This window comes from Amblyomma mixtum, chromosome 9 (assembly GCF_055824585.1).
Source record: "Amblyomma mixtum isolate Tamu chromosome 9, ASM5582458v1, whole genome shotgun sequence".
Classification (NCBI taxonomy): domain Eukaryota; kingdom Metazoa; phylum Arthropoda; class Arachnida; order Ixodida; family Ixodidae; genus Amblyomma; species Amblyomma mixtum.
The window spans coordinates 69,133,185-69,205,273 of NC_143020.1; the positions used below are offsets into that span (position 1 = coordinate 69,133,185).

General features: G+C 47.7%; 2 protein-coding genes across 2 annotated transcripts; one reads left to right on the top strand and one right to left on the bottom strand.

Annotated features, from left to right (window-relative positions):
• Positions 1-21,589: 21,589 nt before the first annotated feature.
• LOC149329566 (uncharacterized) lies at positions 21,590-28,847 on the bottom strand. The gene is made up of 2 exons (XM_089562297.1): positions 28,536-28,847; positions 21,590-22,784 (listed from the first exon to the last, which is right to left on the bottom strand). Exons 1-2 carry the CDS (start codon positions 28,821-28,823, stop codon positions 21,720-21,722), a joined length of 1,353 nt encoding a protein of 450 aa, XP_089418423.1. The 5' UTR covers positions 28,824-28,847; the 3' UTR covers positions 21,590-21,719.
• A 24,874-nt stretch (positions 28,848-53,721) lies between these two features.
• LOC149329567 (uncharacterized) lies at positions 53,722-55,381 on the top strand. Its single transcript, XM_089559270.1, has one exon. It carries the CDS (start codon positions 53,722-53,724, stop codon positions 54,838-54,840), a length of 1,119 nt encoding a protein of 372 aa, XP_089415396.1. The 3' UTR covers positions 54,841-55,381.
• The last annotated feature ends 16,708 nt before the right edge of the window (positions 55,382-72,089 follow it).

Consider the following 72,089-nt stretch of genomic DNA (forward strand, 5'->3'; position numbering starts at 1 on the left):
ACAAATCCGAAGGTTGTCCTCGAATATGAAGCCGTATTTCCGTAGAGTGCTAATATTAAACGACGGAGAAGAGAAATTCATTCCAGCGTTACTGGATTTTCTAGGTTTTTTGTATGGCGTCCCAATGACGGCTTGGCTTCACTTCAACGACACTCTGCATCTTTTCTTGTGGGTATATTATGCCCACCCGTATCTTGAGCGGGAATGGCCACACAACAACGTCGTCGTTGTGACCCTTCCTAATCGAGAGCGCCACCGTCATGTGCACACAAGCGCCATTCTTAGCGAACTTTAGCCCAGGTGACATGCAGTAGCCACACAGGTATACCTTTTCGCTCCAGTAGACCGAAGAGGCGCATTCAAGCGCATCTGTTTCGAGCGATTTGATTCCTTTGATATCGAAAACTGTATGCTCTGCTCGTAGTTCTTCGCATCGAAGCGATGTCTTAATACGGTCCAGCGTCTTCTCGTTACTCGCAAGCGTTTCAACTTTCATTTCATGAATTGATTCCTGAATCCGTAAACAATTCTCGGAGCTCTGTCTCTTTGCGGCCGCTAACTCATCTTTAAGCACTTTTTCCAGTGTGTTTAGCCTGGTCGAAAAACAATCGCTCCCCGTTGTCGTGTGCTTTTTTAACTGCTCGTTACCACTGACTATTTCGCGCGCAGCTCTTGTCACGCTGTCCTAAATTTGTCTCGTCGCTTGGGTCAATTCATCTCTGAGCGCTTCTATAAAAGATTTCATGCCTTGGGACATTTCGTTCAATCTATCACCATGGCCTTGAACATCAGTAACCAGCTGCCCTAGATGCTCTCTCATTTGAACCACCTTTTTATTGTTGTTGTCTTTTTTGTTTTTGTTTTTTTCTCTATGTTAGCATGAGTGTTTAGACAAGTAATGTATGCATATGAACGTATTTCTCCACCTGCTGCCTGATCAGCCAACAAGCAAAATGTGCTTAGGCAGATCAGAATTTACGAATGTGTACGCATACAGACGAATAATATTTTGATTTGATTTGATTTGATTTGACCTGCTCCTCAGTGATTCGTTAGAAAGACGTTGAAAATGTCGCATTTTCCGTGTTGCTGGGCTGATAGCCAGATTCGCGTATAAGAGGGATTGATGGCGTCGCACACTCCGATCTCAGGTGTGAGCAAACATCGCTGCAAGGAACCGAGGCCGACCACTTGGGGAACCGTGCTGCGTGGTGTCGACATCCACGCTGGAAATGCTGAGGGAGCAAGGAAGCAGCCACCACGGTCTCACAGCCGTGTTCTTTATTCCAGCATTTAACCTGCAATGAATAAAGCAATAATGTTCAGAAAGGTGGTGGGGTTGTAAAAACCTTCGGTGGCAGTTTCCGGTCTGATATTTCTAAAGGTTGTTCGCTGTTGACAGTCCTTTTGGTTTCATTCATGGAACCGCCTGGAGAAAGTTACCTAGTATTCTAGTTTTGTGGCGTGCGTAAAATTGGTGATAAAGCAACAGGTGTTTTTTGCAGGCATTCCGAGAGCCTTATTGTCAACTCTCCCATATTCCACTTGCAATGAGATTCTGCTGAACTGTTCCAGTTTAGGAGTGAGCTTTCTGCGAGGATCCACGGAAGATTAGCTTAAATGGCGCATTGCAGGCGACATCACATATATATGTACTTTATTTTCAGAATAGCAGAGTTCCTTGCTCTTTCTGAAATTCCTTTACTTGGTTCAGTCGTGAGCCATTTCCTTATATCCGCCCTAGTTCTAGGGGGCGGTAGGCTGCAATAATACCGACGGTAAAGTGTTCCTATACCCCTAGCCTGCTCTTGAGTTCTTGTGGCATTGTTCATGGCCCAAAGGTGGATGCAGCCATGCAAGAGGATGAGGAGGAGAGTAAAAAAAAGGGGGTGATTAAGGGGCTCACACTGCGAACGAGCGTGCACATGCCTTCTTACGTCATTCCAACGTTACACTGTTAAACAGAACGGGCGAGCGAGCTTTCATAGACCCATGTGCTGGCGCTTTTGTAGGCTGCTTGAACCTAGTCTTACATAATAACACCGCACTCAGATGATGGAACTAATAAAGGGAGTTCTTCGAGGCATCTTAGACAGGAAGAGGAGCGGCGCGCTTGCTCTGTGGGTAAGAAACTTTCGGCAATTAGGATAATTTGCCCAACGAATGGTTAAACATTGCGTATTTTTTTTCGGTGCTTCCCAGAAGGACATCAGAGTTAAATGTGAATTGGCGTAAACAAATTGTTGGCGGTTAGTTAGGAAGCATTAAATCAACTCCAAAGTTTCAGCATTAGGCGCTTACGGGGGACCTTATCAAATGCTTTTTTCAGAGTCCAAAAAGAGGGTGTCAACCGAAATGTTCTGGACACTGAAAGAATGCAAGTCATGAAGGAAAAGTGTGAGCTGAGTATCACATAAATGCATGTCCTTTGCGAAAACAATGTTGGTTAAGATGAAAGAAATTAACAGGTGTTAAAATTTAAAAAAAAACTCCAGTAGATATTCTGCTCGATGACTTTGGAGCACATGCAAGTAATGGAAATTTGTCGATAATTATTTGGAGGAGATCTGTTACTTTTACTAACACAGGAATCATTCTGCCAATAGGCCAGTCTGCTGGAACATAACTCGTAGTTAGTGTCTGCTGAAATGTTAGTGATAGGAATAAACTGCATAGTTGCTCAGTGTTCTTTAAATCTTTTGTATTAATACCTTCGACTCCTACTGATGATACATTTTAATGAGGCTATTGATTAAACGATACTGCTGGGATTCCAGATTGTTTGCCATCAGAGGATGATTGTAAGAAGATGCATTGTGAAGATTCTGAAGGGGCTCATAGGTGAAAATAGAACACAATGGAATGTTTAACACATTAGCGACTCCTAAATCAGGCACAGGCGAGCCATCAGAACCACAAATAGGTATAGTGTTAGATTCATTGGGACGAATACCTTTCCAAAACGCTTTCGTGTTGTTAAGCGACATCTAAGGCAGTAGAGTAAAATATTCGCTTTTCTTTTAATATTAGGGCATCGTAGTGGCTAGCAGCAGAGTAGTAGTTGTCCCAAGCGAGTTGAGAGTTATGTTTAGCACATCGAAAGAGGTACTTTTTCTTATCATTTAGCCGTTTTAAGTTCTCATTAAACCACGATGATTTCACGCGCTCGCTTATTGTTAGAGTTGGAATGAGAAGTAATTAACCAATGCATCTCGGCTTTAAAAAAAACCAGTTCGATTCGATTTACCGACACCGATAACTTAATGCGGAACTCTCATAGAATGTTGATAATTCATTAGTTATGCTCGAGTAATCACCCCGATCATCAAGCTAAAACTTAACTTTATTACTTTTGATCAAATCGCAACAATTACGTCGGCTGAGGAAATTTGAATACGCCTGTATATTCGGGAATTAAACAGTATCTTGAAGATACAGCTTAAAACAATCAAAAACCCCAAAATTTTACATTTCTTCTTATTTTATCATGGCATGCAATGCACAAGTAAATACACATTTGAAATTTGGTAAACTCTATTGTTGTGCATAGAAATAGGCCTTCTGGAATTGTCGGCGTGTCTTATAGACGATGGCACGTTCGGAAGAACTAATTTAGTGCCACCAAAAATTATATTTCCCTGGTAATGTTAAAAGCAAAGAACCCAAAAAATTAGACCCAATGACACAAAAATGTTAGCGAAAAGTAACATTCTGTCATACAAATGACCCAATTACGACATTTTTGCAGTACACTTCCTTTAGCGGGCCGCCGCGGTGACTCAGTGGCTATGGTGCTCGGCTGCTGTCCCGAAAGACGCGGGTTCGGTCTCGGCCGCGGCGGTTGAATTTCTTTGGAGGAGAAATTCGAGGCCCGTGTACTGTGCGATGTCAGTGCACGTTAAAGAACCCCAGGTGGTCGAAATTTCCGGAGCCCTTCACTACGGCGTCCCTCATAGCCTTAGTCGCTTTGGGACGTTAAACCCCATAAACCAAACCAACTTCCTTTAGCACCCCTTCTCAATACTCGTATCGCCGAGAATAAAACTGCCACACGCAATCCAACCTGCGTTTAAGCCTGTAAACGAAGCGTACACGTATCGCTTTACGGGGCATGATGTATGAATGGCTTGCTTACGATCGTGCCTTCCGACTTCCCCAGAAGGCTACCGGGACTGGAACTGTTGCCACGTGCTCTCCACTTAAACCAGTCCTCTTTATTTGAGATCAGCACTGGCTGTTCAAATGTGCCACTAAAACTTTTCGGAACTATTTCCAAAAGATGTAAGTGGTCATCGAAACTCTCGTATAACCTTGACACCAGAGCATAACCACGGGTCTGCCGACGGTAATCAAAAGGTATCATGTATGAATTTTGTCAGGGACGTATAGAAAGCACTAGCGGCTTTTGCTACATTTATTAGTTTTTTTCCTACGAGTGTCTTCCATTTAAAAAAATTAAAGGGGGGGGGGGGTGCACTTTGTTGACCTAAAGAGCGGTGAGGCGAAAGCCTTTAGCGCGGTGTTGCTGCTAGTGTCACTGATGTGTGGTTAAGATCTTAATTAAATACACAATTGTTTGTGCATCTTAAATGCTGGAGACACTGAAGGGCGTTTGGGGAGGCATCAGTCTGATTCGATACCCGTCTGATTCGACACTCTCCACCGTACTAGACATGGAGAACTAGATATGCGTTGCCAGAAAGTAGCGTAGGTCGAGTCTACGAGCCACGCTACTTCCTGGCAACGCATATGTAGTTCTCCTTGTCTAGTACGGTGGACCCCCTATGATATGATTGTTCTGATTGGACTTCATAGCCTTTGGAAAACGCGCATGCAAGACCGCAACGTTGAACCTGTTGTTTCGCCCAGAATCCACTTTAGCCAAATGTTGCTGCTGGTAACGGACATTTAAAAAGAATTGGACTTTGTACCGGATTAGTTTCCTGTCCTGATGCGCTGTATATTCTTACCGGCCTTTTGGTTATAATATGTTGCTATTATGTTTCTGCCACGTAGCGCCTACCTAGGTGCTCTGTAAATAGTTGTTTGTGTGTGTGTGTGTGCGCGTGCGTGCGTGCGTGTGTGCGTGTGTGCGTGTGTGCGTGTGCGTGTGTGCGTGTGCGTGTGCGCGTGCGCGTGTGCGTGTGCGTGCGCGTGCGTGTGTGTGTGTGTGTGTGTGTGTGTGTGTGTGTGTGTGTGTGTGTGTGTGTGTGTGTGTGTGTGTGTGTACATACATATGTATATATATGCTTTCAATTCAAGACCATGCAAATAATTACCATGAAAGAAAAAAAAGGAAGTAGCGTGGCCATTAGCACGCTCTGGTGAGGAGCAAAAAGATATTGGTTCGAATCCCATGGTGCACAAGGTTTTTTTTTCTGGTCTGACTAGAAAAAGCGTAACACCTAGTTCTGCTGACAACCTTCTGTCGACAACGATGAGGCATTAAAGGATTTCGCCTAAAGATGTTACAACGCTTTATAACACATATTTAGACAAGTTTGTACGCGGTTCAGTATATACCTAAACGAGAACTACCACTCTTAAAGTGAAACACGGTAAACATGTATTTGTCATGCTTTTGGTAGCAGAAAGATGAATAAGAGAAACTAATAACTGATGGAGTGCTAAAAGGCTTCCGCTGCTACTAACTTCTTGAAAAGGTGTCCGAATGGCAGCAGAGTACAAAATTGAGGGGGACACTTTGTTGACCTAAAATGCGGTGAGGCGAAAGATTTTAGCCCAGTGTTGCTGCTAGTGTCACTGATGTGTCATTAAGATGTTAATTTAGTGCACAATTGTTTGTCAATCTTAAATGCTGTAGACACTGGAAGGCATTTCGTAGGCATCCGTCTGATTCGACGCCTCTCTGCAAACACTCTCCAGCGTCCTAGACAAGGAGAACTACATATGCGTTGGCAGGAAGTAGCGTAAATGCCCGTTACCTGCCATGTACCCTACTTCCTGCCAACAATTATGTAGTTCTCCTTGTCTAGGACGCTGGAGAGTGTTTACAGAAAGGCGCCGAATCAGACGGATGCCTCCCAAACGCCTTCCAGTGTCTACAGCATTTAAGGACATTTACAAAGAATTGGATTTTGTACCGGCTTGGTTTCCTCTCCTGATGCGCTGTATATCCTTACCGACCTTTTAGTTATAATATGTTACTATTAACTTTCTTCAACGTAGCGCCTACCTAGGTGCTCTGTAAATAGTTGTTTTTGCGTGTGTGTATACTCACACACACATATGTATATATATGCTTTCTGTACAAACCCATGTAAATAAATACCATAAAAGGAAAAACAGAGCAGGAAGTAGCGTTGCCATTAGCAGGCTCGGCTGAGGAACAGAAGACGGTGGTTCGAATCCCATCGGGCACAGAGATTTTTTTTCTGGTCGGACTAGAAAAAGCGCGACACCTCTGCTGACAACCTTCTGTCGATAACGATGAGGCATTAAAGGCTTTTGCCTTAATACTTTGACATTCGTTGCGTTTCCTGTAATGTGGGTTTAACGTCCCAAAGGCACTCGAGCTATATGAGGGACGCCGTAGTGAAGGACTCATTAACATTTAAGCAGCAGTAGTGATGTGCATTATAGTATATGAAGTGGGGTTGTAAGAAAGGTTTTTTATTCTCGATGGCCCCCATTTTCTACCTTTCAAGAGACCAACGAGAGGCATCAAAAACGCGTATTACTCGACATCAACCCATCCAATTTTTATATGCACGCTCTTATTCATGGCCACATAATTCACACTACAAAAAGGTGACACACACACACACAAACACACACGCACGTACGCACGCACGCGCACGCACACATGTTCACGCACGCGCACACGGTGGCCAGAATGAAAGGTGTCCTGTTTTATTCAAATATCACTGTTTCCAGTTTTGCCTGTCGTTCAGAGTTGATATATCTGTGCAAACACAACTACGAAGAAACAATCTCGGAGGCAGGTTCAGAAGAGTAAATGCCGACAGGCCTTCAACATATCTCCAGATAAAACATATATGAATGAATCAAGAAGTAATGCTTCTATGCGAGCTGAAATGCGGTGAACTCTCCAGGCCTCTGCTGTCCTTCAGACTCCTACTCAGAGTAGGACCTGAAACATCACTCTGAACTGGTCGTCTTGCACGTAGCCATTTCTGATTAGGTGATCAAGACTGAGTGAGGCGTTACTACCAAATGACTCTTCGTTCCTTGACGCCTTCAGCCTTGCACAAGAACCAAGAGATGTACGTGTCCTTTCTTTGAGCTCGCGTACTAAAAATTCATTTGGATGAAGAACTTTCAGTTTGATCGTTTGGCTGAATGGCCACTGAACAACATCGTCCATCTCTCCTTTGTGCAGAAGAAAATATGCATGTAACATAACTCTTCCAGGTTCCTTTTTGAGGTAGACTCCAGGGGACATGCAATATCCGCGTAGACATGCTCTGTCACCTTCGTACACAGTCCAGCCAGACTGAAGAGCTTTCTCTCCCTGTAAGCTCACATCAGTCACAAGAAACTCGCACATCGATACAGGCTGTCCTGTCTGCCTTAGTATTTTTTTTTTCATGTAGTCAACTGTCTTTTTACCTTCGTTCATTTCTTCCTTAGGCTCTTCGATGCTACGTGCAATCTAGGCAACCTTCTCAAAGTTCGCTCTCATTGCCTTCACCACCTCATCTTCCTTTTTTTTGTAGTCTATCCATGGGGCCTAAAGTCCGTGGCATAACATCCCCAATTGCAATCAAACGCTCTTTCGTTTCCTCCTTGAATGCAGCTAATTCATGCAAGCACCTTCTCTGCCAGTCACGATGTTCTCACATTTGGTTGCCTGCCTCTTGGATCACTGTTTTCTATACGTTTGGTTTGGTTTGGTTTATGGGGTTTAACGTCCCAAAGCGACTAAGGCTATGAGAGACGCCGTAGTGGAGGGCTCCGGTAATTTCGACCACCTGGGGTTCTTTAACGTGCACTGACTTGGCACAGTACACGGGCCTCTAGAATTTCTCCTCCAAAGAAATTCAACCGCCGCGGCCGGGATCGAACCCGCGTCTTTCGGGTCAGCAGGCGAGCACCATAACCACTGAGCCACCGCGGCGGCTTCTTTTCTGTACGTTGTCAGTGCCTTGCCTCAGTTCTTCTCTCAGTGCTTGTTGGCAGTTGTTTACCCCGTGAACAATTTCGCTGAGTCGATCACTATTCGCGCCACTTGCACTTGGTAGATGCTCCAAGAAGGCTTTTCTTTCATAGGCCTGTCGTTCTAGGGATTTTCTAAAGGACGATGTAAGCGCCGCTTGCCCCCTGCAGCTGCCCTCCTGACCTTCGGATGCAGCAAGCGTCACAGTAGATCAGCACGCTGATCTTAAGTGCCCACAGATGTCGCGGCAAAGCACGGTGGCCGAACACTTCTTGCAAAAAATCCAATGGTATCCGCATTCATGGTGGAAGTGTTGGACCATTTGTAGTGCTGGCAGCACTGCCTCGCAGTTTTTGTCTTCATTCCAGCACTTGACCTGGAAAGGAAAAACACGAAGCTTTTACAAAACCGCCTTTATAACTACTCGAGAAAACGCGAAAGCTGCGCTGTTAATTTTGTGAATAGACATGTCTGGAGCGGGAGACGTTCAGAAAAACACCGGTTTAAGTGTCATATAAATGAGCAAAACATAAATCTGCAGTGAAGCTCGACCGACATTCTTACCCACCACACACACTTCTTCCTGCAAGAAAAAAAAATTATTTATTTGGAACACTGCCAACCCCGAGGGGGTCATTACAGGAGCGGATTGAAAGATGAAGAAAATAACAGAAAACAAGTGTACATGAGGAAACAGGGTGAATAATGCGTATAACAAAGCACTGCCTTTTTCAGAGTGCACAAGCATTTGTCTCTATATTCGCTGCGCCGTAATACATGGTTGCAAAGCTTTCCATTCGCGTACGGACTGCAGGAAATAAGAATACCAGAGTTCCGGAATATAAGAATATCTATTTTGTTTTGTAGCTGGTCTTCAGGGCCACTATAACACCAGCAACCGCTGCCTCTTGTGGAACGTATCGCCCGCTGCGCCCGTTTGGCTTTCATAATCTCACGAGCTGCATTCGCAACCTGTTCTATGCGTAGCTGTATGTCAGGTGGCCTTCTTTTCGAAGCGATCAAGCGAATAATAAATTTCCGTTCACCGCCTAATGGTCGAAATAACAATTTCTCAATACATTACAAAATAATGAACTAGGTGTGATTCGCTGCAGCCGCCGAGTGACTATGGCGTTTTTAACGCTGAATAGTAACGTTGCAAGGTAAAAACTTTGCCGCCGAGGGGCGCGGGTTCGAGATTCGCGGTTTGCATCCCGTCCGTGCCGGTGTTTCGATGCCAGTGAAAGGCAAACTTCCCGTGCAGAACTGCCCCAATATATGTTGAAATACCACTGGTATGATCGGATTGCTACAGTGCTCTCCACCAAGGCATGACTCAAAAACCTACGGTCTTGGCTTAGAACATTAGACCAATAAATCCTCCTGGCATTCCCCTGGTATATCAAAAAAAAATGAAAGGTTGCACGCAGCCAGTCTTTACCGGGTGAAATTGATGTCAAAATCAAATTTGTCCGGGGCAAGCTGCGATACAGTGTTATCAGTGTGGAGAGCTAAATATTTCAGGTGAGAAATTTGTGTATTTTGTCACTGACACGTTATAATTTCTTGGGATCCCTCCGCGGTGGCTCATTGGTTACGGCTCTCGGCTGCTGGCCCGAAAGACGCGGGTTCGATCCCGGCCGCCGCGGCTGAATTTCGACGGAGGAGAAATTCTAGAGGCCCGTGTACTGTGCGATGTCAGTGCACGTTAAAGAACCCCAGGTGGTAGAAATTTCCTGAGCCCTTCACTACGGCGTCCCTCGTAGCCTGAGTCGCTTTGGGACGTTAAACCCCAATAAGTCAAATCAAATTAATTTCTTGGGCACGTGCAAACTGTTCAAATGACCTTCCTCAGCTTTCACACACCTCGCACTGCAATGATCTATTTGGTGTTTCGCTTACTTAAATGATGACGATGAGGAGGATTTTTTGGCGCAAGAGCATCTGCGACCAATGGGCACCATTACACAAGGTGCCTTCGTCTACACATGGTGGGGTCAAGGCGCCATCTCCTGAGCATTTCACCAAGAATGAGTCGGGCACCCCTCCAGGGAAGACAGCCAGCATCTTTATTGGTGCCTTTTGATTACGCGGCTGGTTTAACCAGGTCAGGGAAACAAGGGCCAGTCGAAAGCCAGGGCAAAGCTTCTGCCCTTGTTTCACCCGTGGGTCCATAAGGGCGCTTCCGCCTAATTTGGCAAATTGTTGCTCGAAATTGTACAGCATAGCCATACTTTTCTAATGAGGTTGTCGGCAATTATTATCTCTAACCTTCGCAAAATTTTTAAAGATAGAGAGAGAGGTTAAGGGCTTCGGAAAGCATCTCATCATTTTCTTTATTTTTCATAGCACGACTGAATGTGTGCTGACGCCACCTGCGACTTAATAGCTACGGCTGTAAAATCAATCATAATGACCTTGTAAAAACTACCGAGGCAAGGAAGAGCTCGACTAATTAGCTGAACCAAGAGAAAAACCATTTCGCAAGCCGAAACTGCCGTTCACAGCTAGCTGTCGATTTTCTAGAGGAGCTGCACTCCGCTCAAGGAGACCTTAACTCGAAGTGAAGTTGTCTTGTATGGATAAATTACCGTTTTGTAATAATATCAAGGTGACGTGCACTAAAGAGGGAGCTTTTTTTATCTTAAATGGTCCTAATGAATGTACATACATTGTAGCCGCTTGCCGTTTTCGCAAGGAAACAGCAGGGATGTGGAGCCAGTTTTTGTCACCCGATTCCGTGAGCCTAAGCTCCAAAAATCGCCGCTTCCAAACGGTATTCACTGGGTCCTTTTCAAAAAGCCTTTACGGCACAAACCTAATCGTATGGCGGGAAAATTTTAGTCCATATATGGAACCAGTTATCCAAAGCAAAAAAAAATGAGTCTTTTCCCACCGACAGTCATCAGCATCTTCAGAAAGAGCAATACATATACCCAGCAATTCTGGACAAAACATTTTCGGGAGGGAAATCATTTATGGAGTCAAGTTTATCAAATAATCTAAGTTTTCACTCTAACAATCAGTATATCCGCACATCTCCGACGCCACTCTTGAATTTTTTTTCTATTAACGCTTTTGCTATCGTCAAAAGCGTTCCCCATTTTTTTTTCTAACTGTTCGATGCGATCGATGGTAACACTATAAAAGAAATATTTTGCTACATATGAAAAGAATGTACCATTACCTGCACTATTTCCGTAGCACTATCTCCCAATTTCCCAATTTTCAAAACTTTTGTCCGAGAAAATTGGACATGATCGATTTTCACAAAAACAAGCATTTTACGCAAGTCGTCCACGTCTTCACCTTAACCCTCCAATCTACGGTTTGCTCTAATTGCCCAATTCAACGCAATTCAACGGAAATAAAAGCAGAGTCAGAATGAAATACATAGTGTGCGAAAAAGCATTAGCAAGTAGGAACAGAATTTCATAACAGAGCTACTTTGGAAGTCGCTGCAATAAGATTACAAGAACGAAACTGCTTTGATGCAACAATTTACTACATATTGATAACACAAAAAGAGGTAGATGTAGAACTGAAAGTAAGGACGGCCCATACAGGAGCTACAAGGCGAAGTTATAGCGCTTGTTACTACTAGCTCGTACTTCCGGTCGTTTGTGTGTCTCGTTCTGTATTGTTTATAAGTACATGACCGGTCTCTTTCTAATGCAAAGATCTTTTGCTCTCGAAAAGAAAGTTTTACTCAATGTGAATCGCTGGCTTCACTGACATTTTGTTTAGTAACACGCGATAACTTTTGACCCCAAGAGTTAAGTCGTACTCAATGTGCATCCTTCAGATTTTCCTTACAGGCTGTCTACCGTTCACCGCCCTCAGACTAAAGTGGCTCCCCCCCCCCCCCCCCGTCGGCGGACGCCACAGAAACTAGACACAAGAAGCGAGTGTCTATGGAACCGCCACTCGACAGGAAGACCAGCGTCAGCAAACATTCAGTCGTGCTATGAAAAATAAAGAAAATGATGAAATGATTTCCGAAGCCATTAGCCTGTCTCACCCGATACGCGCGTCTCTTACGCACGGTTCCCGCAGGCGCTGAAGCAGAAGTTATCGCTGTTTTGTTTTTTGTGCCACTCAAAAGATCCTCGCTGTGTAGTGGACGCTATACCAGCAAAAACTCAACGCATTTAGTCATCCATGTTGTGCCCCCGAGCACGTAAGAACAGGACTCTAGTGCAAGCCGTCACGTTGCGTTCGTAGCTGTGACTCTCAACAGGGAGTTCGGGTGGTTCTGACTCTGCACTAAAGCACCTCAGATTTCTGTTAAATATATCGCGATCTATCGCGGCAATAGGATAAATTTTCCTGTTTTCGAAGACAACAATATTTTCTCGCCGTAACTGCCGTAATAAGCAAAGGAAAGTGCAAGAAATTAATTTATGGAAATCTATTGTTTTACGCATTTGACTTATGATATTCCAACTAACTGAACATTTCTCCTCCCAAAGATCACAAGCTTGCACCAAATCCGTGCATTTAGATATGAATAAAAAATTCTTCAAAAAGTGGAACTTCTCAAGGATTGACTTTTTCAAGATATATATTTTTTCTTACTGTAGTAGCTACATCTACTTGCCCAAGCTATCAGAACGTCAAAAAAGTGATGAAATGCTTAGGACCAACAAGAAGAGAAATTACGAGAAAAAGTGAAATCTAAGCTACTCTAAATACCCTTCCAGCCGTATACTTAGCCGGAAACGGCATACTTTGGTGATCCTAGTAAAGATATAAAATACAGCGAATTCAAGCAGGCAAATAGATAAACTTGAGCGCTTTTTGTTTTAGTCGAAAAGTAATGTTGAAGTTTAATCCACCTCTGCTCCGTGCTCGGTCTTCACTGCAACGCACGCCTGAGGCAAGGGGCAGCGAAACATGCAGCCTACTCTACGGTGTTACAAGTGCATGCTTCTAACGTTCTAGACTTCGAAGTACTTACACCTCTGAATTTTTGTTCGGCACAAAAGTTCAGTACATACAATGAACCTGTTGAAGGCTGTTTTGTTTTTGTTTAACTTTCTCTTGGCACTCAAAGGCTTCGTATTTCTCTCCGCTTGTGTAAATAAAAAAGGCAAGTATGAGTCCTATTTCACCTTAGTGTGGCCTCTGAATAAAATTGCTTGATTGCGATCGTTTCACACTTTCAACGGCGTCATTCAATTCACTTGAAGTGAACTATAAAATATAATTCCCATTAAAAAACTGAAAACATTTTATGTCACGAGCACATCACGTATCTTAATTATGCTTATATTTCTGATAAATATAACTGGAAACTTTGCAGATTCAGCTAATTCCTGGTAGGTCATTTCTGAACTTCACTACGTCTTTACCCGCTGAGGTGAAGACCGGTTAATTAACAACACTTATGGTTGCCCGCTACTAAGCCGGATGACCCGGGTTCGAACCTGGCCGCGGCAGCCGCGTTTCGATGGAGGCCGCGTGCTGAGCGATATCAGTGCACCTTAATGGACCCCAAGTGATCGAAATTATTCCCGACACCTCCGCTACCGCATCTCTTTCTTTCTTCTTTCACTCCCACCTTCCTCCCTGGCCTTACGGCGTAGTTCGGGTGTCCACCCAGGTATGTGAGACAGTTACTGCGTCATTTCCTTTCCTCCTAAAAAAGCAACCAAAAGTAACCCGGAGCCCCTCACTGCGGCCTCCCTCATAGCCACTGTGTTCCTTGGGGACGTTAAATCCTCACAATCCACATTTCGCAAAGTACTTTCTGAATTCACAACGACACAAGATGAGTATTAAACAGTGGAAAATGGAAACTAATGACTTCACTGAAATGTGCGCAATATTCCTTGGCGGAATAAAATATATCAGCACTGGTTGCAACGTCCCTTCCGTATTATGCAAGCCGTTTGATTGCATTGTCCTCGGCACTGAACTCTAAAACTGTAACACTCCGCATGGGTTTAAAGGGCGATGGCACCCAACAAAGAATTTCAATAAGGAAATGTGTCAGGCAGGGAGACAAGATCTCTCCAATGCTATTCATCGCCTGTTTACAGCAGTTATTGAGGGGCCTGAAGTGGGAACAGTTGGGGACAAGAGTTAATGGAGGATACCTAAGTAATCTGCGACTCGCTGATGACATTACCTTGCTAAGTCACTCGGCACATGAACTGCAAAGCATTATAAATGAGTTAGACAGGCTGAGCAGAACAGTAGGGCTAAAAGTAACAAGCAGAAAACCAAAGTATTATTCAACAGTCTAGCAAGAGAACAGCAGTTCGCAATTGGTGGCGAGGTACTGGAAGTAGTAATATAATATGTCTCTTTAGGGCACGTACTGACAGCTGATCTGGATCATGAGGGGGGAAATAACTAGAAGAATAAGAATTTGGTGGCGCGTTTATCGCAGGTTCTCTCATATCATGAATGGCAGTTTACCAATAGGACTCAATAGAAAAGTACACAGCAGCTGTAACATAGCGTTACTCACCCACGGGGAGAAACATCGAGGCTATTAAAAATGATAGGTTTGACGATGGTGACTGGTATATGTATCAGTGGTGTTACTGGTATATGTATCAAAATTAATAAACAATGCAAGGTAGCAGACATAAGGAAGTTTAATATGAAGAAAATCGAGCATGCTATGGAGAACGGAGGTAGCGTAAAAGCAGTGAAGAGTAAACTAGACATAGGTCAAAACCAGATGTATGTGCAAAGAGACAAAGAGGGCAATGTCATTGGAAATATGGATAAGATAGCTAAAGTAAAGCAGCCGAAGTGTTCCACAAAAATCTATTCAGTATCCAATGTGACAGAACGTCCGTGAGACAGGCATTAGTGCACAGTAATGGGACACCCCCAATAACAAAAGAGTAAGTAAAGAAAGGCTTAGAAGAAATATAAAGAGGGAAAGTAGGCGGTCAGGATCAGCAGCAGCAGATCTCTAGAAGGAACCAGCGGAGATTGTGTTTGAAAAGCTAGCCACCCTATACACTACAATGCATTACCACCTCGAGCACCAGAAGCTAGGAAGAACGCAAACATTATCATAATTCATAAGAAACGAGACGTCAAGGACTCGAAAATTAGACATATCAGCTTACTGTCCGTTGCCTACAAGGTACTTCCTATGGTAACCGCAAAAAGAATCCAGACAACCTTGGACTTAATTAAATAAACCAAATTGTCAGGCAGGCTTGCGTAAAGCGTACTCGATAATAGGCCATGTTTACACTATTAATCAGACGATAGAGAAATGCTCAAAATTAACCAACCCCTTTATATAGCCTTCGGTGATTACGAGAAAGCATTTTACTCAGCGGAAGGCACAGCAATCACGCAGGCATTGCGCAATCAGGGTGTTTAAGACTCTTGTGTCAAAATACTGAAAGATATCTATAACAACTGCAGAGTTACAAGAGTCCTTATAAAGTCCGCAATTAAATTTGATTAAGGAAGTGTGTCAGGCAGGGAAACCCAATCTCGCCAATACTATTCACCGCTTGTTTTCAGGAGGTGTCCCGATTCCTGCATTAAGGATAACGGTTAATCGAGAATATCCTAAGTAAATGGCTATTCGCTGATGACATTCCTTTCCGAACTTAGGAGGTGAGCTGCTAAGCATGATCAATCAGTTAAACAGGCACAGCAGAATGGTAGGCCTTAAAATTAAAATGCAGAAAACTAAAGTGATGATAAACAGTCTCGCAAGGGAATACCAGTTTACAATTGGTTAACGAATGACAAAGGAATATGTCTACTTAGGTCAGGTAGTGGCCGCTAATCCGGATCATGAGAGAGAAATAGCTAGAAGAAGTGGGTAGAGCGCACATGGCACGCTCTCAGACCACGAATGGCAGTCTATCAATATCCCTCAAGAGAAAAGTACACAACTGCTGTATCTGGCCGGTACTCCCCTGTGGGGCAGAAACGTGGAGGCTAACGAAAAGGGTTGGGCTTAAGTTCAGGACAACGCAGCCAGCTGTGGAAAGAAAAGTGATAGGATGTAACGTTAAGAGACCGAAGGAAGGCAAATTGGATGAGGGAACAAGCGTGAGTTAATGGCATCCAAGTCGAAATCGACCGGAAGAAATGGGCTTGGGCAGAGGATGTAATGCGAACCAGGCGAGCGCAGCTCGGGGCGGCAGAAAGTTAGCTCGGTGTATGAGATTATGAAATCTGCAAGGATACAGCGTACGCAGCTGAAAAAGACAGGGTTAATTGGTTAATTGCAGAGACATGGAAGAGGCTTTTGCCCTGCAGTGGGCGTTGTCAGGCTGATTTTAATGATGCTGATGGTAATATTAAAGCTCGCCTTCTTTGCGTGGATGCCTCTGCCGCATTCATAGACGCGTCCGCACCTCTGAGCATGGGACACAGGATCAACATTTCATTCTCACATTGACCGCCGCCAGTGGCTCAGTGGTTATAGCTCTCGGCTGCTGACCCGAAAGAGACGGGTTCGATCCCGGCCACGGCGGTTGAATTTCGATGCAGGCGAAATTCTAGAGGCCCGTGTACTGTGCCATGTCAGTGCACGTTAAAGAACCCCGGGTGGTCGTAATTTCCGGAGCCCTCCACTACGGCGTCTCTCATAGCCTTAGTCGCTTTGGGACGTTAAACCCCATAAACCAAACCAAACCAAGCATGTCTCATTGCGTCTTCGCCGGGATCCGTTTTTGTCACTCGCCGTTGGCAATGAATCACTGTGTCACCATCATTGCGCGTTTCTTTCGGCTGCTGCGATGGTGTAAAGTGCTCCCATCGCTCGAGCGAGCATAAGCAGGACTGGCTGCGAACGTCACACAGCGCCTCAGCGGCCCCCTTGTGTCAGATAAGCGCGTCACGGGGAAGCAAGCGTCAAGGCATGCTTGATAGCGAAAAAAAGAACAGGCATGCACAAAGCGTGCTTCAGACGCAATTTCTGCAAGCCTCGACAACATGCTTGGAGGCAGCAGATGGCGCTGTAATGCACTTTTGCGCCGCTCCGCCACGCGCTGGAGATTCCGCAAACTTTTGCTGCTGACAGTACATAGGCGGAGCAATGGAAGCTCTCGGCCGCGATCATGCGAAAAGCTGCGACATTGCAGTGATAAGCACAACACCGGGACAGCGCACACCGCCCGACACAAAGAAGTTCCATTTTGATGAACGTGTGTGAGGAGACAGCCGAAGACAATACCTGCGTTTCACTGATGAGGTTTGCCAGAAAACATCAAACATCTGCAACGTCACACCGGTCGAATAGTTTCCGAAGTAATTTCCAGACAATGTTCAGAAAACTCGACGTGATTTCAAAGGAGAGGGCGCTACACCAGCTTTCCCAGTATACCTGACGCATTTTTATTGGGTATGAAACTCGCCTTGTGGCAATGCAAATTTTTACACGCCTCCTGTCCCATGGTTAAGACAGGCTAAATGGTACTAAAGAACGGTCACTTAGTGAAAGAAGCCTCGTTATCTATGGAAATTCACTAATAACTCTAGGATTGCACCGTGGAGGTCTGCACTCATCTTCCTAAGGCATTTGCTCACAATTTGACCACGGCTCCTTTGCAAAAGGTGATTTGGTTTATCGGGGTTTATCGCCCCAAAGTGACTCAGGCCAGGAGGGACGCCGTAGTTCCCTGAAAGACGGGGAAAATTTGGCCCACCTGGGATTCTTTAACGGCCGCCGCGGTGGCTCAGCGTTTGTGGTGCTCGACTGCTGTCCTGAAAGACGCGGGTTCGATCCCGGCCGCGGCGGCTAGAATTTCTTTGGAGGGGAAATTCTAGAGGCCCGTGTGCTGTGCAATGTCAGTGCACATTAAAGAACCCCAGGTGGTCGAAATTTCCGGAGCCCTCCACTACCGCGTCTCTCATAGCCTTAGTCGCTTTGGGACGTTAAACCCCATAAACCAAACCAAACCATTCTTTAACGAACACTGAGATCCCATAGTACATGGACGTCTAGAATTTCATCTCCGCCACCGCGGTGGCTCAGTGGCTATGGTGCTCGGCTGTTGACCCGAAAGACGCGGGTTCGATCCCGGCCGCGGCGGTTGAATTTCTTTGGAGGAGAAATTCTAGAGGCCCGTGTACTGTGCGATGTCAGTGCACGTTAAAGAACCCCAGGTGGTCGAAATTTCCGGAGCCCTCCACTACGGCGTCTCTCATAGCCTTAGTTGCTTTGGGACATTAAACCCCATAAACCAACCAACCAACCAATATCATCTCCATCCAAATTCAACCGCTGCGGCCGGGATCAAATCCGCGTCTTTCGGGTCAGCTGCAGAGTGCTATAGCCACTGAGCCACCACGGCGGCTCTACAGAAGCAGCGGCACGCAAAACCTTACGCATACACGGCTCATTTCAACCACCGTCTATTGCGTTAAAGCTAAGTGGCGGCCATAACTTAGGACTTATTAAGGGAATGCTGTTGGCGAAGTTTCCTTTCCGCCTTATCCGCTTTTGTAACCGGACTGGGGCCTTGCCCTCACTTGATGAGAGTATTGGCTGTCCGCAGGTCTAAAGCACACTTGATAAAATGATTTGATTTGGCCTATACGAGAGTAGACATGGCACAAGGATAGTTTTCCCTTCAGTTAACACATTTTACTTCACTTCACTTTATTACCTTATAAAGACCCTCGTTAGAGGGTATTACATAAGGGGTGGGGCACCAGAAATGAAAAAGAGAATAAGTAACAGATAAATTGTGAGTTATATAAATTTAAGATTTTCACTCAGCAAGTGCACGCGTGATTTTTTCCAGGAACAAAGATTGGCATGTGATAGCAGCAAGTTCTTGGCGAAGGCCGTTCCAGCCGTTCGCAGTCCGGGGGAAGAATGATGAAGAAAATGTAGTGGTGCGGGCGCGAGGTCGTGACACTAGCTGCTGATGGCCGGAACGGAGGGAGATGCGTGGTGGTGGTGCGCAGATGTAGGATTCCTGTCGTAGCTCAGAGTAAAAAACTTCTGAAACAAACATAAACCAGCAATGTAGCGGCGATGAGCAAGGGTACGAAGGCTGCACTGTGATTTGAGGGATGATATGCTGATATCAAAGGAATACGATGAATGAATGAATCTAGTTGATCGGTTTTGAACTGCTTCAATTGAATTACAGAAATATGCTTGCCTTGGAGACCAGATGGGAGATGCGTATTCTAATTTTGATCGGACTAATGATTTGTATGCGAGGAGCTTGACATGCTGAGGTGCAGAGCATAGGTGACGCTTTAAGAATCCTAGTGTTCTGTTAGCGGATGATACGATGTTTGAAATATGCGTATTCCATGTAAGATCCCAACAAAGATGAACATCAAGGTATTTATATGATTGGACAAGATCGAGAGGAACGTTAGATATGCTGTATTGAAACAGAAGAGGGTAACGGCGACGATGAAACGACATATATTTCAATTTACGTATGTTAAGTGTCATTAGCCATTCACTGCACCAGTCTTCCACGTGAGTTAAATTATTTTGAAGAGATTGTTGGCCGAAGGTGTTAGTTACTGTTCTGTAAATAACACAATCGTTAGCAAACATCCGAATATGGCAATCTAATTTCTCAGGTAGGTCGTTAGTATAAATTAGAAACAAGAGTCGCCCAAGGACGGATCCTTGGCGCACGCCTGTGGAGACTGGTAGGAGGTTATACATTTGGTTATTGACAATGACTGATTGGAAGCGGTGAGTTAAGAATTCTTTTATCCATGCTAGTATGTCGGGATGCAAGTTTAGGCGAGAGAGTTTCAGAAATAAGCGGTTATGAGGTACCTTGTCAAATGCCTTAGCGAAGCCGAGTAAAATTGCGCAAGTTTGGAGGTTAGCATCAAGGTTGGCATGCAAGTCATGAACAAAAAGTTCTAGCTGACTTTCACAAGAGTATCCTTTGCGAAATCCATGCTGCGATGAGTGAAAAAAATTATTTAAATCCAGAAAATGCATCGTTAAAGAGTAAATGACGTGTTCCATTAGTTTACATGGTATGCTGGTGAGTGATATGGGTCAGTAATTAAGTGCTGAATCTTTGTTACCCGACATGTGGACCGGAACGACCTTCCAGTCATGGGGTATGACACCTGTAGAAAGAGACTGTGAGAACAGCAGACATAAAAATTTGGCAGACGTGTGGTTAACGTTTTTTAGTACCTTGGTGTTGATTTCGTCAAAGCCGGCAGATCATGACAGTTGTAGTTTATCTAAGACATTATATGCCAGCTTCAGAGAAAGTAACGGCTTGCATTAAACATCTTCGGTCATTTGCTGTCATGAGGGGGGGGGGGGGGAGGGTTCCTGTTCATGACTGAATACAGATGCGAAAGCAGAATTAGATATGCTAGCACACTCGACATCGGAAACAGCACGCCCGGAATCATCACTGAAGGTAATAGTGCGTATAGATGGCGGGTTTAAAAGCTGCCAGAATTTAGTCGGATTACCCTTAAGTATGTTGGGTAGGTCAGTATGATAAAATTAGCGTTTAGCATTTTTTACTGCGACCAGGTATGTCTTTTCGGCAGTGTAATATTTTTCCCATGCGCAGCCGTTTCCAGCCTGTTTGGCACTGCGGAACAAACGTTTCTTTTTGTTTTTCAATCTTCCTAGAGCCTTGGTAAACTATGGTTTCTGTTTGGTTGCACGAACGCTGCATTTGGGAATATATTTGTTAGTAAGTTCGTTCATTTTATGAATAAACATCGACCACTTTTCGCGGATGGTTTGTTCCTGGAAAGAGCGCTGAAAAGTTAGGAAGTAAGCTTCCAACGCCCTGTTTAGAGCCTCATAGTTACCTTTGTTATAAAGGGTGATTGTTTTCCTGGAAGATTCTTTTATTGTTGGAGTGAAGGTAAAAGATGCGTGGATGACTTTGAGATCACTAATTTCCCGGAGATAAGTAATAGAGTTGAGGCATTCAGGGTGGCTCTATAGTATTAGGTTAAGAATGTTAGCGGTATCTCCGGCGATGCGTGTAGGCTGGGTTACTAATTGAGTAAGATTAAAATTTAAGCACACGTCCACAAACTCCTGTCATTCATGCTGTCTAAAAATAGGCTGATAAGGGTTGTTCCAATCTATGTCATGATAGCTAAAATCTCCAAAAAGGAGCACGTGTGCATTAGGGTGTTTTGTTGTAAGCTCGTCCAGAATGTTGTGCAGCTTTTGAGGGAATTCTGGGTTATTGTGGGGCTGGGGGGGGGGGCGGGGTACTCTGACATGAGCGTCGCAGTATTCTTTTGGAAAACATTATGAACACGGAGGCTTTTTTATACCCGGAAATATGGCATATGCAGCTATCGATGTGAAGCTGGGTATGAGCAGATGTGAATGCTTTCATTTCCAAACCAAATTTGCGAGTGGCAACGGAGATTATAAGATCTTAAAAGTAGTGTTAGGTAGGGAAAAACAGCAATGCCGTCAAATCCAAACCTTAATAAATTGCAGTTAAACTGCGTATTTATTTTCAACAAAAAGGTTAAACATTCCATTGCCCATGAGGCTTTCTTCGAATTTCAATTCTCAAGAAATTCTCACGAAGAAAAATTATTACTACCATGCACACGCGCCACTTCCTTGTCCCTGTGCCTTTAGAAGAGAAACTCAAGGCAGGAGCTCCCACTTGACTCGAAGCTTGTCGTCCTCAACAAAGCCGTCATTCAGGAGATCCGCAAAGACGAACGACGTCTTCAGGAGACAAACACCAAGGTTGCTTGAAGTCTCCGGCTTTTTGTAACACGTCAGAGAACGTGTTGTTTTATCCTCGACCTCCCGTTCGACGCCTTCCTTCGGGTGCACGACGCTCAGCTTGATTCTTTGCTCGAATGGCCACAGAACATCGTCGTCCAGGTCGCCTTTGTGCAGCGTTAAGCAAGCATGCACAGTAACGGAGTCGCCTGTTTTCCTGAAATCTAGGCCTGGTGATATGCAATAACCACGCAGGTACACCCTCTCGTTGTAATAGCAACTGGTGCCGTCCTTCAGCGCTTTCTCTTTGAGGGATTTCACACCTTTTACAAAAAACTCGCACCGCATTGCTTGCAGCTGAGCCAGTGTATGCACTTTTGTGAAGCACTCCAACGTCTTCTGACCACTCTCCCTCCCTTCTGTTCTGGCTTGCTCCAAGGTAGCTGTGATTTGGGAAATGCTTCCTGCAGTTGCCGTTGCCATATTACCCAACTGATCTGTCAGTGCTGTTTCTAATCGGTTTACCCCTGCAGAAAGATTGTTTACGGCGTCGCTGCGTGTGGTCAAATATTCTTTAATTTCCGCGTTCGACGCTAGGATTTGTTGTCTCAAGGCTTCTTTCAATGCGTTGATATCATGAGAAATTTCATTCAACCTGTCACCGTGCTTGCTATTATCAGCAGTTATTCTTTCGAGATGGCCCTTCATTTCATCCGCCTTCTTATCGAATGCTTGGCTGAAAGTAGCAAAAGACGCATTTCCATCCTTGGGGTCGCAGTTGCTTTGGGATTCCAAAGAGGCGTCAGTTAACGAGCCGCAAGTTCCCGATCTGAGGTGCGCGCACACTTCGCTGCAGAGGACGCTGTTCGAACACTTCGGGCAGCGAGTAGAATGGTGCACACATTCCCGGTGGATATGGTGGGCGATCATGGAAGCAGTTGTCACATGCTGGCAACCTTGTTCTGCATTCCAGCACTTGACCTGCAAGGCGAACAAGAGTATTTTCACTGAAATCCCTATTACCTCTCCAACGATGATTTTTTTTTCAATTTTTTGTTTTTTAAGTTAATTCCTGCGGTGAATTCACGTCACCACTTGGTTGAGCATAGGGACAGTAGGATGCTATACAGGTTTGTTCTTCAAAATCTACAACTTTATACCTGAACACATGAAGTGCAAAGACACTGTTCTATTTTCACTTCTGCACTAACCTCACTCTGACTCAAAGTAGTGTAATACGTGAACTAAATTAGTGTTATATCTATACCTTCGTGTACCCGCTGTCACGAATTTAGTTCTCCCCATGCGCCCTCATTTTGGACCGTCTGCCTACGGATAGACGTACATTGCAGTAAGCAGCAGCACAGAACGACACTAAACAGCACCTATGTTTATTTGTGCGCATGCCGCATTATGGCCGCGTTCATACAAGGTAGGATCATAGGATATCGTGCTCTCCAGTTAATCTGGGTAACAAATGTTGGATTGGTGGTAGACGGAGACGACAACATAGTAACGCAGCTGCACCTCTTGAAACTGCAGTCAGAGAAACGCAACGTCGAAATTCCTAACGCGTGAAGGCATGACTGATTGTAGTTAATTCTATATAAACCTGCCACCATACTGGATCACCAGACGTCAGTTCATGATGAAGAGTAAACCATGAAAAACAAGGGTTTGTACGCTAGTGTTCCGAAAAATAAACTTTGACATTCACTACGCATGCTAAATGCACTACATGCTGGTCACAGAATACGACACATGAAAAAGGAAAAGAAGTGATTTTCATCCTTTGAAGCAATAAAGAATGTTAACTATTTGAGCAACCCGGCGTTCGATTAGAGTTCTAAATCTTATGCAAAAATATCGCGGCTAGTTGTGTTCAGCTCATCTACCTTCGCTTAGGACCAAAACAAATACCACTATTGGGAAATTGTTCAGCTGCAATGGCAGTTGCTATTCAAATGACCAAAACCGTGCTTGCGACAGCAGCGGCGACATGCTTAGGCAGTCGCTTTCATTTCTTACCAAAAAGGACACACTCTGCTGCACACAGTACCGTATTGCAGTGGACCACGACTGCAAAAAGATGAAAAAAACTGAAGCCTCTCATCTTCGCGAAAAAGCAGAAATAGAGGTCTTTCCTTTGAGTCATGAGCGCACCAGACTGACAGAGCTTGTTGCCCACGGTCTATTTTGCCTCATCTAGCATTAAAATTGTTCAGATTAGCGAGCTGTGGCTGTCAATTAAGGTCCAGCTCGGCACACTACATCCAAGCAGCATAATCAATCGGTCCAATGTTGGAAATGAATGCTTTAGTTTTGGTCCGTTGTAGGACCGACCTTTGTCAATTATATTCGGGCCCATTAGCTGTGCTGCTTCGGTGCCTGTGGAACCTCCGCGGATAAGAATGTTTATTAACAATCGCTTTTTTCTCTCGTTAGGCGCAATACAAAATTCCATGACATACGATAAAACACTACGCATGACAATCACCTTTAACTGCTAAATATTTTTTTTTCGCACAGTCTTGACTACTCACACATCCGGAGAGCCAGAAAGAATGCGAGAGTATTAAGGGGGAACTCGGCCCATATTCAAGAGTGACTTCATCAATGCAGAAATACGTGTCCTTTTCTTAAAGCTTCGAGACATCTGAGTCGTCTGTGCGGCTCCATAGTGCGGCTTCTTCTGTGTATCCTGCATATCCAGCATTTAAAAAAGATAACAGGTAGCACATATTGATATGTAAAGCTAAGACAAGCATTCTGTTTGGCGCTGTCAGCGTTTATAAAATCTCTGCCTCTCCCGTAACCGAGAGTAGAGTAAGCATGAAATGTTTACGGGCCTAATGTCATCTCGGTGGACACCCGAACCGCACCGTACAGGAAGGGAGGAACGCCACCACCCGTTCAGCGCGATGCCTTGCCATTTGAACGCAAGGTTTTTTGAGGAAAGGAAATGGCGCAGTAATTCTCTGCCATCTCGGTGGACACCCGAACCACACCGTAATGGAAGGGAGGAACGCCACCGCCCGTTCGGCGCGATGCCTTACCCTTTGAACGCAGCGCTTCTCCCCCGGGCCCCTGTGCGCCTGCGCGGCTTTGCTTCGATTCGCGAAGCCCCTAAGAGATAACGTATGACAACGAAGTCTATAGTGGCATTTATGTGCTTTTTGCACGCGTTATTAGAAATCGGAAATTATAATTCCGTGCATTATCAAACGCACAGCGTCTGATATCTTGATAAACATCGAGAAGGCACTGGCAGCAGTTATTTTTACTGACTCCTTTGGAGACCAACCAGCGCTTGCATGCCGGTCGCGTAGGAGGGCTTACAGAGTCTCGTTAAATCTCGCTAAGTCTCGTACGGTGCCCGAATGTTCTCGTTTCAGAGCCCGGATGACTGGAATTCAGTGCCCGGATGACTGGATTTCAGTGCCCGGATGACTGGATTTCAGTACCCGGATGACTGGATTTCAGTGCCCGGATGAGTGGATTTCAGTGCCCGGATGATGGCTCTCGGTCTCGGCGTGACGTCACCACACTGCCGACAACGGGGGCTAAAAGCATTTCATGCTTAATATCAGGGAAATAAGAGCATCATTTATACACACATTTCCATAGGACCATGCAAGGTCAGAGAGCCATTGTTAACGGTATCGGCCACTGTCTCACAGTCCGTTCATCAGCGTCTTATCAGCTGTTGCTTTAGGCAGCCTCATCTTCACGGCTCTTCACACATGTACCCATAACCCCCGCCACTACTACTGTCGGCGTCATCGGACAGTAAAAGTATACAAGACTCCGAATGATTATCATCATCATCAGCCTAACAGCGCCCACTGCAGGGCAAAGACCTCTCCCATGTCTCTCCAATTAACCCCTGTCCTTTGCAAGCTGCGGCCGCTGCATCAACTTAAACTTCTCTTATTAACCACCATTAATTTGGAAGTCATCAACCCTCAAACGAGGGTCAATGACATCCTAGTCGAAATCAAGAGGAAAGAATGGGCTTAGGCAAGGCATGTAATCCAATGCAAGATACCCGCTGGTCCTTAAGGATAACGGAGTGGATTCCAACAGAAAGCAAGCGTAGCAGGGGGCGGCAGAAAGTTAGGTTGGCGGATGAGATTAAGAATGCTTATCACCGCTGGCTTATTGCATGATGTGGCAAGATTTCTTTTCTTCGAAACATGAAGTCGGCCCTCGCTTCTCTTCTGCCTCGATGGAGGTTGGGATCCATGTTTTTTGGTATTGGCGCTACCTTGAGGGTCTTGCGAAGCTCGTCGGGGATCGTTGCCGTCCTCGTCATTTCTCGCATCTGCTCGCGGTATCCGAGCCTCTGCAGGAGCGCTCTTCCAGTTGTTGTCTGCAACAGCCTGAGTTTTTGCGACTCAAGCTGCGCCTCTCGTAGCTCCTCAAAGGTGTTATGTAATCCCAGGGCCATGAGTTTTTCGGTTGACGTGTTGCGCGGAAGTCGGAGCGCTGTCTTATACGCTTTGCGTAGCAGGGCATCCGCTTGTTGTATTTCGTTTTTGTTGAGGCACTGGTAGGGTAGGCTGTACGTGATTCTACTAACTACAAGGCTTCTGACTAGTTTGAGTGTGTCCTCTTCACGCATGCCATGTCGCCTGTTGGTGATGCGGGTGATCATGCGTGAGACTTGTGATCTTGCGTGAGAACATACGCTCCTCAAGCCACGACCGTGTATGCAGACGCGTCTTGGAGAGGAGGAGACACCAAAATCGCTGTGGCGGCGGTGGTCGATTCGTCTTTACGCGAAATGACCAGCGCGTCTCTCCGAGGCTGCACAGCTGCAGAGTCCGAGGAAGTAGCCGTTGCTCTAGCGGTGGCGGAGGGCTATAGAACCGGGCGGTCGCTAACAATACTCACCGACTCTCAAACAGCCTGCCGAAATTACATGAATGGCAGGATAGGTCGTCACGCGCTCCGTATACTCCTCGCAGCGAGCGACAGAATTAAAAACCAGGAAGAACAAAGCGACAAGATCCCACACAAAATTGTGTGGGTACCGGGGCACACGGGGGTGGCAGGGAACCAAGAGGCCGACAGGATAGCTCGAGGATACATTACTTTCCGAGCATCCGATGAGCCCGCGGAACTCGCGCCAGCACCCAGGGATTACTCGGCCATACTACAAAACTACAGAGGCAGAAGATTGCGGTATCCCCCACCGCACAAATCTCTCAGCAGAGAGGAAGCTGTCATTTGGAGACAATTACAAACAGGCTCTTTCCCAAACCTACATATACTAAACAAAATGCACCCTACCATATACGCGGACAAATGTCCCTGGTGCGACGAAAAACCTACACTATACCACATCACATGGGCCTGCCAAAACATAGACGTGGTCCCCAAAATACAAAACCCGAGTGCGGAGCAGTGGGAGACTCTGCTGTCCAGCGACCGCTGTGAAGACCAAGAAGGTCTGGTACAGCGAGCTCAACGGGCGGCAGTGGCCAGCGGAGCCCTGGACTGAGGGCAACCGACCACTGATTAGAGGCGGACGACTTCGACAGAGAAGACTCCTGGGGGTAAAATCAAGGAGAAAACGTCTCTGAAGATGCTCCCAAACCGCAGGAAAAAGGACTAGAGTAAAATAAAGTTTTTCCTTCCTTCCTTCCTTCTTCGAAACATGCGTTCCTCACAAATAACAAAGACCATAAAAAAGACCAACGCACTGAACGAGAAACAGAGCTTGCAGGAATAATAAAAAGTAGGCAAAGTTGGTAAACAGGGCAAAAAAATGGATTGTTTCGCGTGGAAATGAAAACAAAGGATTAACTTGGGGCATAACTATCCCTAATTAAAGACCACGACGACTTTCTTCGTGGCGAAGATTTCCAGACGCTTTCTTGCTTCCGGTTGTATTAAGGTTACGACATACTTAAATCATTCCGAGGTATACGCGTTTGAATGATCCCGCAAACCATCCTGTCGTAAACTGGTTTCTATTCATTGCACGGTTATTTAATGACGTTGGCATCGTTAGTTAAGGCTGATACTCAGGCAATTCAAAGCGCAGTACACGGCCGAAGAAAATAACAGACGAAGCAACGGGCTGCAATGGTATACCGCAATATAGCGTTCTAATACAACCGAGTGCAACTTTTTCTTAAGCAGTCAGAGCGAGTGGTTCCGTCTGTCCACTTCTTGTTCCGCGTGTTGCATTTTGATTTCTTTTGTAGAAGGCTTTTTTCCGGAACAAATGAAGGTTATCGACAGCTCCAGACAAAAAGTGGCTGTGGCGCAACTCACCTCAGCCAGCATAAACTGAGCGAGAGTTCCTAAGCATGGTTATACACTGTCCAGCTGTGGTTCACCTGTATTTTTTCAGGACTTCAGCGAGCGCAAACCACGTGCCACAAGTGCAAGATCAAGCGTCCAGAGCGGCGGTCGGGGCAGCGGTGGACGTGACCGCCAAGCTCAAGAGCGAGTCAGGTGACTCTCACGTGCGGCCACAGGCGAGAATGAGCGGCAGAGCAGCGGCCTGCGCCGCGGTGGACGTGACTGCCAAGCGCGCAGCTATGGCGACGATGAAGAAGAAGATCGAGGCCCCGGCCGCTCGCGATTTTCGACATGCGGCGCGCCTCCCATTAGAGGTCAAATCAAAGACCCAGTTGAGCTTCAGGCTAAGGGGGAAAGGAGTATAGTTTTTAGCTTTAAAAGAAAAGGAGGAGGGGAGGCGGAAGTTGAGTGACTAACCTCTCGCCTCAGCAGCTGATCTAGAGGAAAGTCCCTCCACTCGACGTCGTCTTCGTCGTGCCACTCGTGGCCGTCCAGCGGACAGACGTGCATCTCTTCCTGGGCGCATTGCTCGTAGCACGAGTCGCACAGCACGTGCATGCAGGACAGCAACGCGGTCCTCTTGCGCACCAGCCCGCAGGCACTGCACACCCTGTTCGTCGGAATGGTCTTCACGAAATTCAGAGGTCTCCAGTCGAGGTCCGGGCTGAAGCCGACCAGGGTATATTGGGTAGCGGCAGGAGGCATCACTCTTCGCGTGCGCTCGCTGCCCCGCCGCCTGAAAAACTGCATTTTTCCGCCCTCTCCGTGCGGGCTCTTATCTATTTCGTTTGGTCGTCAGGGCGACTATCAGAGCGGCATGCATCCACTGCCTCTCGCGAAAAGTATTACCTGCTGCTTCTGTTTGGCTGTCGTTATCTCTTCGGCTGCATTTACAACCTCTCCAATACGTAGCTTTAACTCAGGCGGCTCTCTTTCTGAAGGGATCAAGCGAATAATACATTTCTGTTCTCTGCCTAATGGCAGAAATGAAATTTTGCAACACGTTAAAAAAGGAGAATACTCTATGTGAATTGCTGCAGGCGCTGAGTGGTCATGGCGTTGTAACACTCAATAGTAATATTTCACGGTTACAACTTTGCCGCCGAGGTGCGCGCGTTCGAGATTAGCGGTTTGCATCCCGTCCGTGCCGGAGTTTCGACGCCAGCGGAAGCTCAAACTTTCCTTGCAAAACTACCCCGGTTTGCGTTGAAAAACTAGTGTTAGGAACAGTTTCTTATAGTGCCCTTCACCAACCAACGACTCAGAAACCGACAGCCTTGGTTTAGGAGTAACACTTGTCGGGCGGCTAGTTGGTGCGTATTTCCAGAAAAGGGTTGTAGCGCCTTTTCCATCTAACTTAGTGTGTGTTTCTTTTCGGCGCTACGACGCTTTTCTTGGTTTAGGACCTAGCGCCTGATAAATCCTCTTGGATTTATTTCATTCTTCTTTAACCAAGACGTTTCTGAGAAAGCTGTGCAGCTTTATTTTGTTGCCGTATGGCTTCGCTTGGCTGGACGTCAGTGAATAATTACTCCAATTTTTCAAATCTACTTCGCCTTCGGGTATTCCCCCACACATTTCACAAAATCCTTCAGGCATTCTGCTGGTATTTAAAGAAAGTTACCCATGAACTTTGTTTGTTCCTTGGGAAACTGTTTGTTCCTTGTGAAACTGTTAAAGACTCCAAGCCCTCCAATTACTTGCAGCCAGGCCTGCGGCAATTTTTCATTCCCTTCCGGCACTATTAGTGTCCAACATGATTCGCCATTGTTCGTTGGTCGCCCTTTTTTAGATATGAATGTCAATTTTATTTTCGCTCACTGTTTTTACTTGGCAGATGGCGTTTTCATACGCCATCTGACTCATCAAAGTTACCTTTTATGTTCTTTCGCAGCTGATAGTAGCCCGACTGACGCACTTTTGCTCTTTTTTGTGTGACCTATAAACAATTCTTGTCTGACAATAAACCCTAGTTGTTAGTTCAATGTATTTGTTGCCGTGTCACGTCCTTGTCTATGGCGCTTTTTTCTTCACTTGACGTTGAAATTGGCTGTACACGAATCAGTGAAAAAATAAATAACACAATGGTACCTTACTTTTCATTACCTGTTTAGCTTAGGGTGGAAACTGGAGGAAATAAAGGCCGTGTTTTGAAGCACCACAGCCGCTTAATATAACACCATTGCCCACAGCAATATGCTTACTGACCTCATAGTCAGCCTCGGCAAATGTTTCCTTGTTTGCGGTCTGGTATGGATGACACACGGACAAGTTCAGATGTCTAGTTACCCAAACTTGACCAAATGAAACGATGAATGTGGGGAAAAAGACCATGTGCTTAGGATATTACGCTACATCTTTTTCTTGCTAGTAAGGCAATTTTTTCAAGTTAAACCCAAGTATATAAGAACAAAAGTGTATAGTGAATGCAGTTGTAGAAAAAATTGCCGAGGCGGATAAGTTCCGGAATACTGCGCAGCCTAAGCATTAAAAACAAAGTGCTCAAAAAGATGCCAGAACAAGGAAATGGCTTTCGATCAACGCTTTGTGCAAGTGCGACTCATGGAAGCACTTCCCACATAATCCGAAGGTTGTCCTCCAATACGAAGCCTTATTTCTGTAGAGCGCTAATATTAATTAACGGATGAAGGAAATTCATTCCTGTGTTACTGAAGTTTTTAGGTTTTTGCATGGCGTCCCAATGAATGCTGGCTTGACTTCAACGACACATGGCATCTTTTATTGTGGGTGTATTATGCCCACCCGTATCTTGAGCGGGAATGGCCACAGAACAGCGTCGTCATTGTGACCCTTCCTAATCAAGAGCGCAACCGTCATGTGCACACAAACGCCATTCTTTACGAACTTTAGCCCAGGTGACATGCAGTAGCCACACAGGTATACCTGTTCGCTCCAGTAGACCGAAGAGGCGCATTTCAGCGCATCTGTTTCGAGCGATTTGATTCCTTTTGAAGGAGGTTTGAAGGAGGTTTTTTTTACTCCATATGTATGGAGTTTTTTATTTACTCCCTTATATAAGGGAGTTATTAAGGAGTGAAAAGGGAGTAAATTTTTTACTGCCTTATAGAAATGGATCCCGAAAATGGCGCGATATTTATAGTTTATATATCCTCATTCAGGCTCATTCTTACAGTGACAGCGGTGGAAACGGGCAGTAGCTCTGCGGGCCGCCGGCAACCCAACTAGGGAAACTGCGCTGCCCTAATGTAACTCCGCGTCCCGCATTCTTTTCGCTGTCTGCAAGCCCAGCGGCGGCGTAGGCGGCAGGAGTCGTCTGCTTGTCGTCTCCCTTTGCTTTACGAGCTCGTTTGGTTGGCCGTGTTAGTAGTTAAAGGGCTGTAACATTATAATCAACAGTTCCAAACTGAGAAGGAGTCGCTGGGCAGTTTTCACGGTCATGCACCACGCTGTATTTGACTAAAAAGAAGAGCAGAAAAGTTGAAAACATCCCTGATGGTAGTTTGGAATGGCAGTGTTTGCTTCCATATTCACTTCATTAAGGCTTAGCTTTTCAATATGACTGAGGAAAAATGTAGCCTCATGAGCTCAATCAAGAGCTCAGGGTTGACACTATGTTCTATCACAGTTCCACGTTCATGAACCACATAATCTGCTGCAATACACTCCGAGGACCACACTGAAAAAAGCCTGTGAGAATTAGGCCAAAGCGAAGGCTGTAACGGGGTGGCGACACAAACAAAGGAAAGTTAGGTATGGTTAGAGCACTGGAAGCTTCAAAGGAGCAATTCAATTATGTACCGTACTGTAGCGGAAAACGGCGACAAGCCGATATCTTGTACCGCGGCAGGCGTTCATAAAGGAACAGAAGTGAGCAGAGATCCAGCGACGATGGTAACAAAGCGGTCTTCACTCACCGCCATTATCAGACGACTGACCAGAAGCAGACGAGGCGCTAGATGGCGTGGCGGATTGCACAAAATGGTGTTTTTTTTACTCCATTTCGGCACTGGTGGAGTATTTGGCGCAATTAACTCCCTTTCTAGACTGGAGTAAATTCTGGTAAATCCTCATTTAAACTCCATTATTCCCTCATGGAAGTAAAATGGAGGGCAGTCCACCTTTTTACTCCCCACTCATCGAGTAAATGTTTTCACAAATGGAGTAAAATGGGTGGCCGCCACCATTTTTACTCCCTTTTGCGTATATTTTTGTTTACAGTGCATGTACTATGCGATGTCAGTGCTAAAGAACCCCAGTTGGTAGAAATTTCCGGAGCTCTAAACTACGGCGTCCCTCACAGTCGCTTTGGGACGTTAAAACCCCATAAACCAAACCCATAAATCAAGCACACAAACCAAACGCGCGCACGCGCGCGCGCACGCACAAGCACACGCACACACAGTGGCCAGAATGGAAGGAGTCTTGTTTTATCCGAGTATCACTGCTTCTCGTTTCGCCCGCCGTTCAGAGTTCATATATATGGGCAAACACTGCTACGAAGAAACAGTCTCCGAGGCAAGTTAAGAGGAGTAAATGCCGTCAGGCCTTCAACATATCCCCAGATAACACATATAAAAATAAATCAAGTAATGTTGTGTATGCGTGCTGAATGGCTCTCCGGGCCTCTGCTGTCCTTCAGACTCCAATCGCAGTAGAACCTGGAACATCACGCTGAGCTTGTCGTCTTGCACGTAGCCATCTCTGATTAGGTCATCAAGACTGAGTGAGGCATTACTACCAAACGACTCTTCGTTGCTTAACACCTTCGGCCTTGCACAAGGACCAAGAGATGTACGTGTGCTTTCTTTGAGCTCGCGTTCTAAACATCCTCTGGGATGAAGAACGTGCAGTTTGATTGTTTGACTGAATGGCCACTGAACAACATCGTCCATCTCTCCTTTGTGCAGACGGAAATATGCACGCAGCATAACTCTTCCATCTTCCTTTTTGAGGTAGACTCCAGGGGACATGCAATATCCGCGTAGATATGCTCTGTCACCTTCGTACACACTCAAGCCAGGTTGAAGAGCTTTCTCTCGCTGTAAGCTCACATCAGTCACGAGAAACTCGCACATCAATACAGGCTGTCCTGTCTTCCTTAGTTTTTTTTTCCCATGTCAACTCTCTTTTTACCTTCTTTCATTTCTTCCTTAGACTCTTCGATGCTACGTGCAATCTAGGCAACCTTCTCAAAGTTCGCTCTCATTGCCTTCACCACCTCATCTTCCTTTTTTTGTAGTCTATCCATGGGGCCTAAAATCCGTGGCATAATATCCCCAATTGCAATCAAACGCTCTTTCGTTTCCTCCTTGAATGCAGCTAATTCATACACGCACCTTCTCTGCCAGTCACGAGGTTCTCACATTTGGTTGTCTGCCTCTTGGATCACTGTTTTCTGTACGTTTGTTTTGTTTTGGTTTGGTTTATGGGGTTTAACGTCCCAAAGCGACTAAGGCTATGAGAGACGCCGTAGTGGAGGGCTCCGGTAATTTCGACCACCTGGGGTTCTTTAACGTGCACTGACATCGCACAGTACAGGGGCCTCTAGAATATCTCCTCCAAAGAAATTCAACCGCCGCGGCCGGGATCGAACCCGCGTCTTTCGGGTCAGCAGGCGAGAACCATAACCACTGAGCCACCGCGGCGGCTTCTTTTCTGTACGTTGTCAGTGCCTTGCCTCAATTCTTCTCTCAGTGCTTGTTGGCAGTTGTTTACCCCGTGAACAATTTCGCTGAGTCGATCACTATTCGCGCCCCTTGCACTTAGCAGCCGCTCCAGGAGGGCTTTTATTTCATAGGCGTGCCGTTCTAGTGAATTTCTAAAGGACGATGTAAGCGCCGCTTGCCCCCTGCAGCTGCCCTCCTGACATTCGGATGCAGCAAGCGTCACTGTAGAGCAGCACGCTGATCTTAAGTGCTCACAGATGTCGCGGCAAAGGACGGTGGCCGAACACTTCTTGCAAAAAGTCCAATGGTATCCGAATTCATGGTGGAAGTGTTGGACGATTTGTAGTGCTGGCCTCACAGCCTCGCAGTTTCCGTCTTCAATCCAGCACTTGACCTGGACAGGCAAAACACGAAGCTTTTACAAAACCGTCTTTATAACTACTCGAGGAAACGTGAAAGCTGCGCTGTCAATTTTGTGAATAGAGATGTCTACAGCGGGAGACGGTCAGAAAATCACCGGTTTAAGTGTCATATAAATGAGCAAAACATAAATCTGCAGTGAAGCTCGACCGACATTCTTACCCACCACACACACTTCTTCCTGCAAGAAAAAAAAAATTTATTTATTCGGAATACTGCCAACCCCGAAGGGGTCATTACAGGAGCGGATTGAAAGATGAAGAAAATAAAAGAAAACAAGTGCACATGAGGAAAAAGGGTCAACAATGCGTATAACAAAGCACTGCCTTTTTCAGAGAGCACAAGCATTTGTCTCTATATTCGCTGCGCGGTAATACATGTTGCAAAGCTTTCCATTCGCGTACGGACTGCAGGAAATAAGAATACCAGAGTTTCGGAATATAAGAATATCTATTTTTTTTGTAGCTGGTCTTCAGGGCCACTATAACACCAGCAACCGTTTCCTCTTGTGGAACGTATCGCCCGCTGCGCCCGTTTGGCTTTCATTATCTCTTGAGCTGCATTCACAACCTCTTCTATGCGTAGCTGTATGTCAGGTGGCCTTCTTTTCGAAGCGATCAAGCGAATAATAAATTTCCGTTCACCGCCTAATGGTCGAAATAACAATTTCTCAATACATTACAAAATAAGGAAGTAGGTGTGATTCGCTGCAGGCGCCGAGTGGCTGTGGCGTTTTTAACGCTGAATAGTAACGTTGCCGCCGAGGGGCGCGGGTTCGAGATTCACGGTTTGCATCCCGTCCGTGCCGGTGTTTCGATGCCAGCGAAAGACAAACTTTCCGTGCAGAACTGCCCCAATATATGTTGAAATACCACTGGTATGATCGGATTGCTACAGTGCTCTCCACCAAGGCATGACTCAAAAACCTACGGTCTTGGTTTAGAACATTAGACCAATAAATCCTCCCGGCATTCCCCTGGTATTTCAAAAAAAAATGAAAGGTTGCACGCAGCCAGTCTTTACCGGGTGAAATTGATGTCAAAATCAAATTCTTCCGGGGCAAGCTGAGATACAGCGTTGTCAGTGTGGAGAGCTAAATATTTCAGGTGAGAAATTTGTGTATTTTGTCACTGACACGTTATAATTTCTTGGGACCCCTCCGCGGTGGCTCAGTGGTTACGGCGCTCGGCTGTTGGCCCGAAAGACGCGGGTTCGATCCCGGCCACCGCGGCTGAATTTCGATGGAGGAGAAATTCGGAAACGGCATACTTTGGTGATCCTACTAAAGATATAAAATACAGCGAATTCAAGCAGGCAAATAGATAAACTTGAGCGCTTTTTGTTTTAGTCGAAAAGTAATGTTGAAGTTTAATCCACCTCTGCTCCGTACACGGTCTTCACTGCAACGCACGCCTGAGGCAAGGGGCAGCGAAACATGCAGCCTACTCTACGGTGTTACAAGTGCATGCTTCTAACGTTCCAGTCTTCGAAGTACTTACACCTCTGAATTTTTGTTCAGCACAAAAGTTCAGTACATACAATGAACCTGTTGAAGGCTGTTTTGTTCTTTTTTTAACTTTCTCGTGGCACTCAAAGGCTTCGTATTTCTCTCCGCTTGTGTAAATAAAAAAGGCAAGTATGAGTCCTATTTCACCTTAGTGCGGCCTCTGAATAAAATTGCTTGATTGCGATCGTTTCACACTTCCAACGGCGTCATTCAATTCACTTGAAGTGGCCTATAAAATATAATTCCCATTAAAACACTGAAAACATTTTATGTCACGAGAACATCACGTATCTTAATTATGCTTATATTTCTGATAAATATAACTGGGAACTTTGCAGATTCAGTTAATTCCTGTTTGGTGGTTTATGAACTTCACTACGTCTTTATCCGCCGAGGTGGAGAGTGGTTGATTAACACCACTTGCGGTTGCCCGCTACTAAGCCAGATGACCCGGGTTCGAACCTGGCCGCGGCAGTCGCGTTTCGATGGAGGCCGTGTGCTGTGCGATATCAGTGCACCTTAATGGACCCCAAGTGGTCGAAATTATTCCCGACACCTCCACTACCGCATCTCTTTCTTTCTTCTTTCACTCCCACCTTCCTCCCTTGCCTTACGGCGTAGTTCGGGTGTCCACCCAGGTATGTGAGACAGTTACTGCGTCATTTCCTTTCCTCCGAAAAAACCAACAAAAAGTAACCCGGAGCCCCTCACTGTGGCCTCCCTCATAGCCACTGTGTTCCTTGGGGACGTTAAATCCTCACAATCCACATTTCGCAAAGTACTTCTTTCTGAATTCACAACGACACAAGATGAGTATTAAACAGTGGAAAATGGAAACTAATGACTTCACTGAAATGTGCGCAATATTCCTTGGCGGAATAAAATATATCAGCACTGGTTGCAACGTCCCTTCCGTATTATGCAAGCCGTTTGATTGCATTGTCCTCGGCACTGAACTCTAAAACTGCAACACTCCGCATGGGTTTAAAGGGCGATGGCACCCAACAAAGAATTTCAATAAGGAAAGGTGTCAGGCAGGGAGACAAGATCTCTCCAACGCTATTCATCGCCTGTTTACAGCAGTTATTCAGGGGCCTGAAATGGGAACAGTTGTGGACAAGAGTTAGTGGAGGATACCTAAGTAATCTGCGACTCGCTGATGACATTACCTTGCTAAGTCACTCGGCACATGAACTGCAAAGCATTATAAATGAGTTAGACAGGCTGAGCAGAACGATAGGGCTAAAAGTTAACAAGCAGAAAACCAAAGTATTATTCAACAGTCTAGCAAGAGAACAGCAGTTCGCAATTGGTGGCGAGGTTCTGGAAGTAGTAATACAATATGTCTATTTAGGGCACGTAGTGACAGCTGATCTGGATCATGAGGGGGGAAATACTAGAAGAATAAGAATTTGGTGGCGCGTTTATCGCAGGTTCTCTCAGATCATGAATGGCAGTTTACCAATAGGACTCAATAGAAAAGTACACAGCAGCTGTAACATAGCGTTACTCACCCACGGGGAGAAACGTGGAGGCTAACAAAGAAAGGTTCAGCTTAAGTTCAGAACAACGCAGCGAGCTATGGAATTAAAAATGATAAGTTTGACGATGGTGACTGGTGTATGTATCAGTGGTGTGACTGGTACATGTATCAAAATTAATAAACAATGCAAGGTAGCAGACATAAGGAAGTTTAATATGAAGAAAATCGAGCATGCTATGGAGAACGGAGGTAGCGTAAAAGCAGTGAAGCGTAAACTAAACATAGGTCAAAACCAGATGTATGTGCAAAGAGACAAAGAGGGCAATGTCATTGGAAATATGGATAAGATAGCTAAAGCAGCCGAAGTGTTCCACAAAAATCTATTCAGTATCCAATGTAACAGAACGTCCGTGAGACAGGCATTAGTGCACAGTAATGGGACACCCCCGATAACAAAAGAGTAAGTAAAGAAAGGCTTAGAAGCAATATAAAGAGGGAATGTAGGCGGTCAGGATCAGCAGCAGCAGATCTCTAGAAGGAACCAGCGGAGATTGTGTTTGAAAAGCTTGCCACCCTATACACAACAATGCATTACCACCTCGAGCACCAGAAGCTAGGAAGAACGCAAACATTATCATAATTCATTAGAAACGAGACGTCAAGGACTCGAAAAATTAGACCTATCAGCATACTGTCCGTTGCCGACAAGGTACTTCCTATGGTAACCGCAAAAAAGAATCCAGACAACCTCGGACTTAATTAAATAAACCAAATTGTCAGGCAGGCTTGCGTAAAGGGTATTCAATAATAGGCCATGTTTACACTATTAATCAGACGATAGAGAAATGCTCAAAATTAGCCAACCCCTATACATATCCTTCGGTGATTACGAGAAAGCATTTTACTCAGCGGAAGGCACAGCAATCACGCAGGCATTGCGCAATCAGGGTGTTTAAGACTCTTGTGTCAAAATAGTGAAAGATATCTATAACAACTACAGAGTTACAAGAATCCTTATAAAGTCAGCAATTAAATTTGATTAAGGAAGTGTGTCAGGCAGGGAAACCCAATCTCGCCAATGCTATTCACCGCTTGCTTTCAGGAGGTGTCCCGAGGCCTGCATTAAGGATAACGGTTAATCGAGAATATCCTAAGTAAATGCCTATTCGCTGATGACATTCCCTTCCGAACTTAGGAGGTGAGCTGCTAAGCATGATCAATCAGTTAAACAGGCACAGCAGAATGGTAGGCCTTAAAATTAAAATGCAGAAAACTAAAGTGATGATAAACAGTCTCGCAAGGGAATACCAGTTTACAATTGGTTAACGAATGACAAAGGAATATGTCTACTTAGGTCAGGTAGTGGCCGCTAATCCGGATCATGAGAGAGAAATAGCTAGAAGAAGTGGCTAGAGCGCACATGGCACGCTCTCAGACCACGAATGGCAGTCTATCAATATCCCTCAAGAGAAAAGTACACAACTGCTGTATCTGGCCGGTACTCCCCTGTGGGGCAGAAACGTGGAGGCTAACGAAAAGGGTTGGGCTTAAGTTCAGGACAACGCAGCCAGCTGTGGAAAGAAAACTGATAGGATGTAACGTTAAGAGACCGAAGGCAGGCAAAATGGATGAGGGAACAAGCGTGAGTTAATGGCATCCAAGTCGAAATCGACCAGAAGAATTGGGCTTGGGCAGAGGATGTAATGCGAACCAGGCGAGCGCAGCTCGGGGCGGCAGAAAGTTAGCTCGGTGTATGAGATTATGAAATCTGCAAGGATACAGTGTACGCAGCTGAAAAAGACGGGGTTAATTGCAAAGACATGGAAGAGGCTTTTGCCCTGCAGTGGGCGTTGTCAGGCTGATTGTAATGATGCTGATGGTAATATTAAAGCTCGACTTCTTTGCGTGGATGCCTCTGCCGCATTCATAGACGCGTCCGCTCCCCTGAGCATGGGACACAGGATCAACATTTCATTCTCACATTGACCGCCGCCAGTGGCTCAGTGGTTATAGCTCTCGGCTGCTGACCCGAAAGAGACGGGTTCGATCCCGGCCACGGCGGTTGAATTTCGATGCAGGCGAAATTCTAGAGGCCCGTGTACTGTGCCATGTCAGTGCACGTTAAAGAACCCCGGGTGGTCGTAATTTCCGGAGCCCTCCACTACGGCGTCTCTCATAGCCTTAGTCGCTTTGGGACGTTAAACCCCATAAACCAAACCAAACCAAGCATGTCTCATTGCGTCTTCGCCGGGATCCGCTTTTGCCACTCGCCGTTGGCAATGAATCACTGTGTCACCATCATTCCGCGTCTCTTTCGGCTGCTGCGATGGTGTAAAGTGCTCCCATCGCTCGAGCGAGCATAAGCAGGACCGGCTGCGAACGTCAAACAGCGCCTCAGCGGCCCCCGTGACTCAGATAAGCGCGCCACGGGGAAGAAAGCGCCAAGGCATGCTTGATAGCGAAGAAAAGAACAGGCACGCACAAAGCGTGTTTCAGACGCAATTTCCGCAAGCCTCGACAACATGCTTGGAGGCAGCAGATGGAGCTGTAATGCATTTTTGCGCCGCTCCGCCACGCGCTGGAGATTCCGCAAACTTTTGCTGCTGACAGTACATAGGCGGAGCAATGGAAGCTCTCGGCCGCGATCATGCGAAAAGCTGCGACATTGCAGTGATAAGCACAACACCTGGACAGCGCACACCGCCCGACACAAAGAAGATCCATTTTGATGAACGTGTGCGAGGAGACAGCGGAAGACAATACCTGTGTTTCACTGATGAGGTGTGCCACAAAACATCAAACATCTGCAACGTCACACCGGTTGAATAGTTTCCGAAGTAATTCCCAGACAATATTCAGAAACTTCGACGTGATTTCAAGGGAGAGGGCGCTACACCAGCTTTCCCAGTACCTCACGCATTTTTATTGGGTATGAAACTCGACTTGCGGCAATGCAAATTTTTACACGGCTCCTGTCCCATGGTTAAGGCAGGCTAAAATTATACTAAAGAACAGTCACTGAGTGAAAGAAGCCTCGTTTTCTTTAGAATTTAACTAAATACCTCTATGCTTGCACCGTGGAGGTCCGCACTCGTCTTCCTAAGACATTTGCTCACAATTTGACCACGGCTCCTTTGCAAAATGTGATTTGATTTGTCGGGGTTTATCGTCCCAAAGTGACTCAGGCCACGAGAGACGCCGTAGTTCCCTGAAAGACACCGAAAATTTCGACCACCTGTGATTCTTCACCGAACACTGAGATCCCATAATCCATGGGCGTCTAGAATTTCATCTCCATCCAAATTCAACCGCTGCGGGCGGGATCAAATCCGCGTCTTTCGGGTCAGCTGCAGAGTGCTATATCCACTGAGCCAACACGGCGGCCATACAGAAGCAGCGGCACGCAAAACCTTACGCATACACAGCTCATTTCAACCACCGTGTATTGTGTTAAAGCTAAGTGGCGGCCAGAACTTAGGACTTTCCAAGGGAATGCTGCTGGCGGAGTTTTCTTTCCACCTTATCCGCTTTTGTAACCGGACTGGGGCCTTGCCCTCACTTGATGAGAGTATTGGCTGTCGGCAGGTCGAAAGCGCACTTGTATAAAATGATTTGATTTGGCCTATACGAGAGTAGACATGACACAAGGGTAGTTTTCCCTTCAGTTAACACATTTCACTTCACTTCACTTTATTACCTTAAAGACCCTCGTTAGAGGGTATTACATAAGGGGTGGGGCACACAGAAAATAAAAACAAAATAAGTAACCGATAAGTTGAGTTATATAAATATAAGATTCCCACTCAGCAAGTGCCCGCGTGATTCTTTCCAGGAACAAAGATTGGCATGTGATAGCAGCAAGTTCTTCGGTAACGCCGTTCCAGTCGTTCGTAGCCCGGGGGAAGAATCAAGAAGAAAATGTAGTGGTGCGGGCGCGAGGTCGTGACACTTGCCGCTGATGACCGGTGCAGAGGGAGATGCGTGGTGGTGGTGCGCAGAAGTAGGCTTCCTATCGTAGCTCAGAGTAAAAAAACTTGTGAAACAAACATAAACTAGCAACGTAGCGGCGATGAGCAAGGGCAGGTGGGCTGGACTGTGATTTGAGGGATGATATGCTGATATCAAAGGAATACGATGAATGAATGAATCTAGTTGCTCGGTTTTGAACTGCTTCAATTGAATTACAGAGATATGCTTGCCTTGGAGACCAGAGGGAGATGCGTATTCTAATTTTGATCGGACTAATGATTTGTATGCGAGGAGCTTGACATGCTGAGGTGCAGATCGTAGGTGACGCTTTAAGAATTCTAGTGTTCTGTTAGCGGATGATACGATGTTTGAAATATGCGTATTCCATGTAAGATCCTGACAAAGATGAACACCAAGGTATTTGTATGATTCGACAAGATCGAGACGAACGTTAGATATGCTGTATTGGAACAGAAGAGGGTAACGGCGGCGATGGAACGACATATATTCGCATTTACTTATGTTAAGTGTCATTAGCCATTCACTTCACCAGTCTTCCACGTGAGTTCAATTATTTTCAAGGGATTGTTGGTCGAAGGTGTTACTGACTGTTCTGTAAATAACACAATCGTCAGCAAACATTCGAATATGGCAATCTAATTTCTCAGGTAGGTCGTTAATATAAATTAGAAACAAGAGTGGCCCAAGGACGGATCCTTTTGGGCACGCCTGAGGAGACTGGTAGGAGGTTAGACATTTGTTTACTGACAATGACTGATTGGAAGCGGAGAGTTAAGAATTCTTTTATCCATGCTAGTATGTCGGGATGCATGTTTAGGCGAGAGAGTTTCAGAAATAAGCGGTTATGAGTTACCTTGTCAAATGTCTTAGCGAAGTCTAGAAAAATTGCGTCAGTTTGGAGGTTAGCATCAAGCTTGGCATGCAAGTCATCAACGAAAAGTGCTAGCTGACTTTCACAAAAGTATCCTTTGCGAAATCCGTGCTGCGATGAGTGAAAAAAATTATTTAAATCCAGAAAATGCTTCATTAAAGAGTAAATGACGTGTTCCATGAGTTTACATGGTATGCTGGTGAGTGACATGCGTCGATAATTAAGTGGTGAATCTTTGTTACCCGACTTGTGGACCGGAACGACCTTCCTCACATTCAAGTCATGGGGTATGACACCTGTAGAAAGAGACTGTGAGAACATCAGGCATACAAATTTGGCAGACGTGTGGTTAATGTTTTTTAGTACCTTGGTGTTGATTTCGTCAAAGCCGGCAGATGATGTCAGTTTTAGTTTATCTATAAGACATGATATCCCGGCTCCAGAGAAAGTAACGGCTTCCATTACTCTTCTTTGGTCATTTGCTGTCATGAGAGGGGGCGGTTCCTGTTCATGAGTGAATACAGAATTAAATATGTTAGCACACTCGACGTCGGAAACAGCACGCCCGAAATCATCAGTCAGGGTAGTAGTGCGTATAGATGGCGGGTTTAAACGCTGCCAGTATTTAGTCGGGTTATCCTTAAGTACGTAGGGTAGGTCAGTATAATAAAATGAGCGTTTAGCATTCTTTACTGCGGCCAGGTATGTCTTTTCGGCAGTGTAATATTTTTCCCATGCGCAGTCATTTCCAGTCTGTTTAGCACTGCGGAACAAACATTTCTTTTTGTTTTCCAAACTTCCAAGAGCCTTAGTAAACCAGAGTTTGTTTGGTTGCGTGGAAGCTGCATTTGCGAATATATTTGTTAGTAAGTTCGTTCATTTTATGAACAAACATCGACCAATTTTCGTGGATGGTTTGTTCCTAGAAAGAGCGCTTAAAAGTTGGGAAGTAAGCTTCCAACGCCCTGTTTACAGCCTCATAGTTACCTTTGTTATAAAGGGTGATTGCTTTTCTGGAAGAAGAGGTACTCAAGGCAGGAGCTCCCACTTGACCCGAAGCTTTTCGTCCTCAACAAAGCCGCGTTTCCGGAGATCCGCGAGGACAAACGACGTCGTCGTGAAGTAAACACCACGGTTGCTCGAAGTTTCGGGCTTTTGGCAAAACTTCCTAGAACGTATTGTTTTATCCTCGACCTCACGTTCGGCGCCACCCTCCGGGTGCACGAAGTTCAGCTTGATCCTTTGTTCGAATGACCACAGAACAACGTCGTCCAGGTCGCCCTTGTGCAGCTGCAAACAAATATGCACACTAACCGAGTCACCTAATTTCTTGAAGTATAGGCCGGGTGACATGCAATAACCACGCAGGTACACCCTCTCGTTGTAATACCAAGCAGTGCCTCCGTTCAGCGCTTTCCCTGCGAGGGATTTCACACCCTGTAGAAAAAACTCGCACCGATTTGCTTGCAGCTGAGCGAGTGTGTGCACTTTTGTGATGCACTCCAACGTCTTCTGACCATTCTCCCTCCCTTCTGTTCTGGCTTGATCCAGGGCAGCTGTGAATTGAGAAATGCTTCCTGCAGTTTCCGTTGTGATATTACCCAACTGATCTGTCAGTGCTCTTTCTAGTCGGTTTACCGCTGCGGAAATATTGTTTACGGTGTCGCTGCGTGTGGTAAAATATTCTTTAATCTCCGCGTTCGACGCTAGGATTTCTTGTCTTAAGGCTTCTTTTGATGCGTTGATATCATGAGAAATTTCATTCAACCTGTCACCGTGCGTGCTATTATCAGCAGTGATTCTTTCGAGATAGCCCTTCATTTCATCCGCCTGCTTTAGAAATGCTTCCCAGAAAGTAGCAAAGGACACATTTCCATCCTTGGGGTCGCAATTGGTTTGGGATTCCAAAGAGGCGTCAGTCAACGAGCCGCAAGTTCCCGATCTGAGATGCGCGCACACTTCGCTGCAGAGGACGCTGTTCGAACACTTCGTGCAGCGAGTAGAATGGTGCACACATTCCCGCAGGAAATGGTGGGTGATCATGGAAGCAGTTGTCATATGCTGGCAACCTTGTTCTGCATTCCAGCACTTGACCTGCAAGGCGAACAAGAGTATTTTCATTGAAATCACTATTACGTCTCCAACTATTGATATCTTAATTTATTTTTAAGGTAATTCCTGCTGTGATTTCACGTCAGCTCTTGGTTGGGCGCAGGGGCAGCAGGATCTAGCAGCTTTGCTCTTCAAAATCTACAATTTTGTAGCTGCAACACAGGAATGGCAAAGACACGGTTGCGCTTTCACTTCTACGCGTCCACTCACTCCGACTCCTAGTAGTGTAAATCATGAACTAAATTATAGTGTTATATTTACACACTCCTGTCCCCTATATCACGATTTTAGTCCTCCCTATGCGCCCTGATTTAGCTCCTTCTGCCTGGCGACTGACGTACATAGCAGTAAGTAGCAGTAGCGAACAACAGTAGACACCATCTATTTCTATTTGCGCGCATGCTGCATATATGGCAGCGTTGAGAGAAGGCTTGGCTTTTTACGATATCGTTGTGAGCTTCGAATAAGAAGAGAAAAAAATTTTGGACTAGGACGATTTCCTCCAAAGATACACTCGCCTCTATGGGAGCTCTCGGAGAACTAGCGCTGTGAAAATGTACCTTCCTGCACATGCAAATGCGTCGCTGCATTTCCTGCAGTACTCCAATGCAACGGGCAGCAACGATTAACCTGCGGTAATTTTGTCCGTCTGTCCACAGAGGGACCTCAATTACAATAGAACATCGACCTGCATAACAATATCACCCACGTATTTATAAGCCCAGACTAGTTTGATGATGACATATCGCGCACCGTGCATACACAGCAGCGTAAATCCTTGTACAGGATATCCATGTGGTCCGCCTCCTCCCGGCAGGAAACAAAAAGGTTACAGGTAAGAAACAAAGCTTATCGCGAAGATAAAGCTTATTCTTCTGTGGGAGCCCGCCGCTTAACCTGGATAGAAATGCAGGCTCAAACAGACCTCAACTTCAGGAGAGTACCGATGCAATTTGAAGCCTACATTCTACACAGAGCACGTATTGAGCAAATTTTTTAATAGTGGATGCGTATGTGCGGGGAGGAATATTGTTCTTGAGGTGGACTTGGAAGGATTAGTAAATCTGGCATAGATATGATACAGGAAATTAGGTGTTTGCCAATTCACAGCATGGGCCCAGCCTTGTATGTGCGCGCTGTATATATGGTCGCACAGGTAGAATCATGAGATACCGTGCTGTCCAGGTAAGCTGGGAAGAAAGCGTTGAAAAGGTGATAGACCAAGAACACAGCTTTAGAAAACACCTACGCCTCTTGGAACACCAGTCAGAGAAACGCAGCGACGAGATTCCTACCGAATGAAGGAATGCCTGATTGCCTTTTATTTCATGTAAACCTACAACCGTACTTGATCAGCAGACGTCAATTCATTATAAAGAGTAGAAAACAACGGTTTGTATGGTAGGGTTCTGAAAAGTAAACTTCGACAATCACATTACCTCCTAAATGTATTATGTGTTGATCACGGGATACGATACACGAAAAGAGAAAAGAAAAGATTTTCATTTTTTGAAGCATTAATGAATTCAAACATTTGAGCAACCGTGCGATAGATGTGTGTTGAAAACCCGTAGGCAAAAATATCATGCCTTAATCTGTTTGGCTTAGGTCGCTTTCATCGGGACCGAAACAATCCCCACTAATAGGGAAATTATTCAGCTACAGTGGCAGTTCCGCTTGAAAGACAACTGTTATATGATCCAAAACTGTGCCTGCGACAATAGCGGCAACACGCTTACCAATTCGGTTGACTTCTTACAAAAAAGGTGCACTCTACTACATACAGTACCGCATTGCGGTGGACCACGCCAGCAAAAAGATGAAAAAAAAAGAATTCTCTTCGTCGCGAAAAAGCAGGAATAGGAAGTTTTTTACCCACTAGTCGTCAGCGCACCTCACTGACAGGGCTTGTTGTTCACGGTTTATTTTAGCTCATCTAGCATTACAAACGTTCAGAGTAGCTGGCTGCGACAGTCAATTAATGCAATGCTTAAATCTACCCAAGCAGGATAGGTAAATGGTCCAATATTCGATATGGATGGCTTCACGCTAGTCCTTTGTAAGGCCCACCTTTGCCCATAGATTTCTAATATTAGCTCAGTTAGCTGTGCTGCTTGCGTACCACTCGGACCTTCACAGATAAGAAGGCTCATAACCATAGCTTTTTCTCTTTTAGCCCATTAATAAACACCATGACGTAAGAAAAAATATTACGCACAACGATCACCTTTGACTACTAAATATTTTTTTTCACCCACTTTCTAATACTTACAGATTCGGAGAGCCAGAAAGAATGCGAGCGTGTAAAGGGGAAACTCGGTCCATATCTTACAGTGCCTTCAATATTGCAGAAATACGTGTCCTTTCCTTCAAAGCTTCCAGACGTCCGAGCAATCTGTGCGGCTCCATAGTACGGCTTCTATAGTATATCCTATCTATTCAGCGTACAAAATAATCAGCAAATGAGAGCAGCATTCATTCAACCATTTCCACAGCGCCATGCAAGTTAACCAGCCATTTTTAACTGTATCGGGCACTGTCGAAAAGCCAGTTCAACACCGCCTCACCGCCGCACACAGCGGCGAAATCAGCGAGATTAGGCGAAGCGGTGAAAGCTGCTGCTTCAAATAGTCTCCTCTGCCCGGCTCTTCCCACATGCACCCATAACGCCCGTCACCACTGGTGCCGTCGTCATCCGACAGCGAAAGCACACGCGACTGCTAGTTGTTATCGCTGCTCGCTTACTGCATGATGTGGCAGTATTTTTTTGTCCGCAACACGTATTCCTCGCAAACAACAAAGAAAAGAAACGAGCAACGCATTGAACGAAAAGCGGAGCTTGCAGGAAGAATAAAACGCAGGCAAAGTGTGCAAAGAAGACAACGAATTTGATTGTTTCGCGTGAAAGTGAAAGACGAGGACTAAATTGGGATTTGACGATCTCGTTACATATACCACTACACCTTGGCCAATCCCCCCACGGGGGTATGTGCCATTATAAAGAGGTTTGGTTTTGTGGGGTTTAACGTCCCAAAGCGACTAAGGCTATGAGAGACGCCGTAGTGAAGGGCTCCGGAAATTTCGACCACCTGGGGTTCTTTAACGTGCACTGACATCGCACAGTACACGGGTCTCTAGAATTTCTCCTCCAAAGAAATTCTAGCCGCCGCGGCCGGGATCGAACCCGCGTCTTTTGGGTCAGCAGCCGAGCACCATAGCCACTGAGCCACCGCGGCGGCATTATAAAGAGGTGAAGAAGAAGAAGAAGAAGACGATCCCGAATTAAAGACCACGGACCACTTCTTGCGCGGTGAAGATTTCCAGACGGTTTCTTGGTGCGGGCCGTGTTAAGGCTAGAATACACATAAATCGTTCCGCGGTATACTCGTTTGAATGATCCCGCAAAACATCCTGTCGGGGCAGCTTTCTATTCAATGCATGGATATATTTTGACATGGACATCGTGAGTTAAGGCAAGTACTCTCGGGAATTCAAAGCGGAGACCACGGGAGAAAATAACAGACAAACGAACGCGCTACCATGGCACACCACAATACTGCGCTGTACAAAAATGGAGCGAAACTTTTTGGTAAGCAGTCAGAGCGAGTGGTTCCGTCTGCCCATATCTTGTCCAGCGTGTGGCACTGCAACTTCTTTTGCAAAATTAATAAGAACGGTTTCTTGCCAAAAAAGAGGGGGGGGGGACGATAGAACAAGACAAAGAAAAGGGCGGAAATTGAGTGACTAACCTCTCGCCTCAGCAGCTGATCTGGAGGAAAGTCCCTCCACTCAACGTCCTCTTCGTCGTGCCACTCGCTGCCGTCGAGCGGACAGACGTGCATCTCTTCCTGGGCGCATTGCTCGTAGCACGAGTCGCACAGCACGTGCATGCAGGACAGCAATGCGGTCCTCTTGCGCACCAGTCCGCAAGCACTGCACACCCTGTTCGTCGGAATGGTCTTGACGAAACTCAGAGGTCTCCAGTCGAGGTCCGGGCTGAAGCCGACGAGCGTGTACTGGGTAGCGGCCGGAGGCATCACTCTTCACGTGCGCTCGCTGCCCCGCCGCCTGAAAAAGTGCATTTTTCCGCCCCCTCCGTGCGGGCTGTTATCTATTTCGTTTTGTCGTCAGGGCGACTATCAGAGTGGCATCCGCTGCCTCTGGTTAAAAGTATTGCCTGCTGCACCCGTTTGGCTGTCGTTATCTCTCGAGCTACATTCACAACCTCTTCTATACGTAGCTGTAACCCAGGTGGCTTTCTTTCAGAAGGGTTCGAGCGAATAATGATTTCTGTTCCGTGGCTAATGGCCGAAATTAAATTTCGCAGCACATTAGAAAATGAGGTACTCGATGTGAATCGCTCCAGGTACTGAGTGGGTATGTCATTGTAACATCGAATGGTAATGTTTCACTGTTAAAACTTCTCCGCCGAGGTGCGTGCGTTCGAGATTCGCGGGTTGCAGCCCGTCTGTGCCGGTGTTTCGACTCCAGCGAAAGCTCCAACTTTTCTTGCAAAACTATCCCGCTTTGCGTTGAAAAACAAGTGTTATGATCGGCGTCTCGCAGTACCCTACACCAACGCACGAATAAAAAACCGACAGAATTGGTTTAGGACTTCATGGCTGATATATCCTTCAGGATTTATTTTTTTAACTACAATGTTTCTTAGAAAGCTGTGCAGCTTTTCTTTGTAGCCGTATGGCTGCGCTTGGCTGGACATCAGTGAGTAATTACTCAATTCTTACTAATCTACTTCACCTTGATGGAATCTCCTCCCCAACTGTAGGGTAGCCAACTGGGCATCGCCTGGTTAACCTCCCTGCCTTTCCGTCCTTTTCTCTCTCTCTCTTAAAGCATCCTGCTGGTATTTTTATGAATTTTTATGGTATTTTTATGGTTTTTTATGAATTGTTTGCTCCTTGCGAAACTGTTTGTTCTTTGTGAAACTGTTAAGCGCTCGAAGCACTGAATTACTTGCAGCCATGCCTACAGCAATGCGATAAAAAGGCTCCCGTGCTGGAAGTTTCATGATTGAACTGACCACATTGAGAAACTGCGGATTGGTGTGAAAATTAGGTGCTGTGTGTAACACGTAGAAGATTTGGAGTTTCCTCTGGCATGAATGTTCGCGTTCTCTGAAACGCCTCTGGCAAATGCTCATCCCCAAATACAACGTGAAGAAATTAATGAAGTGTTCATTTTGTTGCGTAATTTTTTATTTGCGCCACTACCCAGGAGGCTACGGGCAGTCGGTACGGGTACAGCAAAAGAACACCCGCCGCTTCGTGCACTAACAGCAGAAAATCAAGTCGAAGCTGCTTATATTGGGTTTCTTACAGACGTTGATATTGAATACGGCTTTTTGGCGGTCGTGCTGGTGCATGAAGTCAAGTGAAGGAAACAGCGCAAAAGACAAGGAGACAACATTTCATTTCTTCATTTACTTCTGTCCCTATTAGGCTCTGTTATACTCCGAGGTAAATTGCGCGGCACTGCCACGTCACGTTGGCCGAAGCGAGACCCTCTATAATCAGACGCCGCTGGGCCTAGTGCACTGCACGGTTTCGGGCCGGCCCGAAAGCTCGGACCCGGCCCTGCCCGCGGGCCGGGCTGGGCCGGGGCATGATCTGTGTTGCCGGGCCGGGCCCGGGCCTGAAGTTGCGGGCCAGGGCCGGGCTCGGGCTTAAAGCTGCGGAACCGAGCCGGGCTTGGGTATAATAGGGGGGGGGGGGGGGGGGGAATGTGTAAGATTGCTTTATCTTTGAAACCAGTTACCCCAGGAAAAAATCCGTCTTTTGCCGCCGACATCGATCTGCCTCTCTATAAAGAGCAATACAATCGATTTTCGGAAAAGAAAGTACTGGACGCAAGTTACAATTCGAAGCCTTTGCCCAGCTCTCACCCGCCGTGCTCGTCTCAAGAGGCGACGGTCTGTTGAGCTTCAGGCCTTCGAAGAGGTCCTCCCCTCACCCGCCGTGCTCGAACTCGCTGACCGGCGGTCTGTTGGGGTGTGCCTGCCGGGCACCTTGGAGGACTGCTAGGACGACCGACCAACAGTTTCAATCGTTTATTGCATCTCGATCTCCCGATCTCCCTTAAAACACCAAGGCCAGCGATTAAATAGCCTGGCCAGACAAAGAACATGCAACCTCGCCAATCAGGCGCGAGGTTGATACATCTGGGCGGAACCAAACGTTTCGTCACAATTTCTCCTCGCAATCGCACGCACTGCACCAATCACGACTCTCTTCGCACTCTCCCGCGGTCGTCACGCACTACGCAGTGTTCGGAGTCCGCGGCTCGCATCCCGCGCACCACTGCCGAAGACAGGCGATTCTTGCATCCCAAGAAACGGGGTTCTTGTTACCCGCCGCTCATCTCCAGCGCGGAGTCCCGCCGCCGGAAGCTGTTGTTGATCGCACTTGCCGCCGCGTGGAGAACACGGCGTCGCCTTACATCCGGGCGGCGTAGGTTGATTCGAAGATCGTAAACGGCCGCAGAGAGATGCGCTTCAGCGTTTGGAGTCCGCTGCTTGCATCCCGTGCGCCAGTGTCAGAGACGCGCGAGATTCGCATTCCGGGGAGCGAGGTCCTTACCCGCCGCTCATCTCACGTGGGAGGTCCCGCCGCCGGAAGCTATTGTTGATCGCACTCGCCGCCACGCGGAGAGCGTGTCGTCGCCTTACGCCCGGGCCGCACACGTTGCGTCGAGCTATTGTTGATCGCACTCGCCGCCACGCGGAGAGCGTGTCGTCGCCTTACGCCCGGGCCGCACACGTTGCGTCGAAGAGTGTAAACGGCCGCAGCAAGATGCACTCGAACCACTTGAGCCACGCGAGTCGACGCCGCCGACGCTCCAAGGTTCGCGGGAAGCGCTGCCGGCCCAAACGAACTGCAAGACGCGCACCACAACAACCGCTCTCGAGTAAACCGAGTCGCAGCGACGCCCGCCGGAATGTGCGGCTGGCCCAGTTGCTTGCGTCTACCCTTGACCGCCGCCGGTGCATTCGAAGGGGAACTCGCTGTCTTCTCAGGTTCCGATGATGCACGTCGCGCTGAGGAGCATAACAACGCAGTTGTCCTTATTGCCCCCTTAACACACAGCTAAATGGTTTGCTCTACTTCGACACGTGTCTGCCTTTAAAGACTATCGAAACTCAGCAGGAATCAGCGCAGAGTCAGAAAGAAATACTTGGTCGTCCCAAAAGCGCCTGCGAGTAGAAAGGAAATTTCGGGACAATTTGCTGCTTTGAGAGTCGTTCCAATGTGGTTACACTACAAGAACTGTTTTAACGCTGGAATGCACTACAAATCCGGTCGATAAAGAACACTAAGAAGGCTACATGAACCACTGAAAATAAAGAGGGTCCATGCAACAACTAGGATATGAAGCTGTAGCGCTTGCTAGTATTCGTACTCCCGAGCCTTTGTGTGCATCTTTCCTGTAGTTCTGTAGCCCGCCGTGGCGGCTCAGTGGTTGTTGCGATCGGTTACAGGCCCAAAAGACGCGGGTTCGATCCCGGCAGCGGCAGTCATATTTCGATGGAGGCGAAAATCTAGAGCCCCTTTCACTGCGCGATGTAGGGGCACGTTAAAGGTCCCCGGTGGTCGAAATTTCCGCAGCCCTTCGCTACCGTTCCCGTCATAGCCTGAGTCGCTTTGGGATGTTAAATCCCCTAAACCATAAACCTGTAGTTATGTAGTAGAAATTATTTAACCGCTACATGATGGGTCTTGTTTTAATGCAAATATCTCGTGCTCTCAAAATGAAAGTTTCGCTAAATGTGAATGTTTGTTCCACTGACATTATATTTAGTAACCAATGATAACTTGTGACCCCGAAAGTTAAGTCGTACTCAATTTGTATTCTTTAGATTTTTCCTACAGGCTGTCTACCGACCACCGTCCTCAGACTAAAGTTACTCCCTCCTCGTCAGTGGACGCCGCGGCAACTGAACACAAGAAGGGAGCGTCTGTGGAGCTGCCATTCGACAGGAAGACCAGCGTCAGCTCCAATCAGTCGTGCTATGAAAAATAAAGAAAATGATGAAATGCTTTCCGAAGCCGTTAACCTCTCTCACCCGATATGCGCGTCTCTTACGCACGGTTCCCGGAGGCGCTGAAGCAGAAGTTATCGCTGTGTTGTTTTTTGTGCCACTCAAGAGATCCTCGCTGTGTACGGCGCGCTATACCAGCAAAAACTCAACGCATTTAGCCATCGATGTTTTGCCCCCTAGTACGTAAGAACAGGACTCTAATGCAAACCGTCACGTTGCGTTCGTAGCTGCGACTCTCCACAAGAAGGCAGGGTGGCCCTGACTCTGCACTAAAGCACCTCAGATGGCGGCAATAGGAGCAATTTTCCTGTTTTTGAAGACAACAATATTTTCTCGCCGTAATTGCCCTAATAAGCAAATGAAAGTGCAAGAAATTAATTTATGGAAATCTATGTTTTACGCATTTGAGTTATGAAATTCCAACTAACTGAACGACATTTCTCCTCCCAAAGATCAGAAGCTCGCACCAAATCCGTGCATTTAGGTATGAATAAAAAATTCTTGAAAAACTAGAACTTCTCAAGGACTGACTATATATATATATATATTGTGGGGATACACATGAATCCCCTGCCCCATTGTAACGGCCGCGCGTAATTATCACGCGATGCTATGCGCGCGCCGTTCGGAAGGTTTGCGAGGGAGGGCACTCACGCCGCCCCCGCTTCCTTTCTCGCCCCGCCGCGACGCCGCTGCAGGGACTTTCCCTCTTTCCCCTTTCACAACGGAGAGACCTCCTCTCCACAGCCCGGGAAGAAGGCGCGTTTCTCCCGAGGCTCGCGGTTCTTCTGGCGGGAGCCGTGCACACGCACGGATGAGAGATCTGCCACGGAGACCGCTGCCCTTATCGCCCGGCCACCGTGTGTGACTTGACCGCCGCGGGCCGTGAGCGAGGAACCACGCGAGGTGAGCGGAACCTTCTTCCCCCACATTTTGCGTGCGTTCTGCCCTTTGTGTTTTCCACCCCCGTACGCGAGCGGAACATCCTCGCTCGTTACGGCGGTTGTATTGTTGCTGCTGCATTGTATTGCTCGGGAAAATAAACGCTCCTCCGAGTAGCATACTCGTGTTTGTCCCCTCTGGCCCGAACCCGCCGTGGTTGCGACTCACCGCACCGCGGGTTGGGGGTCACAGCTCTGACTGCTAGGGCTGGCACGCTGGTGCTAGAGAGCGACAACTGCTTCTAGCCCTTTGAGCGTTACTACAAGAATAGACCCCCATATTCTTGGCGCCCAACGTGGGGCCAGAGGTGTGACAAACCGAGTGTCTGTGTGAGCGACTGCCGACACACAGACTAGCCATGGCGGCGAGCGGGATTGACATCCAGTCCCTGCTGTGGTTGTCCAATACGGCTTCTCAGCAGCAACATCTTGGCACGGCAGTAACAACTACTGCAGGTGTGTTCCCAGAGGCTGACGCTAGCCCCTGTGATCTTATATCGTTTGAGCCGAGCGGTGATTCACACGACACACCGGCTCAGACGAGCGGCGACGCTAGGCACTTCTCGCCAAGCGCTATGCCGCCACGTAGGGAGAGCATGGCGCGACACGTGCAATCTTGCTCATCCCACCTGGGCCCTCAGCCAGAACTACCTGGCCAGGCCCAAGAGGCTGTGTTGCGCAACGCCTTGCGCCTCATAGAGAGCCTCACGGGTATCGTGCAGAACAACCTGCAAACACCCGCTCCAGCGGCGAGTCCGAGGCTAAGGGTGGACCTTCCCAGCTACGGTGGCTACCATGATTTTGTCAGTGCCAACGAGTACCTTGAGCGCATGCTGACCTACCAGCAGGCGACAGGGCTTTCCGATGGCGAGATTCTGGCGCGTGTCGTGCCAATCTCACTGACTGATCAGGCTGCCCGCTGGTTCCGCCTTACTGGCCATCGGTCTCGCACGATGGAGGAGTTCCGAGCGAGGTTTCGCGAGGAGTTCTTGCCCGCAGATTACGAGCGTCGTCTGCGGCGCGAGTTGGAGCTGCGTACTCAGCATCCGGACGAATCGTTGCTTGAGTACGTGAGGGCGATGGACGAACTCTATCGTTTTGCAGACCCCTCAGCTTCGAACGGCGAGAAGGTAGAGCGTGTTACGCGACAAGCGCACCCTACCTTCGCAGCCTACCTACGAGGCGTACCGTTCAGGGACTTGGACGAACTCGCCTCGGCAGCCAAGCGCATACAGGCGGACATACTCGCCTCCCGCGCGTATCGGCCACCCCCGCCAGCGTCGCAGGCACTTGAGCCGCGATGCGCCTGGAACGGAGACACTTTTCGAAACCGTTCCCGGGGAGCCGAAATGGTTGCATTAAGTGACGGGCAACTGAGAAACGGTTGGGAACTGTCAGACCGAGCTCTCGACCCGTACACGTATGCTATGCGGTCAGCACACGCTGCGCGTGGCCAAGGTATGCAGAATCGGGACCGACATACCGACCCGAGGACGCTAGACCAAAGGGCATCTGCGACGGTTCGCCCGGCAGGGAGGAACGGTCAGCCGGCGCGAGGCGACAACTGCCCCGCCCGGCAACGGCCGAATACCCTCTGCTACCGGTGCAACCAACGAGGGCACTACGCCCGGGAGTGCAGTCGCCCCGTGAACCGAGAGCACGCGCTTTCGGGAAACGAACGCAGCCGCCGGTAAGCAACGCTTCGCAGCCGGCGGCGTCAACAGCGGTGCTCAGTGAGTCACACGAACTCCTAGCCCCGCTGGCTTGTCGTTTGGAACCACCCAGCGACACGCCAGTACCGCTTATTGAGCTTACAGTGGCACAACGTAAGTTCATGGCATTGCTAGACACAGGAGCGAGCGCATCCCTGTTTGGCGACGAGGTATGTGAGCATCTCCGTCGGAACGGACTCCGACTGCGAGCGAGCAACCTCACGTTCCGATTAGCCAGCGGCACTGCGCACGCGAGCGGTGCCGCGCGGCTTGTGGTGCGGTGGGAGAAAAGAGTGAGGCGCCAGCGCTTCGCTCACCTCCCCGGCCTATCGGTTCCAATTATTCTTGGTAGAGACTTCCTCGCCAAGACGGGCATTGTTATTGACGTCTGCAACGGAGGATATAGGGAGCGAGCATGTGGCACCCTGAAACCTTTCGTTCAACCCCAAAAAGCGTCGAGAGCACATTCGCTTTCTGATGCTTCGCGCGCAGACGTACGCAACGATCGCCCGAAAAAGAGCCTCGAAACGCCTTCGGCCCGGCTGAACAACCAGCCTGTCGACCGCGCCGAGAGGAAAAGCGCGGAAGGGAACCCCTCCCCTCCCGCGCGACCCCCTGTCCCCCCTGCGGTGGCACTCTGTGCCGCGGCGGCATGCAGGCCTCCCCACCCGCTGCTGGACAACTCAGACAGCTTGTCGGGGGAGGAAAAAGCGCGTTTGTCTCTGCTCCTAAACGAGTACGACGCCGTATTCACGGAGCGGCCTGGCTGCACTACGCTGGTTAGGCACAAAATTGAGACAGGCGACGCTGTTCCATGGAAGTGCAATCCTCGGCCAGTCAGCTTGGCTAAGAGGAAAGCGCTCGATAACGCACTGGACGAGCTTCTCGATACAGGCGTTGTGGAACGATCAAACAGCCCCTGGGGGTTTCCAGTGGTGCTGGTGCCCAAAAAGGATGGAACAACCCGCCTTTGTGTGGACTATCGACGCCTGAACGAGGTGACACGGAAGGACGCATACCCACTTCCGAGCATTCCCTCGATAGTGTCCAATGTTGGTGGAGCGAAGTACTTCACTACGCTCGATGCTAGCAGAGGATACTTTCAGGTGGAGATGACCCCCAGTGACCGAGAGAAAACTGCCTTCACTTGTCACAGGGGACTTTTCCAGTTTACCCGAATGCCGTTCGGCCTGGTCGGCGCGCCCGCGACGTACCAGCGTCTGATGGACCGTGTCCTAGGCGATGCAAGGTGGCACCACGCTCTTGCTTACCTGGATGACATTGTCGTGTATTCGGAAACCTTTGATGAGCACTTACGCCATCTCAGGGATGTACTGGAAAGGCTGAGGTCTGCGGGAATCACTCTGAACCCGAACAAGACCCAGATAGCGGCGACCCGAATAACACTGTTGGGGTTTACGCTAGACAAAGGACGCCTTCTGCCGTGCGAAGATAAGCTGCGGGCTATTTTGCAGTTCCCGTCGCCGGCAGATATAGGCGGACTAAGACGCTTTCTGGGGCTGGCGAACTTTTATCGACAGTTTATCCCAGATTGCGCAGCTCTGCAAGCCCCCTTAACAGCGCTGTTAAGGAAAGGTGTTAAGTGGCATTGGGGACCCGAGCAAGAGGCGGCACTACGCCATCTCACTTGCGCGCTCGCGGAAACCACAGAGCTAAGGCTGCCTGACCTGAACAGGGAATTTGTGATCCACACGGACGCTTGTGACCTGGGCTTAGGAGCAGTCCTGCTTCAAGAGCACGGAGGTAGCCTGAGACCGGTGGCGTTCGCCAGCCGCTCATTAACTCCCGCAGAGAGAAACTATTCCGTGACAGAAAAAGAATGTCTCGCGATTATTTTCGCTCTGCGGAAGTTCGACTACTATGTCGATGGAGTCGCTTTCGTGATTGAGACTGATCACATGGCACTCACTTGGCTGAGACGCCTAGGCGAGCCGTCCGGACGCCTAGCGCGATGGGCGCTGCTCCTCCAGCGTTACGACTTTACCGTGCGCTACAGGAGGGGCAAGAACAACGTGGTGGCGGACGCACTTTCGCGCGCGCCCGTTGACGGCTTGGGAAGTAACAACACTGCCCATTCCGCCGCGCCCGACAGCCAGAGCAGCGCGACTGCCGCGCAGCTCACACAACGCCCCGAGGGAAGGGACACCCCGCCTTCCCAGGGTGAAAGCGTAAACCACTTTGAAGGCATCAGTTCAGTGGTGAGCGTTTTCAGCAGAAGGGAGCTGTTGGAGGCACAGCGGGAGGATCCATTTTGTCGAAAAGTGTTCGACGGGCTCAGGGAGCCGGGCGGCGCGGCCGCGGCGCACATGGAGGCAACTGGTATTGTTGTCCGTGCGGGGCGCTCGAACACAGCTGGTAATGCTGTGAGCGCGATGGATTCCTATCTGCTCGACTCCGATGGCATCCTGCTGAGATATATCCCCTCCGAGAAGGATACACACGAGTCCTTCAAGGTGGTGATTCCACGCACGCTGAGAGGAGCACTTTTACGCTACTTTCACGACACGTGCATCGCTGGGCATGCGAGTGGCCCTAAGACTTACCTCAAGTTGTGCCGCCTCGCTACCTGGCCTGGCATGAAGCGGGATGCGATACGCTACGCCCGCTCGTGCGACGTGTGCCAAAGGGTCAAGCCACGTGGTGGACGCCCACCTGGGCTCATGCAGCCGATCAATAGCCAGGGTCCTTGGCAAATTGCGGCTTGTGACGTCATGGGACCTTACCCCAGGACTCCGAGTGGAAACCAATATCTGCTCGTTGTCACAGACCATTTCAGCAAATGGGTGGAACTGTTCCCACTTCGAAAGCTGACGGCACGCGTAATCATGGGGAAGCTGATCGAGGTGTTCACACGATTCGGCTACCCCGGGCAGTTGATAACGGACAATGCATCGTACTTCACTGCCAAACTTTTCGTGGACTCCTGTGCGGCCCTTGGCATTAAGCACAGGAGAACAACCACGTACCACGCCCAGGCGAATCCCACGGAACGCGTGAACCGCAACATCAAGCACATGCTCGTTGCATTTGCGGAGACGCACATCGACTGGGACACCTGTCTCCCCGAGATTGGGTTTGCTCTCAGGTCGACCGTGAACCGCTCGACTGGGTACACACCTGCCGCTCTCAACCTTGGCAGGGAGCTGCCGAACCCGTTAGAACTTACTCTACAGGTTCGCAGCAACACCCCGATTGCTTGGTCGGCACGCGCCGACTATGCGACCGGGCTGCGCGCGAGGATGAAGGAGGCTTTGGACAAAGCACGCCGGAATCTGAGCACTGCTCGGGCCCAGCAGAAAGCGCAGTATGACCGCTCTCACCGGGAAGTTCACTACAAACCGGGTGACCTGGTGTTGAGGCGCAGTCACGTTCTGAGCGATGCCAGTAAGCGGTTTTCTGCTTCTCTGGCGCCGAAATGGACGGGACCATATGTAGTTCGGGAGAAACTTTCCTCTCTCGTCTACAGGCTGGCGGACTTGACGCTAAGACCGACCGGCGGGCCAGTGCATGTCTGTGATCTCAAACCCTACTTTGACAGAGGGAACGAGTGGCCTGTGGAGAACACCCTCCCCCGCCAGCAGGCAGCCGCACCGAGACGCAAGGCTCGACAACAGAGCCCGGCGCCTCGTTACAACTTGCGCCCACGGCAGAAACAACTCTGACCAACGCGCAGGGAGTAATTTCTCCTGCTTAATATGGACGGAACACCCCTTCCATATTTCGCACCACGGCTTCCGGAGCAAGCACACGCTTTCTCGTCGGAAAAGACCAAGCGGGGTTAGACTAGCTCAAAAAAAAAAAAATGTCTGTAAATCGTTAAAAGTAACTAAAAAGAAAAGACAGCTTTGCAGCCGCAGGCCAGCCTTCACAGCGTGCCCGGAGGAGAGCCAGCGGACGCCGCAACGACCGTGGCAGCTTCGAACACCGAGAGCCAGGCCGTTTGGAAGGCGGCCGCATTCCGGAGCCAAGAGCCCGCTGTCGCCACCAAGTTGCGCAGAAGAAGAACAGCTTCCGGTCGGCCGCGGGACGAGCGAGCGGGAATTCGGGGAAACCGGGGCCTGTGTCTACCATGGCGAAAACTGCAGCAGAGAGGCCGCCTTGGAGTCCCCCTGTCCCCGCGGCAGCGGCTTCGCCCGCAAGAGAAGCTGGGTGCCCCGCTGGGCCCGCCTCGCAAGTCCTCTGCGGCAGAGGGAAAATGGGTCGGCGCGCCTTTGTCACCCCCCCAACGAGAGGAAAAGAGGGCGAGCCAAGAGCAAGCGGTTCATCCAGCTGAGTGGGGGCCTGCTGTACGCTGTGCAACGGGACGACACGGTGCGTAATTGCCCTGAGCCTGCCTGCCGCCCGCGCGTCCCGGCAAAGCTGCCCTGGCCGACTCACGGGACCTGCGGTCATCGACCCCCTTCAACCCTGGGCTCCACAGTCGTCTATGGCGGTCGTCTACACTACCTTCCTGCCCTGGCGTCCACGGCCTTCGACGACGGCACTGCTGGCTGTGAGCTGAATCTTTTCTTAATTCGTTTTAAAGTCAAACGGCGCTTCGCCGGCCCCACTCGGTATACCCTTTTTGTGAACGCGGTCTCTTCTTGGCCGTAGGGCAGTTTTAAGGAGGGGGGGATGTGGGGATACACATGAATCCCCTGCCCCATTGTAACGGCCGCGCGTAATTATCACGCGATGCTATGCGCGCGCCGTTCGGAAGGTTTGCGAGGGAGGGCACTCACGCCGCCCCCGCTTCCTTTCTCGCCCCGCCGCGACGCCGCTGCAGGGACTTTCCCTCTTTCCCCTTTCACAACGGAGAGACCTCCTCTCCACAGCCCGGGAAGAAGGCGCGTTTCTCCCGAGGCTCGCGGTTCTTCTGGCGGGAGCCGTGCACACGCACGGATGAGAGATCTGCCACGGAGACCGCTGCCCTTATCGCCCGGCCACCGTGTGTGACTTGACCGCCGCGGGCCGTGAGCGAGGAACCACGCGAGGTGAGCGGAACCTTCTTCCCCCACATTTTGCGTGCGTTCTGCCCTTTGTGTTTTCCACCCCCGTACGCGAGCGGAACATCCTCGCTCGTTACGGCGGTTGTATTGTTGCTGCTGCATTGTATTGCTCGGGAAAATAAACGCTCCTCCGAGTAGCATACTCGTGTTTGTCCCCTCTGGCCCGAACCCGCCGTGGTTGCGACTCACCGCACCGCGGGTTGGGGGTCACAGCTCTGACTGCTAGGGCTGGCACGCTGGTGCTAGAGAGCGACAACTGCTTCTAGCCCTTTGAGCGTTACTACAAGAATAGACCCCCATAATATATATATATATATATATATATATATATATATATATATATATATATATATATATATATATATATATATATGTAGTAGTTACATTTACTTGCCCAAGCTTTCCAGAACGTCAAAAATATGATCAAGTATTTAGGACCAAGACGAAGAGAAATTATGGAAAACAGTAAACTCTAAGCTACTCTAAATACCCTTCCAGCCGTATACTTAGCCGCAAACGGAAACATTTTGGTGACCCTAGTAAAGATATAAAGTACAGCGAATTCAAGCAGGCAAATAAACTTGAGCACTTTTTGTTTTAGTCGAAAAGTAATGTTTAAGTTTAATCCACCTCTGCTCCGTGCTCGGTCTTCACTGCAATGCATGCCTGAGGCAAGGAGCAGCGAAACATCCAGCCTACTCTACTGTGTTACAAGTGCATGCTTCTAACGTTCTAGTCTTCGAAGTACTTACACCTCTGAATTTTTGTTAGGCACAAAAGTCCAGTACATACAATGAACGTGTTGCAGGCTGTTTGTTTTTGTTTAACTTTCTCGTGGCACTCAAAGGCTTCGTATTTCTCTCCGCTTGTGTAAATAAAAAAGGCAAGTATGAATCCTCTTTCACCTTAGTGTGGCCTCTGAATACTATTGCTTGATTGCGATCGTTTCACACTTCCAAGTGCGTCATTCAATTCACTTGGAGTGGCCTATAAAATATAATTGCCATTAAAAAACTGAAAACATTTTATGTCACGAGAACATCACGTATCTTATTTATGCTTATATTTCTCATAAATATAACTGGAAACTTTGCAGATTCAGCTAATTCCTGGTAGGTGATTTATGAACTTCACTACGTCTTTATCCGCCGAGGTGGAGAGTGGTTGATTTACAACACTTATGGTTGCACGCTACTAAGCCGGATGACCCGGGTTCGAACCCAGCCGCCGTGGCCGCGTTTCGGTGGAGGCAAAGCAGAAAAGGCGCCCCCGTGCTGTGCGATGCCATACGTACGTTACAGAGCCATAGGTGGTCTCAATTAATCCGGAATATCCGGATTCGAACCTGGCCGCGGCGGCCGCGCTTCGATGGGGGCCGTGTGCTGTGCGATATCAGTGCACGTTAATGGACCCCAAGTGGTCGTAATTATTCCCGACACCTCCACTACCGCATCTCTTTCTTTCTTCTTTCACTCCCACCTTTCTCCCTTGCCTTACGGCGTAGTTCGCGTGTCGACCCAGGTATGTGAGACAGTTACTGCGTCATTTCCTTTCCTCAAAAAAGGCAACCAGATAGTGAGTGAGTGAGTAAAAAACATTTATTGTCCAACAGAATGAGACTACTTCATCCAGACCTACCCTGTCCTATACCCTAAGTTGAGGGAGGAGGATCACGAGAGATCCGGCCGCATGGGGTAGTCGCGTCAGATGCTGGCCAGGATCTCTTGTATCCCGGCGGCCTCTTCAGCCAGTCGGACGGCGGTGAGCTGGAGTTCAGGGTCCGAGCTCCGGAGCAAGGTCTCCCAGGCGTGTCTACTATTAATGTTGTTTGCCCTGCCTGGGGATTGGCTACACTCCCATAGTATGTGGTCGAGGGACCCTCTCGCTCCGCACTTCTTGCATTTATCGTCCTCTATTTCTGGAATCATATGTTTGCACAGAATTGGGTGTGGGTAGACATCTGTTTGTAGACGCCTCCACGCCACCGCCTGTTGATTGTTGAGTGTTATGCTAGGCGGGGGAAAGTACCTGCGATGTTGTCTATAATATTCTGTAACTTCCTGACAGGAGATTAGTCGCCCTTCTCTCCCGTGATCTACGAACGGTGGACCGTCGTGTGCAGCTCGGTGGTAGAGATCTCGAGCCACCTTGTGGGCCGCCTCGTTGCCACAGACAGATTCGTGCGCGGGGGTCCAGATTATATTGATTGTTTTATTCAATGTCGCTTGTCTTAAAATTATGGCAGCGAGGGGAGAGACTCTCCCTCTACTAAAATTTTGGACTGCAGCTTTGCTGTCGCTTATGACGTATTTAGCTTTGGAACCGACGCAAGCTAGTGCTATTGCGACCTCCTCCGCCGTCTCAGTGTTTGTCCCTAGGATAGTTGCGGCAGTGATGGGGCTACCGGCTCCGTTCACTACCGCAACGGTCGTGTACTGACTATGTGTATCACCCGCTGCGTCTACGCTGCGTCTACCGATCGCAACAGCCACGGGTGCACCAGAGCCGCCCACGCACTAAACCAGGCAGCGAGGGGACCGGCTATACAGTTCGAGACGACTCCTTTCCGAGGCTAGGAGGAGAACAACGACAAACTTCCCGGGGACGGAGCGCCTCCAGAGGAAGAAGCAGATCCAGGAGACGTTCGAGTTCGAGAGACCGCACCTCCAGCCGGGCCCGGGGAGGATCAGCGGCCTGGGGCGGCGAAAGCAAAGGGGTGAGTTTCGTGAACATGGTCTCCCAGAGCGATGCCAGCAATAATAAGAAATATAAGAAAGATGAGGAAATCGAAAGACTAACGAATACCGTTAAAAATATGAGTGAGACGATCTCCAGTCTTAAGCGGGAGATACAAAATCTAAAAACGGCCCTGACTACGGCAGAGGCTAAGCCAACGGCAGCTGTAAGCACTCCCCAAACAGGGACACCATCCCTGGTAGCAGCTAAACCACAAACCTCACTAAATAATAGTCAGGAGAGCGAAAGTAACATGGTGGTCGAGGATGCCGTCTAGCCCCCATCCAAGCGCAGAATCAGGGAAGAGAGCAACTCAGACCTGACTGTGGACGAAAAGCTAAACTAGCTAGAAGCCAAAATGGACAGACATTTAAAAAATTTCGCAAAGGAAAGGGATAGGAAACTAGAGGATTTTGCTAACCAAATCCGGAACCAAATGCAGAACTATTTGCATTTAATAACTGAGGCACTTCAGCAGCTGAAGGGGGAAAATGCCGTCATACATGCACGGCTTGCTAAGGTTGAGGAGAATATCGTCAAGCTTAGCAATGGACAGATCGCGCCGTAGTACCCAAATTTGGCAGTGGAACTGTCGCGGATACCGACGCAAGCGGCCGGTGCTACAAAGCGCCTTGTCGATGCTCGATACAGCCCCGCTGGCAATTACGCTGCAAGAGACTGGCGGTCCGGCTAAACTGCAGGGTTATCAAATTTTCCATAGCAACAGGGGAGACAAATCAAGGGTATCAACATTAGTCAAGGGAAACGTAGCAACAGTTGAGCACGATCTAGAAGACAACGTAATTGAAAACGTCTTCGTGGAAATTTTAACAGGAAAGAAGGGAGAATCAAACACTTTTCTCTTAAACATATACAGCCCACCCAAACAGAGGAAGGTTAGGTTTAGGGCGATAATTAACAAAGCACTTAAAATAGCCGAAAACCAACCCCTAGTCGTAGTAGGCGACTTCAACGCCCATCACCCGGAATGGGGGTACCTGAAAGAAGACCCAAAAGGGAGACAATTATGGAAGGATATACACAACCTGGGACATACGATACTAACAGATCCGGAGCACCCCACACGAGCCGGAAATAGCGTCAGCGTGGACACTTCACCGGATATAACCCTCGTTAGAAACGTAGGAACGGCGAAATGGATTCACAAGGTACAGAACTTAGGCAGCGATCAATGTGTCATAGCAACAGAGATAAGAACCAAGAACAAACAAATAGGCAAGAAACAAACCCCTACAAAGATCACAGAGTGGGACCACTTTAGTGAGCTCAGAGGAAACAGAGACGAGACAGTCATAAATAATATCGGAGAGTGGTGCGAAGCAGTTAAGAAGGATGCCAGAAAGGTAACCAAAGTGCTAGACGGGGAAAAAGCCCCCGAGATAGCGGACAGCCGACTCCTACACATGGGGGAAGCCAAACAAGGCATGGAGCGCCGACTAAAGAAACAGGGCAGGAACAACCGCAATCTTAAAAGAAGATTGGCGCGGCATAATAAAGAAATAGAGGATTACGCGTTTAAACTGTGCGAACAAAACTGGAATAGCAAATGCAACGAAATGGAGAGGAGCATGAATCTCCCCCAGACGTGGAACATTCGTAGGCATCTGATAGACCCGAAAAAATCCGAGACGCAAGCAAAAGTTACAATGACCAAAGTTAGACACGCATGTGGGGAATACGATGACGAAAGCTTCATACGTAAACTAGCTGAAACCTAGGAGACACAGACAAAGCCGGCTTCCCGATTATGAAGGAGCCCCGAATGAGGCCCTGGACGCGCCCATTACGGTAGCCGAGGTAAGGGCTGAAATAGTCAGACTCAAAACCAGATCGGCTCCTGGCCCAGACGGGATTACGAACACAATGTTAAGGAATCTCGACGACAACTCCATAAAGGCCCTCACAGATTACATGCATGAGTGTTGGGAGAAGGGCGAGATTCCCCCGCAATGGAAAACGGCCACCGTGATCCTAATACCTAAGCCCGGGAAGCAGCCGCAGATAGGGAACCTCCGACCTATATCCCTCACATCGTGCGTAGGAAAACTAATGGAGCATGTCGTCCAGACCAGAATATCGAATTACATGGAAAAGAATAGGAAGTGGCCAGATGAGATGTATGGGTTCTGACCCCATCTCAGCACACAAGATGTCATGCTGCCACTAAAAGATAATATTATTGACTCCAGAACCAAGGATGCAAAGGTTATCCTAGGTCTCGATCTCGAAAAGGCATTTGATAACGTCAGACATGTGGCAATATTGAAAGGACTCAGCCACGCCGGAGTAGGCCACAAAACCTATCGCTACATAAGAGACTTCCTCACAGATAGAACTGCGAGCATCAGCTTCCAGGGGATTAAATCCGGAGAAATAAAGCTGGGAAGCAAGGGAACCCCTCAAGGGTCGGTGCTATCATCCATTCTCTTTAACATGGCCATGAGAGAACTCCCGGGCGAACTTGAGAAAATTGGCAACCCAAACTTAGAATATAGCCTGTATGCGGACGACATTAATCTATGGATCAACCGAGGAAGTGATGCAGAGATTAATCAAACCCTACAGGCAGCTGCCAATATAATTTCGACTTAAATATTCATATATAACGATAAGGCTCTGAGGAACAAACCACCCTCGGAAATTCAGGTTTCTGTAGGAGGAAAGGAGGTACCCAAATTGGACACAATCAGAATCCTAGGCCTTTATATGCAGTCAAATGGAAAAAGCATGATAACCATCAAAAAGCTTGAGAGCCACGTGATGCAGACCCTCAATCTCATCAAACGTGTCTCGAGCAAAAGAGGCGGTCTTAAAGAAAAAAACCTACTTAGGCTCATACAAGCTTTCATAATAAGTAGAGTCAGCTACGCCACGCCGTACCTAAATCTCAAAGCAGCAGAGAGGAACAAAATCGACGCTCTCATAAGGAAGTGCGTCAAGAAAGCTCTAGGCCTGCCCATGTGCACATCCTCGGAAAAACTCCTATCACTGGGCATACATAACACGCTTACAGAGCTCGCAGAAGCAGTCCATACATCACAGCTAGAGAGACTCAGCATAACACATGCGGGAAGAGCCACACTAACCAAAGTCGGACTCAAAACAGACAGGGGAGCTAAACAGAGGGAGGATATCGACATGGAGATTAGGAGCAATCTCAGGATTCCCCCCTTACCCAAGAACACCTACGCCTACGCCTACGCCCTTACCCAAGAACTGCGTCATTTTCATTCCTCAAAAAAAGCAACCAAAAGTACCCCGGAGCCCCTCACTGTAGCCTCCTTCATAGCCACTGTGTTCCTTGGGGACGTTAAATCCTCACAATCCACATTTCGCAAAGTACTTCTTTCTGAATTCACAAGTACACAGTATGAGTACTAAACAGTGGAAAATGGAAACTAATGATTTCACTGAAATCTACGCAATATTTCTTGGCGAAAGAAAATATATCAGCACAGTTAGAACGTTCCTTCCGTATTATGCAAGCCGTATTATGATTGCATTGTCCTCTGCACTGAACTCTAAAACTTCAACGCTCCGCATGGCTTTAAAGTGCGATGGCACCCAATAAAGAATTTCAATAAGGAAAGGTGTCAGGCAGGGAGACAAGATCTCTCCAATGCTGTTCATCGCCTGTTTACAGCAGGTATTCAGGGGCCTGAAATGGGAACAGTTGAGGGTAAGAGTTAATGGAGAATACCTAAGTAATCTACTATTCGCTGATGACATTGCCTTGCTATGTCACTCGGATCATGAACGGCAAATTATGATCAATAAGCTAGACAGGCAGAGCAGAAAAGTGGGGCTAAAAATTACTATGCAGAAAAAAATAGCAATGTTCAACCGTCTAGCAAGAGAACAACATTTAGCAATTGGTAGCGAGATACTGGAAGCAGTAAGAGAACATGTCTACTTAGGGCAGGTAGTTACACCTGATTCGAATCATGAGAGCGAAATAACCAGAAGAATAAGAATTTGGTGGAGCGTTTATGGCAGGTTCTCTCAGATCATGAATTGCAGTTTACCAATATGACTCAAGAGAAAAGTATACAGCCGCTGTAACATAGCGTTACTCACCTACGGGGAGAAACGTGGAGGCTAACAAAGAGGGTTCAGCTTAAGTTCAGGACAACGCAGTGAGCTATGGAATGAAAAATGATAGGTGTGACATTAAGAGATCGGAAGCGAGCGGAGTGGTTGAGGGAACAGTCGCGGGTTCATGATATCCTAGTTGAAATCAAGAGGAAGAAATGCGCTTGGGCAGGGCATGTAAAGCGAGGGGAAGATAGTCGCTGGTCCTTAGGTGTAACGGAGTAGATTTCAAAAAAAAAACAAGCGTTTCAGGGGTCGGGAAAAAGTTAGGTGGTCAGATGAGATTAAGAAGTCTGCGGGGATACGGCGGCTGCAATGGACAAAGAACAGGGTTAATTACAGAGGCATGGGAGAGGTCATTCCCTGCAGTGGGCGCAGTTAGGCTGATGAGGATGCCGAAATCTCGCAAGTATATTGCTCGTTGACAGCCACAAAAACGTGAATCTTCAGCTTATATATATATCGGCTTATCATCATCACACTATTACGTCCACAGCACGACAAAAGTATCTCCCGTACACTTCCGATTAATCCTGTCTTGTGCTATCTTCATCTTTGTTATTGCCTCAAAACTTCGTAATTTCATCCTCCGTTCTTTGTTCCACCCGCTTCCGGCTACGCTTGTTTCCTCAAAGACAAAAAAGGAACATCGACAGCACTAAAACCAATATAGTAGCAACGCATTAACAGTGAAGACTCTTAAGCGTATTTTGTCACAATAGCTTTCTCGGGAGATGAAAAACCTGATTAAGACACGACCCATGAAGCATGAAAGCGTGTAACCCTGCGGACAGAATTTGACTGGTATATGTATCCAAATTAATAAACAATGCAAGGTAGCAGACATAAGGAAGTTTAATATGAAGAAAATTGAGCATGCTGTGGACAACGGAGTTAGCGTAAAAGCAGTGAAGAGTAAACTAGGCATAGGTCAAAACCAGATGTCTGTGCAAAGAGACAAAGAGGGCAGTGTCATTGGAAATATGGATAAGATAGCTAAAGCAGCCGGAGTGTTCCACAAAAATCTATTCAGTATCCAATGTACCAGAACGTCCGTGAGACAGGCGTTAGTGCACAGCAATGGGACATCCCCCGATAACAAAAGAGTAGGTAAAGAAAGGCTTTGAAGCAATATCACGAGGGAAAGTAGGTGGTCAGGATCAGCAGCAGCAGATCTCTTGAAGGAAGCAGTGGAGATTGTGTTTGGAAAGCTAGCCACCCTATACACAACAATGCATTACCATCGCGAGCACCAGAAGCTAGGAAGAACGCTAACATTATCATAATTCATAAGAAACGAGACGTCAAGGACTCGAAAAATTAGACCTATCAGCTTACTGTCCGTTGCCTAAAAGGTATTTCCTATGGTGACCGCAAAAAGAATCCAGACAACTTTGGACTTAATTAAATAAACCAAATTGTCAGGCAGGCTTTCGTAAAGCGTACTAGATAATAGACCATGTTTACACTATTAATCACAAGATAGAGAAATGCTTAAAATGTAACCAACCCCTATATATAGCCTTCGGTGATTACGAGAAATAATTTTACTCAGCGCAGGCATTGCGCAATCGGGGTATTTAAGACTCTTATGTCAAAATACTGAAAGATATTTATAACGACTGCAGAGTTACAAGAGTCCTTTATAATGTCAGCAATTAAATTTCAATAAGGAAGTGTGTCAGGCAGGGAAACCCAATCTCGCCAATGTTATTCACCGCTTGTTTTCAGGAGGTGTCCCAAGGCCCGCATTAAGGATAAGAGTTAGTGAAGAATATCCTAAGTAAATTGCGATTCGCTGATGACATTCCCTTGCGAACTCAAGAGGTGAGCTGCTAAGCATGATCAATCAGTTAAACAGGCATAGCAGAATGGTAGGCCTTAAAATTAAAATGCAGAAAACTAAAGTGATGATCAACAGTCTCGCAAGGGAATACCAGTTTACAATTGGTTAACGAATGACAAAGGAATATGTCTACTTAGGTCAGGTAGTGGCCGCTAATCCGGGTCATGAGAGAGAAATAGCTAGAAGAAGTGGGTGGAGCGCATATGGCACGTTCTCTCAGATCACGAATGGCAGTCTGTCAATTCCCACATGTGAAAAGTATACAGCAGCTGTATATTACCTGGACTCACCTATGGGGCAGAAACGTGGAGGCTAACGAAAAGGGTTGGGCTTAAGTTGAGGACAATACAGCCAGCTGTGGAAAGAAAAATGATAGGATGTAACGTTAAGAGACCGAAGGCGGGCAATATGGATGAGGGAACAAACGTGAGTTAATGCCATCCTAGTCGAAATCGACCCGAAGAATTGGGCTTGGGCAGAGGTTGTAATGTGAAGGCAAGATAACCGCTCGTTTTTAAGGTCAACGAACGGATTCCAAGTGGTGGCGAGTGCAGCTGGGGGCGGCAGAAAGTTTGTTCGGTGTATGAAATTATGAAATCTGCAGGGATACGGTGTACGCAGCTGAAAAAGACAGGGTTAATTGCAGAGACATGGAAGAGGCTTTTGCCCTGCAGTAGGCGTTGTCAGGCTGATTGTAATGATGCTGACGGTAATATTAAAGCTCGCCTTCTTTGCAAGGATGCCGTTGACTCATTCATAGATGCGTCCGCTCCCCTGAGCATGGGACATAGAATCAACATTTCATTCTCACATCCGCCGCAGTGGCTCAGTGGTTATGGTTCTCGGCTGCTGACCCGAAAGAGGCGGGTTCGATCCCGGCCTCGGCGGTTTAATTACGATGCAAGCGAAATTCTAGAGGCCTGTGTACTGTGCGATGTCAGTGCACGTTCAAGAACCCCAGGTGGTCGAAATTTCCGGAGCCCTTCACTACGGCGTCTCTCATGGCCTAGTCGCTTTGGGACGTTAAACGCCATAAACAAAACCAAACCAATCATTCTCACATTGATCAATAAATCATGTTGGTTGGCCCTTTGATTTGCTAACAGGAGAATTAAAAATAATGCTGTATTACATATACTGTCAGCAGCAAATGTTTGCGGGAACTCCAGCCTGTGGCGGAGCAACGCAAAACTGCATTCTAGCGCCACCTGCCGTGATGACACCCGATGTCTAGGCTCACAGCACTTCCGCGTTAACCCTTATTTGTGCATGCCTGTCCTTTCTTTGTTATCACGCATGTCTCATCGCGTCTTCGCCGGGATCCGCTTTTGCCACTCGCCATTGGCAATGAATCACTGTGTCACCATCATTGAGCGTCTCTTTCGGCTGCTGCGACGGTGAACAGTGCCAAGGTAGAGATGTACTATGGTGGCGTAGGCTGCATAGAAGCCCATACGTTCAAAACATGGCGGCTCATGGTGCGCAGCCAGCGCCGTCTTCGAAATGCGTGGACAACTAAAAAGTGACGTCATAATTGAAACAAAAACGCAACGTTGAAGTCACGTGTTTTAGTGACGTCATATTCGTGACAGCAGCGTCACGTGCTGCTTGGCGGGAAAAATAAACTGCTGAACGCCGCGACGCTTCAGCGCGACACCCGACACGAGAACGAAGAAAGAAGACACGACGAGTGCCGACCACCAACGCTATTTTTAGGTTGTCAGTTCTCGTTGTGCCTTTTTCCTTCGTCCTCGCCTCAGGTGTAGCGCTGAATTTCGCAGGTGTCGCGCTGAACCGATCAAATGTGACGCCGCCAGACAGGTTATCGCTCGCACATCGTGCAACCGCACACCTATTTTTTCCGTACGGGGGCCCCATGGCCACAGACGATGCCCTTTTGGGGCAAAAGCGACAGAACCGCACCCAACCGAACAAAACTACAGAGAAGCGCTGGCAAAAGGAAAAAGCGGAAACTGTACACGAACGATGCACACCATGAACTCGAGCAACAAGCAACGAGGAAAAAGTAGGGCTAGCAAAATCGAGTTTCAAACAAAAGCAAGCAGAATGGTCAAAAGATATGACAAGGGTATGACATACTTGACACCGTATGACACCGTCATTCTTGGCATCGTCCCGCTGCCATTGCCGCTGCTCTGAGCGAACGCTGTCATAAAATTTTTACAAAGCAAGCGCTATACTTTCTAACAAAATGCACACAACTAAAACATTTTAAAAAGGAATCACTGCAATTGTTTTTGAATGCCTTTGAAACACAAAATATGTCCTAATTATTTTCCTCTTCTAGTCGTGTTTGTCCACTCATTTCATTTTGGCGCTTTATTCCACCCCTAATCTGATGTCGCTAGCACTTGGTTCTGGACCGCATTCAAGCTCCGGCTTCGCGACCTATTTCAATTGACCTTGAGAGTGCTCCCATCGCTCGCGCGAGCCTAAGTAGGACTTGCTGCGAACGTCACTCAGCGCCTCAGCGGCCCCCATGAGTCAGATAAGCGCGTCACGGGGAAGCAAGCGTCAAGGCAAGCGTCAGGCCATTCCTTCACTACGGCGTCTCTCATGGCCGAGTCGCTTTGGGACGTTAAACGCCATAAACAAAACAAAACCAATAATTCTCACATTGGTCAATAAATCCTGTTGGTTGGCCCTTTGATTTCCCAACATGACAATTAAAAATAATGCTGTGTTACATATACTGTCAGCAGCAAATGTTTGCGGGAACTGCAGCCCGTGGCGGAGCAACGCAAAACTGCATTCTAGCGCCACCTGCCGTGATGACACCCGATGTCGAGGCTCACAGCTCTTCCGCGTTAACCATTATTTGTGCATGCCTGTCCTTTCTTTGTTATCACGCATGTCTCATCGAGTCTTCGCCGGGATCCACTTTTGCCACTCGCCGTTGGCAATGAATCGCTGTGTCACCATCATTGCGCGTCTCTTTCGGCTGCTGCGATGGTGAACAGTGCTCCCATCGCTCGCCCGCGCCTAAGTAGGACTATCTGCGAACGTCACACAGCGCCTCAGCGGCCCCCGTGAGTCAGATAAGCGCGTCACGGGGAAGCAAGCGTCAAGGCATGTTTGATAACGAAGAAAGAATAGGAATGCGCTGAGCGTGCTTCAGACGCAATCTCCGTGAGCCTCGACAACATGCTTGGAGGCGGCCGATGGTGCTGGAATGCAGTTTTGCGTCGCTCCGCCACGCGCTGGAGATCCCGCGAACTTTTGCTGCTGACAGTACAGAGGGCAAAATGCATGTCTAGAACGGCCGAACTGCGTGCTCCGGGCCGCTCGGAGCTACGTGCGCGACATCTAGCGATATGACGCCTGGTTCGAGACGACGGAGTGTGGGCATGCGTGGCCAAACTGATAGCGCTGCCTGTCTTCTCGGGGCTCGCAGGCGGCCGCGGCTTTGCCTCCTGCTTTTGTCGCTTGTAGCGCTGATTTGCGCTACCGTATGCGAAAGGACATGCGTGGCAGAGCGCACACTACTGGCTTTCTTTTTTACTTTC

Coding starts and splice junctions, on each gene's coding strand:
- LOC149329567 (XM_089559270.1), top strand. CDS start 53,722: ATGCCGCCACGTAGGGAGAGCATGGCGCGACACGTGCAATCTTGCTCA.
- LOC149329566 (XM_089562297.1), bottom strand. CDS start 28,823: ATGCCTCCTGCCGCTACCCAATATACCCTGGTCGGCTTCAGCCCGGAC. Junction 22,785..28,535: donor ATCAGCTGCTGAGGCGAGAG/GTTAGTCACTCA, acceptor TTCGCCTTGCAG/GTCAAGTGCTGGAATGCAGA.